We start from the raw sequence: 72,089 nt of genomic DNA on the forward strand, positions 1-72,089 counted from the left end.
CCTAGGGAGCTGTCATGGCTCAACACGAGCATGACAGGGACTTGTAATTGTTTTGTTGTATTAATATAATCTACTCAAAATTGTGAGTTTTTCCTGAAGAATAATAATAATAAAGGGGCTATATCAAGTTAACTTTGGGAGTGTGGGGGTTGCTTACCCTCGGAACTATTTGACATCTCCTTTTTTGGAGGGGTTCTATGGTCCCAGATTGGCCGTTCGATCCTTTTGGGGGGCGAGGGGGGATATGGGTTGGATGGGTTTGAACTACCTCATGACCTCCCTATCACAAGGGGTATGTCTTACCACTATGTTTGTGCATGCATAATTTTTTAAAAGAAATAGCAAAACTCACAATTGTGAGTGAATTATATTGAACAGCCCAAAAAATTACAAGGTCTTGTCATGCTCTTGTTACCACTATGCTTGTGCACGCATTTTGTTATGCGAAAGACATGGTAGCATTATATTGAGTAGTTTTGGCCAGCTTGGAATCTTAGTTCACTTTGGGTTCACTTTGAGTTTATGATGAGATCAAATTCAAATTCACAACACCATTATGCAGTACACGTAGCTTGCACAGCTTCACAAGCAAGTTCACAACGAGTTCTCATTTTCTTGAGTTTACACTTAGTTGACATCAAGGGGATCAATGGTTGTGATCTTGGCTGATGTGAGACATTGATTTTCAACCATATGTCCCCTCTAAATTTGTGATGTTAATTAGTAACAAGGCTTGCTTACAGGCCCTTCAAAGGATAACGGGCCCTACAACTTGAAGGCCCTTTAGAGGGTCCATGAAGGAGCCCTTTAGCAAGGTTTTTATAGAGCTAGCACTTGTTCAACTTATACGCTTCACTTTCCACCCCTCCACCACCCGTGCATGAGCATAAAAAGGCTTCTAATTCTCTCTCCACCATCTAACCCATGTAAAGAAAAGCTACACTTGAGAGAGGAGACCTCCACTTGCTTCTTCAGGTGTTCGCCTGATGACAGTGATCCTCTGTCCTCAAGGAAAAAGAGAACACCTTTGGTTGGGACTTGGCTCCCCTAAAGCCTGCTCTTTCCATCGGCCTATCAAGTGCTACTGGTGATGGTGGTGATTTTTCCTAGTGTAGGCTTCACATTTGGGGTTGGTGATGTGTGGTGGATGGGGTAGTCTTTGATGCTAGTTTGTGATCATGCTATCGGGTGTCCGGATTAGGTATGCTCATCAATGTTGGGGGCATGTGGGCGTGGGATGGCGGATCGTCCTATGTGATGGCTCCCTCACATGGGTGTTTTCAATGATTTGCAATTTTAGTTTCTTTTTATGTATAAAATGGCACCCTACAAAGCCAAATTCATCTATGCTCTTTACACTTTGTGGTTCCCGCGGCGGCACAGCTTGTGCATGTGCATGGTGGTATTGTTATTATTATTATTATATATATATATATATATATATATATATCGCTCGGAGTTTGTGAGTATTGCAAAAAAAAAAGCTCTACTTGTGCTATGAAAGTCCCACTTGGGCTGAGCAAGTAGGGGGCCTTAGCTAGAGGAAAACAAGGTGAGGAGTCATGATGGCATGCTAAAGGTAAGAGGCGGAAGATTCACTTATCAATGTTGCGCTTGTATTGTTCTAATATAAAATTGTATTGTCCATATACACACATAACTACAAGCTAGCGGTTCCAAACTGAAGTATCGATCGGCAATCTTCTCCCACCAATGCCTTTGACGATGGATTATGGTTATGGAAAATGCACTTTCCCTTCGTCCTCAATCCCCCACACAAAAATACACACATCTCTACATAGAGGTGAAATGGTCAACAAATAGTGAGGTTCAAATTTGTGTGAATTTATGTAGAAAGAAAAGGAGAGTTTTTTAATGACCTTCAAAATGAAAAAAAGTGGAGTCACCCTTAAGTGGACACTTCAATCCCTTGAAGTCTCACCATTTTTTCCAAGCTCCATAAAGAAGTAGTAGAGATTCCTTGTCTGTTACAATGGGCCCACTTAAACAACAAGGTGAAAAGATCACATTGGCATTTTAAAATAAAATAAAATAAAGAAACATAGAATAAAAATAATAAAAAGAAGTAAAATAAAAACAACAAAATAAAGAGATCCCATTATAAACTAAAAGGTAGATTTGATAAGCATAGATAACAATAAAATAATATATTTTAAAAAGTCTTTAAATAAAATATTTCTTCCACAATTGAGATATTGGGATATCTCACATCATGGGATCAAAATTTTATGAATGCTCTCCTTAATGTCTTGTTTTTTAAGGACTTTTTTAGCAAGCTGATAAAAATTTTTTTTATAGTATTTCGGGCATTGCTGTCCGATCAGACACAAAGGTGTGTCTTCGAGCATCATTGAGCGCAATCAAAGCCATAACCCGGGTCACAAAGATCGAATGCTCAACCAATTGAGTTAGTTCCTGTCGAAATAGATAATAATTTAATGTCTTCATAAGGAAAGGTAGGTTTAATAAGCATAACATGAAAAATCCTTGTAAGAGGTCCTTACATTAAAAATAAAAGATTCTTCACAAATCTAAATATTGCAATATTTCACATTATTGGATCAAACTTTCATTAATGCTTTGTTCTCTAAGGCTTTTTTTAAGCATTGCATATAAACAAAGACAAAAGAAAAAAAAAAGTCATGAGAGCTTTAAATGAAGCACAAAATTACAATGATGGTGTTGGGTCACCCCAAGTTGGGTGTCTCTTTCTCAAAATAAGCGATCATCTATCTTTACTTTGTTATTCATTATCATAAGTATTGAGTTTTTTAAAAATAAAATTAAGCATACCTTTAAGGGGCTATTCACACAACCATAATAAACTATGCAGCAGTATACCAACTCAATTGGGCATGAAACCCCAAATTCATCTTTATGATAGTTCGTGTCTACATTGGCAATGATAATGTAATAATCTTATCGTGATGTAATGGAAATGGCCTATGAACATTGAGAATAGCGGAATTAAGAGACTATAGTGAGCATTTTTAAGAGACTACTTTCAGGACATAGAGGGTGAACTGAAGTAGCGGTAGCAACATAACCATTATCTTTAATTAACTTGGCATGAACAATACTTTTGCAAGAGAGAGAATTAGAGATCATGACAACAATTGAGGACCGGATTTATGTGGAGTCGGTCCCCCCTCCAAAAGTATTTTGTATTATAATTTCTCCCATAAAGAGAGACTTGATACAACACAAGCTTTGTGGTCCTTAAGACCTTGATGGTGTAATGAAGATAGAGAGCTTCATGCACCACAATAACTCCCGTAACTTAGCTAGATGAAAGCATTAACTTATCCCCGGTCTCAATCCCTGGACCTCAAACACCTTCGTAGGTGGAGAGAGCTAGTAGGGAATAACGGAGGAAGAAGAAACATTCATATGAGAAAGAAATAGTTCCTCACTTATCATCACTCTTCTTGCTTAGCATATCATAAAGGCATCATAGTAATGACAATGGAGAATATGGCAAGCTTAAGCATTAAAGCATTGCTCTTGGTTGGATTTTCTTTCCATAGCCAAGAGTGTTAGTGTAGGCTCTCAACTTCTCAACAAGCTTGGAGAAAGAGATGAAGCTCTTTCACTTTGCACTTCACACTATGAGTGTGTGTGTGTATGTATGTGTGGGAGAGTATACTCCTCAAGCTAGACCGCAAGTTGCTTGGGTCGACCCCATCTTTTTGGCCTTAATGGAAGCTCATTGGCTCTATCAAGCCAATCACAAGCCTGGGTCATAACTAGCAATAGGGGTAGTCCTTGGACAAGTGTCCTCCTTTCCCCTTTGAGAGAGAGGACTTGATAAATTCTTAAACAATTAATTTAATTTGCTAAATTATCATTGGACCCCTTTAGAGGTCAACCAATAGGCTTTAGGCACCTTATGAGGGAAACATGGAGAGGAGCTTGACATGTGTCCTTGTTGCCTCCTTAGACTAGGCTTGCCTTGAGTGTGTGTGTGTGTGTGTGTGTGTGTGTGTGTGTGTGCGTGTGTGCGTGTGTGTGTGTGTGTGTTCTCTCTCATGATCCTATAAGTAGGGCTCACCTCCCCATGTGTAGGGATCCTTGTTAACTTTTGGAACACCTTAAGCCCCTCAAGAACCTCAGTCATGGAGCACCTTAGCACCTTAGTCATTAAGCACCTCAAGCACCTTAGTCACCAAACATGACAAGCACCTCAAGCTTGGGCCGGGTTCCCACCTGAAGCACAACCCTAGCTTGCCTAAGGTCCTAGGTTTAAGGACTTTTAACACTAACCTTTGGAGGCCTTTAATGAAGATAACCCTAAGGTATTTAAGCTCCATTAGCTATCATTGCTCTTTGACAGACTATCTCTCATTTGGACCCTTTAATTTTGACCCATGTTGAGATAGATCCATAATCACATGTCTATATTCTAACCCTTGTTCCTGTTTATTCTCCCACATTAAACGACAAGTTTAATATGAGAAAATAATGTGGGTTGGTTAGATATTAGATTTTATGAAATTACCTCTCTCTTGAAAGCATAGTCGTCCTCGACTATGAGGTAGAAGAGATAAATCCGTAGTCATTAGTTGATGTTTCTTAGCAGGTAGAGGATCCCTTTTTACCCTACGATATCATTCCAAGATGGATGACTAATCCATTTGGGGCTTGGGAGACTTAGCTACCGCAAGCATATATGCTTTTGAGTCCATTTCATTCTCCCAAAGTAGAGTGACATATTCTACTTGGTGTTTGAGATACGACGTCATCACAATGAAAAAGAGAATTAGTTTTATAAGACAAAAAACATTGATCATTGAAAAGAAACATGTACATTTGTTTACTCTAATGTAGCATTGTAAGCATTGACAAGGTTCATACTGTCCTTAAGTTGTACTCCTTGCATCCATCTAGAATCTTCAAAAGAATAATTTTTAAACTTAATAAGATATTGTCGGATAATTTTACCATGCCATAGCACCTTGTCCTCATGTCGAAGGATAGCTTCGGGTTGTAGCACCTCTTCTTGGTCTTCAATTTTTGGGGAGTCTTCAATAATTGGTTCTCTTGGTGGCTCTGCTTTGTAGGGCTTAAGTAGGCTCACATGAAAAGCATTGTGTATGAGCCAATGGTTGGGAAGCTTGAGTTGATAAGCCATGCCATTGATTGGCTTCAAGTTTTGAGAAGGACCATAATATCTTTTTACTAGTTTGGCATAATACTTTTGATGGTCCATAGGAGTTTTGCCCGTCGTTTGCCTCAATCGAGCCTTGGAAAACTTAAGTAAGACCCAATCATTTTCTTTGAACGTTAAGGCCCTTCTATGCTTATCAACAACATCTTTTTGCATTTGTTGAGAGATAGATATAGCCTCCTTAATCTTTTGAAAAGATTGTTGTAGGTCAGGGCTGTACTCTTTGGCAGCAAAGATCTTCCCATGTAACCCAAGAAGACATGTGTCCATCATCGGCAACCTCTGCATCAACAATGGCTTAAAAATTGCACCATTTCTCCACACCCCCCCCCCCCCCCATGGCCTTCTTCAGACCAATAAAAGAACTATAGAATCCAAGAGGATTCTCCCTCTCTCTTTTTCTTCAACCATGCCAATACGCAGACTTGCATGCATGGAGGAGTAGCTTTCCTTTTCAACGCTATCAAAAAGAGAAAGCGCATGTGCAGGTGGGTGAAACAACACATGCCATGTAAAGTGGGGAGTAACTCTCCTTTTCAAGGCCATCAAAAGGAGAAGACGCAGGTGCAAGTGGCGAAGGAGAAAATCTATAGAGGAATAAAAAGTGTCGTGCACTGAGACCTGGGAGATAAGATCAGAGAGAGGGGATCGGAGCACAAAATTGAGGAGCAAAAGGCAATAGCTGCATGGGAATCCAAAGCCCACGACCCAAGAAGGAGGTCATATAGCTACTATTGTTGTTGCTCTCCAAATGTCGAACAACAAAACTTGGGTTGTGGCTATGGTGGCGCATTATAGAGGAAGTGTCCCCTCCACCTTCTGGTCATTTTCTCTCTCTTTCCGGGAGAGGAAGGCGAGGAGAGAGAAGGAAGGAGAGAGAGAGAGAGAGAGAGAGAGTGGGAAGGAAAGTCCAGGGGAAAGAAGGGAGTGCATGCAGAATCAAAGGGAATCTTTAAAGTCTTCCTTGTATGTGGGTTTAATCATAAGACCATTTCGAGAAAGAGTCTCAATCTCAAAAAGAGAAACAATAACACAACTCAACAAGCGCATAATTACTGGCCACAAGTTAGGTTGAAAATAAGCGACATTTATTGAAAAATTTCTTATAAGCTACTCTTCTCAACGTTGTTTTTGCAAGGCAAGCTTATTGAGGCAACATGGCTTTAGATAAGATGTTCAAACGTCAGACTACAAAATCTATCCTTGAAAATCAAGGCCCAAGGAAATTAAAATTAGGGAAAGTTACCAAAACACCCCTCTAACTTGCGGAAATTCCCAAAATACCCCTCAAATTTCAAACCAGTCATGAGATTAAATTTCTTGAAAGACAAAAAAATTTGTAGCTTTTCATAAGAAGACCGATCGTCTATCAATACAAGATGCTAAAACTAAAATCTGGGTATGTTACGTAGGTTTTGGAGATGAATTTTTTCATTATTTTGAAGACATAATTGCCCTTTTTTGCGAGGTAATTTGTGACAAATAACATGCTAAGCACTCAAAAACAGATCTTAATTGTCAAAAAGGAATAAAGATTAGAAAATTTTTAACAATCCAACCAAAATAGATGCAAGGGTATTTTGGTAATTTTTGAAATTTGAGGGGTATTTTGGTAATTTTCCCTTAAAATTATGAATTTTCAATTCCCAAAATCAAAAAATTTAAGCTACTAACCAGGAAATGTGAGCATTGATAGAAAAAAAATAGAGTGCAGGGGTGTTTGTTCTTACTCATTGCTCACTAGCCTAGCATAGCCTACATTGCAAGTTGCAAGTTGCAACTCGCAACTCTTTCTATCACACTCACATACATTGCACCCAATCATTTGCCCTAGACCCTCTCCCTCAAAGTTCCTTTGCAAATGCTTTAGGGTCATAAGGCTTTCAAAGGGCTTTCCCATAGGGCTAGATCTAGGTCGCATGCACAATGCTCTTCTACCTTTCTCATGATCAGAAATTGGATTTGTCGATGATCTTATAATCATCAAGAGCGATAAATGCATGGATTTGATGTTCCCAAGCAGTTCTTCTATTGCAAAAACGGGAGGCTTTTGGTGTGCAGTGCAAACGAGAAGTTTTTTGTCGTTGAATATTACACAAGATGACAAAAACGTGGGCTATTTCATGTTGATGCAGACATTTAGAGAGTGAACGTCCGGTGGAAGGTGAACATCCATAGACTTTCAAGGTCCTTGACATGGCCCATGGGTGCTTCAAGCTTGAAAAGCAACCCCATAGGCTAGCGAAACAATTAGAAAAATTTTGAGTTAAGATGCACTATTGACATACTAGGGGTTTCTTCCAGATTTCTCCAACGTGGCAATTTTTTACTCAGTAGATCTTTCAACCGTAACAAGGTTCTTGTCATCGGTAGTTTGGGGGGTCTTCTTAAGATGTGGTCAAAGTTATTAGCTACATATAATTGGTGCAACTATGCCAAAATCTGCATAGTTGCAAGAGCCTTGCATTACCACATAAAAGCAAATAACTAATGCACATGTGACCATGCATGAAGCATGGTTATCCTTTGAAGTAGCTTATATTTTGTGTGACCACTGCCTTAGTAAGCCCCAAAAACGCTCCCCATTTATTGTCTCCTTGTAGGGTTTGCTGAGATTCTTTAAATAAAATAAAATAAAAAGTAAAACTCACAATTGTGAGTGAATTATATTGATCATCTCAAAAAATTACAAGGGCTTTCCATGCTCGTGTCGAGCTATGACATCATCCAGGGACCATAGTTACAACGGCAAAATGGGCAGCCACCCTTAACGCACCGCCTCCCTATCCTTGATATACAAGGTCAAGTATCATGTTCTTCTAGGATCTTCTATTTACTCATGGCTTAGGTTTTCCCCCTTCCTAGGCATTACATCTGTTTCAACAAGGCACCAGTAGTCCTAACCCAATCCTCCGACTTTTGCTTGCGCCCGAGTGTCCATATTAGCACTTTGCTTTCGTGTATAATTTCTGCGAACCTTGTCACCTCAGAAGCACCTTCAAACACACGGTGGTTCCTTGTCTGCCATACATTATGTAAGAAGAAGTACCTGATGATTTGAGTGCTGATGAGGAGGGCAGGACTACCGGAATTCTTGCCTCCAAGGAATAGATCAATCTTGGAAAAACCAATTTTCCATGTTCTTTGGACCCACTTGCATATTTTCCCAGCGAGGCCTTTGATAGTTGGGAATTCCATGAATAGGTGGGTCAGATCTTCAGTAGCCAACCTGCACCCCAAGCATTGATTTGACCCAATCCCTCTCTCCTGAATCTTCACCCCCGTCGGTTTGCTGAGATTCTATTTGAACATCTAACAAATATGCCAAATGAATGCTAATGTGATGATATACAATTTTTTCTTGGCAGATGCATGTTTGCAAGCAACATCTTTGTTGAGATGGAGATCCTTCGTTTGCTGAGAAATTCTTAGTCTTTAGCGATATTCGGTTGGCACACTCATTTGCAAGGCACATTGTCTGGCAAGGCAAATCGTAAGAGTGTACACCCAAAAAAAAGGCAAAAAATGATGACCAAAGATAAACACTCTTGTGCATTAGTGTGTTTATATCTATCAAGGGGCTTCTCACTAGGCTAGTAGTGACCACTATAGGCTTGTTTACCAAGTCGATCCACGGCACTAAGTGACACAGGAGTGCACGTGGGGACGGGTAAGGGGATCGACGATGAGGGAGGATTGGCAGACATCTCGAGGTGGACACGCCCATCCAAAAAATGGGAGAGCCATTGAGTAGCCCAGATTGGAACCCATGACCTCGTGCCCCAATGCCTTTTGAGGCTTGAGCTAACCACGTCACTTGTGCATTTGAAAGGAATGCCATATTACATGGTGTTATAAACGATAAACCTAGATTGGCGTAGAACTAAACCTGAACAATCCCCATGTTCGGGTTTAGTTCTTGATCCGGTTTAGTTTAACAAGCGATCTACAGTGCACATCGCCTCGGTGGCTACGCGTGGAGTCCCCATCTGTTGATCCCTTCAACCCCCCCCCCCCCCCCCCGCCCCTCTTCTTCTTAAATGCTCCGTGTCACTTAGTCATGAGGCAAGTTGATGGGGAACAAATTGAGACAAATGTAGCTTGACCATGAACATCTCGAATTAAACCACGCAAAATCGATCTAATTGGATAAATGTTGAAATGAAAACAAAATTTCACTTTATTGCCACTGGAAATTGGAATTGCGTTGTAACCACCCTCTTAGACAATCATCAAAACAAATGATCAAGTGTTAAGAATACTAGTATGTGACCCGCGCGTTGCTACGGCCAAAGAAACATCGCTATCAATACTCTAGTCCTACATGTATATTCTATTGCATTTCTAAAAATAATGCATTGCACAACCTCTTGAAGATTCTAACAAACATAAATATATGTAAGATTCTACGAAGCATTCTTTGATACCAAGCTTGAGAGCTTCTCATAGACATTGTTTTTCATAAGGTGCTAACCCTTGTTCAAAAAACTTAGGAGTGCTCTACTTCTATTGTGGTAGAGAGAGAGAGAGAGAGAGAGAGAGAGAGAGAGAGAGAGTCCTCCTTCTAGTGTATCTTGGTTTAGCAATGCTACCAATGTTGATTATACAGATTAGGGAAGTTAGCATGGTGAAAGCCATCTGAAATCAATGTAACAATAAAGTTTTTTTAAAGTTTTTTTTATAAATGGAGTGGATTCTAGAATTGGTTTCAACAATAGGAATAGAATTGAATTCAATGTCTCTACTCCACTCTCTTACTTACTTCTATCCTTGCATCTTTCTTATGAGCAAGACATGGTAGAAGTGTACATCATAACTTCTTATACGGCAAGAAGACCATCTTTCCCTTGGTCTACCTAGAGTTGACAAAAGTGCTACCAATTCGAGAAGTACAAATTGGGTAAGCCAACAAGTTTTGAAAGATGAAGGCCCATAATTGCTACAATGTGTAATTATAAAACTTTTCATGTCTAAGAGTAGAGTTGTGAAAATATAAGGGCTCATAGTTTCCAATGTACCAGAAAAGCTTCAAGTTTCAAAGAGATGAGATGACGTTCTTTTAATATTAAGAATGTGATTACATCTATGCTGCTGTTTAGATGCTTCTCTTGGATCTCTATCTATGTTCACAAGCATGGTAATGGTTTACGTCATCACCTAATCACAACAATACATAAGCAGCTTAGTAGGATAAAGTGCACACTATTTGTTCATGTACACTTTCACATCATTTGCATTTTAAAATGTGATAGAAATGAAAGCAAAGTAAGGTTTCTCAATTGTTTATTTTTGTAGGAGTTTTGGCCATTATGCTAAACTGAAGGACGTGGTGTAAAAACATGCATGCCATTGATATTTATCTATCTTTATCCTCTAGTTACAAAACCATATTCCTCTTTGAGAGAGCAGATTGTATTCAACCAGCTTGAGCCTATTTCCTTGCGCACAATCTATACTATACTAACCACTTGGCTTAATTGTTGCTCTGTTAGATGTGTGATTGGACATTGAGGCCTCTTTTTGTGTACAGATTAAGTTCCTTGAAAATTTGAGAATATGAGTATCATAGTCTACTTGAGTATACACACATACACACACACACACACACACACACACACATACATGTATATATGTGTGTGTGTGTGTGTGTGTGTGTGTGTGTGTGTGTGTGTGTATATATATATATATATATATATATGTATATATATATATATGTGTGTGTGTGTGTGTGTGTGTGTGTGTGTGTACACATATATATATTCTTATATCGAAGATTTGTCACATAGGTCTTGAAGCCTCTTGTTGTTGTTATAGTACAATAACTATGACATTCAAAACTTTTGTGCTCCCTTCTTGCCCCCCCCCCCCCCCCCCCCACAAAAAAAAACCCTCTCTCTCTCTCTCTCTCTCTCTCTCTCTCTCTCACACGCACACACACACACATACACACACGTATTAGATGGATAGCCTTTGCATGGAGCTCATGTGTGCATACACATATGACTTGTCATCGTGGTATAGTAGTTGAAAAATTGGCACTACGGTTGAAGTGATGACCTCTAGTCAATGCATGAGAAGGATGAGCAAACTCCTTTTTCTCAACCTTTGTAAAGAAAAGTATAGATGGCTATGATTGGCCTCTCTCTCTCTCTCTCTCTCTCTCTCTCTCTTCTTGAACTTGAGACCATCGAATAGATCTTTGAGATCTCATTGGATCACTCCTACAACATTTTAAATTCTATTTTTTTCAAGACGTGTGTATGTGCGCGTGCGAGAGAGAGAGAGAGAGTTAAAAGATGAAACAAAAATAACTTTATTCTCACCCAAGTTGCCATATATATCTTCTGGGATTGTTCCTATGGGATTAAATTTTTTATTATTCTTCTTCTTTTCCTCTCTCTCTCTCTCTCTCTCTCTCTCTCCTTCCATTCCATAGATATTCAAGTGTTAAAGACTTGTTGTGTAATTTTAGTGTCTTTTTAGATTATTCTTACACCCTTAAACATTTTATTCTCTCTTTCTCTTCTCCCTTCTGCTTGCTGCGTCATTCGTTCGACACTAAAACATTTTTCTCTATGTGTGTGTGTGTGTGTGTGTGTGTGTGTGTGTGGGGGGGGGGGGCGATTTTTGATAGGTACCTTTGCCGATCAAAATTTAGAGAATTTATCGATTTTAAAGCATTTTCCGTGGTTTAGCTCTTTTAAAAAAAGGACAAAATATCCAAGACCTGGTAAAAGGTGTGTTAACTGGGCAATCTCTCCCTATTTGGGTTGCCAATGTGAGGGTTGATTTTTGCTGGGCATATTATTTATTGTCTATGGTTGAAAAATGTTAGATACCCTTCTAAAAATACACTATTACTCTAAGAAAACCATATTATCTTGGAAATTGGACTTGGTGTGTCACTAAATATAAATTTTGTATATCCCGTGCGTTCAAGGACTATTTTTAAACTCTTTATCTGTGAATTTTTGACAAACAATTCAATGTGTAAAAAAAAAAAAAATCAATTACATGTTATGGTACCTTTTTGTATGTGAAAATGTGAGGAAAAAAATTAATAACCTCTTCTGCTGTACTTACGTGATAGTCGCATAAATATCAAGTGACTCCCCCCCCCCCCCCGCGAAAATTGAAGGGCTTGAAGGGTGTCCTTGGTGAGACGGAGCCCTATGAGATCGAAAGGAGAATCTCTCTCTCTCTCTCTCTCTCTCTCTCTCTCTCTCTCTCATGGTCAATAACATGGATAACTACTCCTTCATTTGCAGTCAAAGTGAAACTATCCCAAGTCCACACCACACGAGCTTTTTTTTTTTAATCTCTTTAAAGAAATAAAAACTCTTTTAAAAAATATATCAATATTGGTTTTGAAAAAATATCTTGAAAAGAAAAAGACAAATATATCTTCAAAAATTAAATTTTTATTAAATAATAAAATCTCCACTAAATTTATCTGCTTTTTGTTATGTGGATTTAAACCTATACATTTATTCTATGTAGATGAGAAAGTCAATTTCTCTACATAGAATACATTTAAACCAATGCATTTATTCTATGTAGAGTAGAAAGTCTATTGACTTTCCACTACTAAAGCATTTTCTACTACGGAAGAAAAAGAAGTTCTTTTGATTTTACATTATCACAAAAGTTGAAAAAGAAGTTCTTTTGATTTTACATTATCACAAAAGTTGAAAAACTGCATGTTGTTTCTTACAATCTTACTCTCCCTTTTGCATTTTAGAGAGGTTTTCTCTCGAGTGAAGCTCTCAGTGACACATGGAGGGTCTCTCCTTTCTTGAAAAATTTAAGCTGCATTATAAAGAGTAAGTATAGATTTGATGAACTTGCCAAGATGGTGCCCAAGGCTCTCTGCTTCGCACTGCTAACCCTAGCGCGAAGTCTCCTCCATGCTCTACGCGTGCATCTCTCTTGGTAGCCTCAGCAAGTCCACAGCGGGTTGGGGGGCCCTTTGGGTGGGTTGTCTGGGGATCCATGGTGGTGTCCGTGCACAAGCCAGCGTAAGTTGCAGGCGCTGACTCTACCAGGCGGGGATTGGCTTGTCCATGGGGACAGGGGTGCTCTTCGGATGGAGCCTCGACTGCCCTTGCCCTGCTTGGTGGATCATGGAGGACCAACGACAGGGCGATTTTTGTTTGTTGGGCTAGGCGGGTGTCCATCTCCTCTTTGGAGATCAAATGCTCCCCTTGTTGGTTGTCTAGTTTCGAAGTGGAAATGGTTTGTGTCGGTTGGTGCGGTTCTATGGCCAGTAGTCAAGGTGTGGCAGTTCGTGGCAGGGTGATTGCTCTCTAGCGGGGCTGGGTTCCCCTTAAAGCCCGTCTCTTTGCGGTTCTTGGGCTCTTCTTGGAAAGGAGATGGTTTGGCTTCTGTTGTTGGGTAGATGGGGTAGCGGTTTTGCGGCTGCTCAAGCTTTGAAGTAGACATGTCAGCTTTGTGTGCTGGCTGGTCGAGGCATATCTGCGACAATGACAGTGTCATGGCTATGGTGGCACCTTGATCTTGGTGATGGGGACTGGCGGGCCCCACCCTTTCGAAATTATTTTGTTCTTGTGGTTTTGCTATGGCGTCATGCTCTACCGGCCTGGCTTGGTGGTCGAGGGGTGGGTGGTGACAGAGTCAATGTTAACCTTCAAGCCGGGTATGATTGTGTCTCAAGAGTTTGGGGTGGCACCCTTTATCAAGCAATGTATCGTTTGATCTCATTTTGGTGTATGGTGGAAGGTCTTTGTTTTGGCACCATGGCTCGGTGGAACATGGTTATGTTTGTATTTTCCGTTATTAATACAAAAAAACTGTGAGTTTGGCAAAAAATAAAATAAAAAATATTGGATGAACTAAAGTACTAGGATTGGTAATTTTGGATTTTTTGTGTGGATAAAGACAAAAGATTCATGTCATGAAATAAGGATGTATAATGAGGCAAGTGGTCTTCTTTTTAATCCTTTTAAAAGAACAAAAGAAAAGAGGGAGCCCAAAAAACACTAGGTAGCGCCTCTCATGAAGCCAAGCATGCGCCCCCCACTGCTCACTCCATCCGTATAAGCAATCAAACGTTGACGCTCCAAAAGGTTACCTTTTGTGGAAAAGAAACCACCCTCAATTCATTTCAAATTTCAATGATAGATTGCTTCCTTGAAGGTGACCTATGTTGATTGAGATGGTGATTAAGATCAAGAAGGGTAAAGAGAAATGACCATCTATGATCTCACAAAAGCATGGGATATATCCCTGGCTCCCAAAACTCTACAATTGTACCAAGTCAAGAGAAGCATCCCACAAGAAAATCAAGATGCTTTGGTTTTAGATCCTGGTCATATGCGACCATTGTCTTGCTCCTCAGTCGGCCGGGCACCACCAAGTAAGCTAGAAGTAGAAAGAACAATATGCAATAGCATCCCTCTAAAGGGTGCACAAAGCCTAGTAAACAACAAGATACTGCAATTATCACCTTAAAACAAGTGAGATAGCATGAATAAGACCAATGCACTATTGGATGATACTACTCAGAAGAAATTGTTTTTTTCCCCCTGAATTTCCACCAACATCCAAGGTAGCTATCTAGATTCATAACTAAAATGTTCAAAATTTGATCTTTAAACTCTAGGTCTAAATAAATCGGAATCCTAAACTTTTAACACAAAAATGTACACAACAAACTAGGACATGAGAGCACTAGCATTTTCCATAAGCCCTCTCTTTTTCAAGCCCCTTTCGTTGAGTAGTTGACCAAGCTTTTGGACTAATAATTGCACTGTGCTTTTGGATTGATCATTGAATTAGGTGATAAGGTTGTCTTGTCGTATATTAGCAGCCTCGAGTGACCAAGTCTTCTCTCTCTCTCTCTCTCTCTCTCTCTCTCTCACACACACACACACACACACACACAAAGTTAGAGTGCGTTGATTTCCAGGAAAGATCGAGTAGGCACTGGGCCTTTGGTTGTGGGCAAAGAATAGCTTGAAGATTGTGAACCAAGAGTTCAAGATGGTTAATTTAGAATTGACTAATCCCATAATTAGAGCTTAATTACGAGAGATAATAGAGCTTGGAACACAAATTGAAGGTAACAATAGTAGAACGTGAAAAATTTACTCAATGTTTATGCTTGGAATTGAAGAAGCGCTTTTGAGTCGTGCTTTCTTGCCCACTCCTTTTTGCAAGGCCTCCTTGTTAGGGTGCCTTTTAGGACTCATGCACATTCGAGCCGTGTGTAGACTCGATGCAGCAAGGAAAATTCAATCCATGGCTTTGAAGTTGGGTCGAGTGCTTTTCTTGCCTAAGATGTAGCGAAGGAGATCTGGACTAGATGTCAAGGTGTGCATCTTGTGGAACATGGATAGACCCTTCCAAAGTATGTGCATATTAATATGGGTTTCTTTGGAGCTATTTTGGAAAGAGTTGGCATTTGCTTCATCCCCACAGTATGCTACAAATGTAAAAAGATCGGTCACTATGCTAGGAATTTCCCTATGGCAAGGATTATAGTAGTCCAATGAACAAAACCACGTGCAAACGAGTTGATCGAGAACCCAAGCTGCCATTAGTTAAAAAAGCATGTGACAAGGAGGAGGTGGAGGATACAATTATTGAAGATGTTAGTCTACTTGCATCACAAAAAAAGAAGGAAAAGAACAATGTCTATATGTCTTCATCTTCGGCCCTGTCGGCCAGTTTTCCAGTTGCTCTAGGTGATGGCTCTCCTAGGCAAGATTTTTCCCTCATTAGCCACCTTGAGGAGGATTAAACGAATCTTGAAGGGTCCTCGCTCGAGTTTTCTCCGGGCGAGAAAAATCATATGCAACAAGGTATCACTGAAGCCACTCCAAGGTAGAATATTGACCTCCTCACCCATCTTTTGGTGGCCCTGAGTTTGTCTACAAGTACTAGGTTGATAAAAAAGAAGAAGAAATAAAGTAGTGTTTATCCTAGCAATCTGTTATGTATATGGCTATTGTGAGGGCTACAGTGGCTCCCTATAAAAGCCGATTAAGTGCCAAGGAAACTTTGCATGGGCAATGTTGTATCTTCTTGTTTGTTTGTTTGTTTTTTTGCAAAACTCACAATTGTGAGTGATCGTATTAGGATGTCATAGAGAAAATTACACATCAACCTCCAACTCTTGCCGAGCCTTGAGGTTCTGAAATTTCATCAGGTTCAAGCTAGCAAGCTATTATCAAGAGCACTATTAAGGACTCGTCTGAATGGCTCACGTCACCATGATCCAGTCATCCGAGTTGTGGGATTTACTATCATATATATAAGCTCCTCACTTTCTTGTACAATCACTGAGAAAATAGCCACAAAAAGGTCGTTATCAAGGATGCGGCAGTTCCTAACCTTCAAGATATTATGAAAGAAGCAAAATCTAACAATTTGGGTACAAACAAGAAAGGTAGGACTTTGAGATTGTTTCCTCCCTAGACACAGATCATTCTTGAAGAAGCCTATCTTCCACGTTCTTTATATCCACTTGCACACCTTCCCCGCCATTTCTCTAATAGTCGGACAATCCATGAACAGCAGGTGTGGGAGATCTTCACTAGCCCCTTGGCACCCTGAGCACCAATCGGATTCTATGCCCCATGCCTAAATCTTGATGCCCGTCGACAAGGCCCCCCATTGCACCTTCCACAGAAAAACCTCCATATATTGGGGTCACTGTTGTCCCCAAATGTTCATCGTGACCATATCCCAAACGGGCTTCCGACCATTGTTTTTTCCACTGTTTTTTCAAGGGGGTGAACCAATCATTTGTTACCATATACATGTGGTAGTGATGTGTGTGAACACACTAGGACCGCCGGGGCATTTTTTCCCTCTTTAGAAGGTTTTTTCCCCCGAGCATTGTATATACGCCCATCACTCTAGGGCTATCTATCTTTCCATTGCACACTAAGTAATACACTCTCTATCGTGTGCCTTGAGCTTCCTTCATCTTCTCCAAGCTGTGTGTGTTTCTCTGCAACCCTAATTCCAACAATTGGTATCAGAGTAGGTCACGTCCTCCCGGGCTTAGTCGCCAGCTGCTCCAGCACACGCTTGCTCACTTTCTCCGATTTCAGTGAGCTTTGGCAAGCGTTCACAGGTCGACAAATACTTTGGGTGGGCTCGAAGAGCTTGGTCTACTCAAAATTTTGATTTGGGCTCATTTCGGCCTCCGTTTCCACTACAGGCAGTAGTACTGCACAAGCTATTTCGTCATTTTGTGCAGAATTTCTGTCAGTGCCGTTTTTTGCATAACAGGTTCCTTATAGTCTTCTACGGTTTGTGCTATATAGCACAAGTTGTTCCCGCTCCATTTCTCCTATTTTCGGGCAGTTTTCACATCAGGTGCAGCATTTACCATGGCTGGCAACAACAACACAGATGTGTTCAAGATGTTTGCTGCTGAGGATAGGTTGGATGGGGACAACTACCCTATGTGGGCTTATATGATGCAACATGTTCTTGTGTCAAAGGGTGTCTGGTACATTGTGGAGGGCATTGATGTACGTCCTGGTTCTGAGGATGTAGGCGATGTTGAGGATGTTGCAGGTCTTGCTGCAAGGATTGCAGCTGTTAGAGTTTTTTTGCCTACGGTAGAACAAGCTTGTTGGGATGTTAAGGATGCGCAAGCTCATGCATTGATTGTGTTGTCTGTGAAGCGCACCATTGTTCCTCACATCCGTTCAGCAAAATCTGCAAAACAGGCTTGGGATATTTTAGCAGGTCTTTATGCAAGCCGCAATGAGGCTAAAATTGCTTTGCTACGTAAAGACCTGGAGTCGAAGATTATGCATGAGGAAGATGATATGGACACTTTCCTTGCTAAAGTCAAGGATATCAATGAGCAGCTTATTTCTGCAGGTGAAGTCATTTCACACAGTTCCCTTGTGAAGATTGTTCTTGATGCCTTACCAGATTCCTACCAGACTTTTGCTAGTACTTGGAGACTGATGACCCAAGGAAATCCTGAAGTTGTCAAGTTTGATGCATTATACACATTGCTGTTGCAAGAGTCACTTTCCAGAAAAAATAGGACTAGACAGCGTGCAGTTGAACGGGCTTTTATTGATTCTCAAAGAAAGGGTGGTAACAGCAATGCAGCCACTTCTTATGGTTCTGCTGCGAGTGAAAAAAATTCTGTTCCTAATGCTTCTGCTGGTAGCAATTCGTCTGGAAATTGTGGTGATAAGGGAAAAAAGAAGATGTGTTGCCATTATTGTAAAGCCAATGATCACTTGATCAAGTCGTGTCCTAAGTTGAAGGCCAAAGAGGTTAAGAAGAAAGAGGGTGGTTCCACTGCAAATGCTGGTTCCACTACAAATGCAGCCATTGTTGAGTCTTCTGTGAAAGGAGACTGTGTTGCTGATGTTGATGCAGAATGGGCTTTTAGCGCAGAGTGCACTTACAATCCTACTGTCGATGATGCATGCTTGTCAGTTGTTGCTGCAGATTCACATGTGTGGTATTTCGACACTGGTACTACAAAGCACATTACCTCACATCGTGAATTGTTTACCTCTCTCGAGTCTATCCCTCATGGGAATTCATCACTTGTGCCAACAACGCCTCTTATCCAATTCAGGGAGTTAGAAAGATTGTGCTCACTGTGCTGCTAATGGCAGTTCCTTCACACTTTTTGATGCACTTTATGTACCTGGGATCAAGAAGAATCTCTTGTCTGTATCCGCACTTGCTAGACTTGGACTTGTAGTCAAATTTGTGGATGACAGATGTACACTTCATGATCTCAGTTTTGGTGATGAAATTGTTGCGTCTGGGCTTTTGTGCCGTGGGCTGTATAAGCTCACTTTGTATGACAAGTGTGGACAAAATTTTGCAAATGCTGTTGCAGATTCAAGGGCTATTTCAGATGCAAAACTTTGGCATGCACGTTTTGGTCATCTGAATTTTTCCAGTTTGCTGCGTTTGTAGAAATCTGATATGGTTGCTTCTTTGCCACCTCTTGAAGCACCTGTCAAACATGTTTGTGAAGGCTGTATTTTGGGTAAGATGCAGCGTTCTAAATTTCCAAAGGATGGTTCAGTTCGGGCCACATGCAGGTTGCAGCTTGTGCATAGTGATGTTTGTGGGTCCATGCAAACTCCGTCCTTGGGCAATTACCTGTACTTCGTGACCTTCATTGATGATTACTCCAGGCATGCATGGGTATTTCCGCTTAAAGCGAAGTCCGAAGTTTTTATGTGCTTCAAACAATTTCTGGCTATGGCTGAAAATGTCTCGAAATGTACTATGGGCACCCTCCGTTCCGATCGAGGGGGGGAGTATATGTCTCATGAATTTAATGCATTTCTGGTTAGTCGTGGGATAAAACACCAATGTATAGTGCCTTATACACCTCAGCAAAATGGTGTTGCTGAGAGGAAAAACAGGTCATTGATGGAAATGGCACGGTGTATGGTCAAAAGTCAAGCTTTACCGCATTCTTTTTGGCTTGAGGCCATTATGTGTGCCACTTATGTACTTAACAGGTGTCCTACGAAAGCTTTGCAGTCTATTACTCCATATGAAGCATGGCATGATAGAAAACCTTCTATTGAGCACATGTGTGTTTTTGGCTATTTGGCATATGCTTTGGTGCCACAAGTGCAGCGCAGAAAATTGGATGATAAGGCTGCCAAATGTACTTTTGTTGGTTATAGTGCTGAAAGCAAAGGTTACAGGTTGTATCATCCGCAAACAAAACGTATTCTGGTTTCACGGGATGTAGTGTTTGTGGAAGATTCGGTTCAGCCCTTGCTGTCATGTACTAGAGACAGTAATGTAAGCTCACAGGACATTTATGACACTTTGTTGCCTCTTTTCAGTGGTGGAAATACGAATGTAAGTTCCAATGAGGAAAATGTACAGCCTATGGGGGTTTCTGAAAATGTTTCAGATCAGCCTATTACTGATGCAGATGTACATGATGTACTTGATGAGGAAAGGGCTGAAAATGAGCAGGCTAGAGGTATGCCAAAATGGCTGGTGCACACTTTGCGTGACAGTAAATTGGATGCACCTTTGTCTAGTCGTACTCATTCAGGCTCTCGCCATGCATCTTATGCATTAGATTGTTATGCTTTGGCTATGTCTAGTTTACATGATGTTGAGGAGCCTCTCTCTTTTGATGAAGCACAGAATTCAGAAAATTGGATGGCTACCATGCAATCAGAATATGATGCACTTATAGAGAATGACACATGGACTTTATGTGATTTTCCTCCTTGCAAAAAGGCCATTGGTACGAAGTGGGTTTAAAAGTTGAAACGCAAGCCGAATGGTGAGATCGATCGCCATAAGGCTCGACTTGTTGCAAAGGGTTATGCACAGCAAAAAGGCATAGATTATGAAGAGACTTTTGCTCCCACGTGTCGTATGACTACTGTGCATTTTCTATGTGCATTGGCAGCTCATTTTGGTTGGGATGTACATCAATCAAACATTGTTACTGCTTCCTTGAATGGTGACATATTTCAGGAAGTTTATGTAACGGAGCCTCGTGGTTTTGTCATAAAAGGACAAGAGGACAAAGTGTGCAAATGTAACAAGGCTTTGTATGGGTTGAAGCAATCTCCTCATGCTTGGTATGAGAAAGCTGACACTCATTTGGTCAAACAAGGCTTTCGTAACAGTCCAACAGAAAGCACATTGTATGTATAGCGTGAGGGTGATGTATTTCTCATCGTGGTTCTTTATGTTGATGATTTGTTGATCACTGGACCAAATGAGAGACATATTGCTGAATTTAAGGCTGATTTGAATGCTACTTTCAAGATGAAAGATTTGGGGCTGTTGGATCATTACTTGGGTATACAGTTTAAGCAGTGTGATGGTGGTATTGCCTTATGTCAGAAAAGTTACATAGAGACATTGCTATGTAAGTTTGGACTTGAGGATTGCAAACCTATTGCCACTCCCATGGAAACAGGTTTGAAGTTGATTCTACATGATGCTGACGATCCTGCTGATGTCACTCTTTACCAAACTACTGTTGGCTGCCTCACTTATGTATGCAACACGAGGCCGGATATTCAGTTTGCAGTCTCATAGGTCAGCAGATTTATGCATAGCCCAGGGTCTAAGCATTGGCAAGCTGTCAAGAGGATTTTCTGCTACCTTAGTGGCACTTTACATCTTGGCTTGTTTTATCCCAGGGGGGATCATTGCCGCCAGACTTACATGCTTTTTAGGACTCAAATTGGGCTGGTTGTTTTGACACGCGAGTGTCCACAAGTGGTTTTTGTTTCATGCTTGGCAGTTCATGTATATCATGGTTGAGCAAGAAGCAACCTACTGTGGCCACTTCGAGTTGTGAGGCTGAGTACAGGGCAGTCTTCACAGCTACGGTTGAGTGTGTATGGCTCAGACGCCTTATGGCTGATTTGGGTGTTGGATAGGACACTGCCAACACTATCTACACTGACAGTCAAAGCGCATTGGAAGTTGCGAGGAACCCAGTTTTTCATGCTCGCACAAAGCACATTGAGGTGCATTACCACTATGTCAGGGAGAGGCTCTCAGCAGGAGAGATCAACTTGGCTTATGTGCCAACACAGGACAACCTTGCAGATCTTTTCACAAAGGCATTGTCTCGTGAGAAGCTTGAAGCTTTCCGCAAAGCTTTGGGCTTACTCCCCTTTGTGGATTGATCCTGTCCTCAAGGCATGGCACTTCCCTTTACTCATGTGCTAGCTCTCGTTCACTGCATCACTCCAGGGGGGATTTGTTACCATATACATGTGGTAGTGATGTGTGTGAACACACTAGGACCGCCGGGGCATTTTTTCCCAGGCTTTAGGAGGTTTTTTCCCCCGAGCATTGTATATACGCCCATCACTCTAGGGCTATCTATCTTTCCATTGCACACTAAGTAATACACTCTCTATTGTGTGCCTTGAGCTTCCTTCGTCTTCTCCAAGCTGTGTGTGTTTCTCTGCAACCCTAATTCCAACATCATTATTGTACATGAGCTCTTGATAGATGTTTTTGGTGCGAGGTTTGAAGAAAAGGCTACTCCTGGGCCATTTCCAAGCTTTCCACTCAAAAGTGGATTCCCAAATCGGCATGAGACTGTTGTGCAGCCTATCAATTGTTCTGCAAACAATACTTGATTACTCCCACCATTCATGAATCCATGTCTCTCTATTGCATTTTTTCACCAGCTCCCCCATTGTGCCACCCATATTGAGACTACACTACCCCAAAGCTAATTATTTGTTGTGCACCTCAATCTCTTTCCATTGACCACCTTCAAAGAAAAGCTTTGACTTTTTAATCATGTCCTTGGTCATGATAGCCCAAGCACGTTCTTGTTTAGCTATAGAGACCACAAACTTGGCATAGAAAGCCTCAACATGGACAGCAGGGTTGAGGATTTCGAGGCCCCCTTGGGTAAATGGGAGAGCTATAGATTCCCACTTTTCCCACTACCATGGTGACGAGGCTTTAGTGTTGTTCTTCCATAAGAATCTTTTAACAGATTTCAAAACCTCCTTCCAATTACACTTGGAAATTTTGAGGAGAGGGCTGTGAAGGCAATATAACGGAGCATAAATGAGTTGATCACTTTTATATGACTCAAAAAGGGAAGCAACACAAACTCCCACTTCCTCATTTTCTTCTGAATCTTCTCCAGAACCCACTAGAACCTTTTCTTGTGAGTGATGTCCACCCCAAGGGTGCGTCCAAATGTCGAAAGATCCTTCCTTTAGAAACAATCTCTCCTGACCAATCTCATGGGTCAAATGAGTCGTTTTTTGACAGGGAGATTAGTCTTGACTTCTTGATACTACACTTCGACCCCGAAGCCACAAAAAATGTATGTATGATCTCTAGCGCTTTCTTGACAACTTGAGGGTAGGCTTTCAAGAAAATGATGGAGTCATTTGTGAACTTCTTGGTGAGGAGTTGATCGTTGCTAGGCAGAGTTAAGCCTTGAATATCACCATGTGCAGTGGCAACTTCAAGCATTGTTATTAGGGGATGCAAGCCAATGGCAAAAAGAAGAGGGGCTAGAGGGCATCCCTGCTTGATCCATCTCCTAGCTTCAAAGGAGCCCACAATTATTTCATTGAACAAGAGCTCATATTAACCCTCCGTCCAAAGTGTGAACGAGACTACAAAGGTGGGGCCCAAAGCCCAAAGCTTTCATGACATCTTCAATGAAGGACCACATAATCATGTCATATGTATTTTCCAGATCGAGTTGAAGCAGGGTGCACTCTTGCTTCATGAAGGTCGCATACTCAATGCCAACTATTGATGCCAAGATATTGTCATATATCGACCTCCCATTGATGAACCTGTGTGGATGGGGAGAGATAACCCTGTCAAGGAGGGGAGAAATTATAAGAGTGAGTGCTTTGGCAATGACTTAATATGCCACAAACATCATAGTTATGAGACATTAGTGCTTAAGATGCGAGCAACACACCTACTTAGAGATAGGTTTAATGAGCCCTCTTTTCATAGAAAGATCCAACCACCCCTTGACAAAAGGTTGATTAGACATATATGTGATCGGGCCCTTGAGGTCATCCTAGACCTCCTTAAAAATTTCAGTGGTTAGACCATCCCAGCTGGGGGATTTCTCCTTGCCAAGAGCATGTAACGCAAGCATACACTCATCTTTCAAGAAGGCTAGCTTAAGATGATTGGCTTCTGGTTGGTGTCTTTTCATCTTGATACTCTAAACCAAGGTCGCTTTAGCCTTATCCACTTCTTGAGAGTGGGTATTTGACTGGCCAATGATTTGGCTTAAATGCTCCAGCATCATCTTAGCCATCTCATCCTGATCTTCGGTAGCATCCCCCTTCTTATATGTGATCGAGTGGATAGAGCCCCGGCTTTTCTTAATTTTGAAGGCCTTACAAATGTGTGCTTGATTAGCGGCCTCAGGCTGAAGGAAGGTCTCCCTGGATACGAGTCTGTCACTCTTGACCTCCTCAGGTTGTTGCTCAAACAAGTTGGCTTTAGCTTCCAACCATCTTTTTTTATCTTCATCAGAGGCAAGTCCAAAAGCTTTTTTTGAAGTGAGATGATCAACCTCCTCTTCAAGCTGCTTCACATACTCTTCACTAGCCTTTTTCACCCGAGAGCCCGAGCTTTTGATCGCTTTCTAGACACTCCGAGAAAAGAGGTCCAAAGATTTAGTTTTTGTAATGGAAATGGCCTATGAACTTTGAGAATAGCGGAATTAAGAGAATTAGAGTGAGCATTTTTGTGAGATTACTTTGAGAACATAGAGGGTGAACTTAATTGATGGTAGCAACATGAACATAGTACTTAATTAACTTTGCATGAACAATACTTCTTCAAGGGAGAGAGTATTAGAGAACATGACAATAGTTGAGGACCAGATTTACTTGGAGCCGGTCCCCCCTCCAAAAGGCGTTTGTATTATAGATTTTCCCATCAAGAGAGACTTGTTACAATACAATCTTTGTGGTCCTTGTGACCTTGGTGATGCTATGAATATGGAAAGATTCATGCATCACGAGTATACCATAAACTTTGCAAAAAAAAAAAACTATCCTAAGCCTCAGTCCCAAGGCCTCAAACACCTTCGAAGGTGGAGAGAGCTAGCGGGGAATGAGCATAGGGAATAGGAAAAAGAATCATTCATACGAGAAAGAAATAGCTCCTTACTTATCATCACTCTTATTGCTTAGCATAGCATAATAGCATAGTAATGAAGATGAAGAATATGGCAAGCTTAAGCATTGAAGCATGGCTCTTGGTTGGATTTGCATTTCATAGCCAAGAGTGTTGGTGTTGGCTCTCCACTTCTCAACAAACTTAGAGAAGGAGATGGAGCTCTTGCACTTTGCACTCCACACAATGGAAGAATGTGTGAGTGTGTGTGTGTGGGAGAGGATATCACCCTCTCATGCTTGGTCCACACCTATCCCTCTCTCTCTCTCTCTCTTATTATTTCATTTGGACATGTGTCCTATTTTTCCTCTTTGAGAGAAAGAACTTCATTATTTATTTTTATGTATCTAAATTCTCATTGGACCCCTTTAAAACCTATTCAATAGCATTCAAGCACATCATGAGGGCCACATGTGGAGGATCATTTGAACATGTGTCTAAATTTATGTAAAGCATGGGTGACTAGACCATGGAATCCACCTCCCAACCTCCCACTATATAGGCAGGCTCCTAGCCTTTTGCCCTAGCCAGATTCCCTTGTCCACACTACCTAGTCTGGCCCCTCGCCCAATCCGTGAATCCCTGGCCTTGTCCTTGTCCTGACATTACTCCCCCCTTAAGGAAGAGTTTTCATCCTTGAAAACAAAAGTGGGAAACTTATTCTTAAGAGCACTAATGTTTTCCCAAGTGGCACCTTCCTCAGGTCGATCTTTCCACTTGATTAAAGCTTGTCGACGTACATGATGACGCGTACGTAAATCATGATAGTGAAGAATTCATCCAGGTTCATGTGGTAAGGTAGGAGGTTCAACGTAATCAACCAGAATCTGTTAGTCAATGATGTTGTCGTCCCCATGTAGTCGCTTACGTAGACGGCTTACATGAAACACTAGATGGATACGAGAATGTGTAGGTAACGATATTTTGTAGGCACGATCACCCACTCGCTTGAGTATTTTGAAAGGCCCACAATATCGTGGAGATCATTTAGGTGTTCGTCCAGTTTTCAAAATTTTTGAATGCTCTGGCACACGTAAAAATACTTCCTCCCCTTCCTCAAAGGTAACTTGATGACGTTTCTCATCAGCGTACTTCTTATATCGATCCTACGCTTGTCGAACGTTCTGACGAGCGAGTTTCAGCATATCCATGTGGTCTTGGAGAAAATCCTTAACCTGTTGGAGTTTTTCGATTGCCAACCCTACCGTAATAGGTGACCTAGGTTGAAAACCATACATGAGCATGAAAGGACTAAATCCAGTTGTGACATGCTTAGCACTGTTGTAAGCAAACTCAAGAAGAGGTAGATATTCTTCCCAGTCTGTTTGTTTCTTGCTAACGTATGTACGTAGAATATCCTCTAGCACCATTTCTGGATGATCGGTTGTACTGAGGTTCAGTTGTGTACCCAATCGTTTAAACACAACCCTCTAAAAATGACTGTTAAACTTGGCATCGCGATCACTGACAATGTTACTTGGCAAGCCATACAACTTGTATAGGTTGTCCACAAATAACTTGGCTAATTCTGGAGTCTTAATCGTCGACTTGGTTGGAATAAACTTATAGAGTTTAGTCAACTGGTCTACGACCACCCATACTGAGTCATGACCTCGTACAGTGGTTGGTAAACCCACAATAAAATCCATAGAGATACTTTCCCATTTACCATTGGGAATCTCCAAAGGATGTAAGAGTCCTCCTACTTTCAGGTACTCTACTTTGTTAACTTGACATTTTTGTCAATGTAAGACATAATCTTGAACAAAGCCATGTAAACGTGGCCAGTAAAACTGTCTCGCCGTACGAGAGCATAAGTCTTTCTAATACCTGGGTTCCCTGCACTTGGACTTTCATGACATTCATAAAGAATTTGGCACCAAATGTCTATGTCCGTCAATACACAAACTCTCCCCTTATGGAGTAGGTACCCATTGTCGATGGTAAAATTCTTCCATCGTTGTAGGTCATCACTCGACAAAGGAGAAATATGTGTGGAGGTTAACGATACACTACCATCATTGGATTGAGAAGGATCCCTCATTTGTACATGGCTCCACGCTTTAGAATATGCGTCATCCTGCTCGAGAGAATCCAAAAATTCACTACGAAGTTCCGTGAACAAGAGAGATTTGATCTCAGGTATACAATTAAGAGCGTCAGCCACCAGATTGTATTGTCCTTTAGGATACCGAAGCTTTGCATCATATTTCTGAAGAATCTCAACCCACCTGGCTTTTCGACCCTTCAAATCGGTTTGTTGTGTAAACCATTTAATGCTTTCATGGTCAAACACAATCTCAAATTGAGTGCCATACAAATAATGTCACCATGTTTTCAAGGCAGACACTATTGCATAGAGTTCGCGTTCATAAGGAGAATAATTCTGTTGTGCTGAATCAAGCTTCTTGCTTGCAAATGCAATTGGCCGCCCTTCTTGTAGTAGCAGGACTGCTCCAATAGCACGATCACTGGCATCCATTTCCAAAAACGAATGGTTTCAAAGGATTTTCAATACCTAGAATTGGAGCTGTAACTAATGCATCCGTGAGCATATCAAAATTATGCTGTTGAGCGGGTCCCCACTGAAAAGCTTTGCCTTTGCCTTTCAGTTGGTCCGTCATGGGAACAACAATATTAGCATAGTTTTTAACGAACCTTCGATAAAAACCTTCAAATCCCACTACAAGAGGTTGTGTGCTCTTGTGACGCTATTAGCGATGGAAATACATTGGGTTTTTATACCCCCCGGCGTCGCTAACAGCGTAGATACGGGAACGTCGCTATGAGCGTCACTATACTAGTCGCTATATGCGTCGCTATAATCATTGCTATATAGCGATGTCTATAGCGACGATCATAGCGACGTTTACAGGCCACCTATAGCGACGTTTATAGCGACACTGCAGAGCCTTATATAGCGACGGTCATAGCGACGCCCGAGAGAAAAAAAATTTGGTGGCAGGGCATTCAACCCATCAACCATATTGAATGTTTCATTAATTGATTCACCTTTGAAAAAAAGTGCAAGCTTAGATATAGACCCAAAGTAGTCACCCACAAGACAATATAACCATTAACTCCATCATCCATAATATTTTTTGCAGAATAAAGATACAAAACTCACAAAACTAAATTGATGAAAGTAAACCAACGACAATTGTACACATCATAGGCAAAATCACTTGATTGTTAAACTTTGTAAATGTAATAGTTACAACACCATTGTCATTATTGAAAAAATATACATGGTTTTCAAAAAGACGTATAAAAGTTGTCTCATGATACATAGGCTATGACAAAAAGAAACTAATGCTATCTAGCTACGGCTAGATTGACATCGTTTAATCAAACGTCTCATCGCGTCCAAGCGGCGTATCTGTTCGATTCTGCAAAAAAAAAAAACAATAAGACAGCTTTCTGTATAAACATATAGTGACGTTTATAAAACAATACAACAAATAGAAAAGAGTAAACCCTAATACTAACCATGCCATTGCGAGAACTCATAATGTCTATCAGGGCGTTTAAGCCCTTCCTGCCTGTGTCCTCGCGCTCGTACGGTGTGGGGTCATCGACCACTGTCAAAACATACAAAGAATCCATTATGTTAGAATTTAAAAACCCTTAAACCCTAAACTATCAAACCCAAAGAGCAATGCGAAAGCACTTATAAAATCGGCCTCAAATGATGCCCACCCGCCTCTCCCCAAGTGGTGCGAGCTCCCTGCCTCTCCTCGCGCTCTAGCTGCCCCCTTTTGTTGCTTCCACTTGTCGGGATTCTCGCGCGCTGCTTTCTTCGCATTCTTCCAATCTTCTTTGGCCATCCAATCTAGTATGTTCCACCCATGCTTGATTGATTTTTGCACTTCGGAACGTTTGTGCTTGTAGTATTCGCGCATTCGAACCTTCATCAGGTCTTTATTGAAGCGGGCATCCCGTGTTGGAACGAGAAACTCGTTATGAAGCATGCTAATGACTCTGTCTTTTAAATCACTTGGTACTTCACTCAAGGTGTTTAGTATGTAGTGTCTAAACACCTGAGAGCAAAGACCGCGCATGCGCGAGATCACCTTCTTGCCTTCATTATCCAAGATGATTTCGTCGCTGAAGTCGACGAAGTAAGGCAAGCCCTCTCGCCAGTGACATGTGAACCTGGGTGTCTCAGTAGGGGTCTCTAACGGCGTGTCGACGGGGGTACGAACGTCAGGTGTCTCCACTGGAGTCTGGGCCCCGAAGCGAGGAGTGTTGCGACTGGAGTGACTCCTGGAGGAGTAGTTAGTGGTGTGTAGCTGCTAGGAACGATCGTCAGCCGTGCAGAACCTGGTGTAGATGGCGATGTCGTGGCTGGTGTCAGGGCGGGCAAAGAAGGGGAGGGTAAAGAGCCTCATCAAACACGAGGCGGTGTCGAGGCATCGGTGACGGCATCTCCACAACAACCGCCATCGCCACCACTAGAGCACCAGTGCTTAGACGAGTGTGAAGATCATCTCGTCAACACCGGACCTTCAGAGCATGCTGAATGCTCCAAAACAGAGGGAGACGCGGCCGGAGTAGGAACGCGCGATGGTGCACCAGAGCGATGACGCTCTATGTACCACTGTCTCTGCTCGGGTGACAAAGAAGAAAGAAACTGCTCATCATCCATACCTGCATTAAACACACGAAAATTTAAACTTAATATTGAATGAATGGAGAAGAAAACATGGACAAGTAGAGAGAGAGAGAGAGAGAGAGAGAGAGAGAGAGAGAGAGAAAGAGAGAGAAAGATAGAGAGAGAGGGGACTCAAAAAGGGGGAGGGATTCTTGTGTAGAGAGATTTTGTTGAATTTCTATGAATTTGTAAAAGCACTGCACTCCAGGTGCGATGGAGACTGAAGCTGCATCGCGAAGGTCTGCTCATAGAAGTTGCTTGCTCCACCACTAAATCTAATTGATCGGGTAAAAGAGACACTGAGAAGCAGTAGTAGTGCTTCTTAGTGTCTCTTTCACCCGATCAGTTAGATCTAGTGGTGGGACGAGCAGCATCTATATTGAGCAAACAAGCTTCGCGATTGCAGCTTCAGTCTCCATCCCACTCGGAGCGCAGTGCTCATCATCCCTGCTTGTGAGAACATACTTAGAGCATACATGCCTAGAGTGGACGCAAAGACCATTAAATACAATGACGCAATGATGCAATGACTATTAATACAATGATGCAATGACTCATATAGACAGAAATGGACAAAAATCCATGTGAATACAATATACATTATAAAACAAAGCTAGATTGTTCAAATACAATATTTATGGCTTTAAGAGGTCTCTTTCTCATCCTCGCAAAGCTCAGCATAACTTCCTATATCTATATAGAGCTCTCCATTTAAACAAACGTCCTCCATTTCATTTTGTAGATCCTCTATATGCACCCCATAGAGAGTAGCAACTTGATGCTCGTCTAGCACCACCTCAGCGGCTTCTGAGTGAGTATCTTCTCCGATCTCCTCCATTGATGGCACTATGATTGGCACATGGTAGCCTTCATACGTCCATGCACTATGAGGGGCTACCTCTATGACATACCACCAGTTTGATGCAGACTTTGTAGAATGAAATATCACCTGCCAGAGCCACATAACTTACATGAGAGCTTCCAAGCACATAACTTCTAAAATGGGATGTTAACTATTTACATACTTACTTGTTCACAATGTTCGGGTAGTACGAAAGTGTCTCTTAGGTCAGTCCATTTCTTAGTTGAATCCAACTCAAGAACACCAGACTCTCCTCTACGCACAGTAGCGTTGCGACCCTCCATGATTATCTTGAACCATTACACTTCGAACAAGTCGACAAAAAATCCTCTATAATCGATCCTCAAAATCTCTTGTAGCGTGCCGAAGTAAGTGAGTTCTGCCACCACAAGATCTGCATCAGAGGACCGTTTTTTACCAGACTGTTCAAATTTTGCCATGATTCCACAATCTTGAGTAAAACGCTGATGGGGGCTTTTCACAAGCCAAGCTCCCATACCCCTTTTCTCTCGTCCCCACCCCATGAAAACCCCCTCTTAGGGAGGGAGTGATAAAAGGCATTGGAAAAAGTAAGAAAAAAATAAAGTATGATTATGTAAATATATGAGAAAGGTAAAATAGGCCACCTCATGCCTGCGGGGCAGCCCATCCCCACCTTGCCTCCTTTTTTCTTCATTGTTGCCCCATCGTGTGCCCCTTTTCCTCTCCTCCACTCAAAAGGTAAACCCCCTCTCTCTTCCCCTTGTCCTTTGTCCTTTCTCTCTCCCCTCAAGCTACCCCACCTCTCACCAATAATGCATTATAACTCACCAATAATGCACCCTAACTCACATGCAACTTACCCTATCTTCCAAAATAGTATACCCCACCCCCTCTTTCTCTCTCCTATCATATCCCATGACCCAAATACCCCCCCCTCTCTCTAAAGGGTGCCATGTCTCTTGTCTTGTAGCTAAATAACCTCCCCCACACTCACACACACTCAGTTTCACTGAAAAAGGTGCCCAAAGACCCATCCCCACCCTGTGGTTACTTGATTTTTCTTGTGTTCACACACATCTGCACACAGATTCACCTCTGAACACACTCCCCTCTCTCCCCTCTTGTAATTACTTTATTCTCCATGTCACCTCTCACTTTTTTTCATCAACCCACCTCTCTCTCTTAGTCTCTCTCTCATGAGACTGCTGTTCTGGCACATATACACACAGCAAGACAAGTGGGGCCCACAGTCACATGGCCTATGTAGATAATGATTTCTTCATTTCTAAATTCTAGAATTTCTCCCCCCTCCTCCCCTATATGAAGAGGGAACACCATCACACAAAAATACACACAACATCACCAAAGAACACACTATGCACTGTGTGTGCCTAGTGCACACACACACACCCACACCATCACCATCACCATCACCGCAATCACCATGCTCGTCTTGAGCATGACCTCTACACCCTTGGCTATGGAATATGAAGGGTAGCTAAATGAAGGATGATGGCCATAACCCTCGTGCGAGTCTTCGCCATCAACTCCCACCTATCCGCCATGTGCTCTACCACGCTCTTCCTTCTCATTCCCCTACCCTATGCTCCCCATTTCATCGCCTTATTCTCTAAATAAAGCTTGAGGTTTTGTGAGTATGTTTTCTTGCAATGTTTTGCCCAGGTGAGGTGTGCGGAATCGCCACCTAGTCTTGTGTTTGGAGTGAGCTTGTGTATGTGTGAAGGGTGTGCGGATTCGCCATCCTTTAGTGGTGCCTAAGTACTAAGCCGCTATACCCCCTCCCTCACTCTCTCTCTCTCTCTCTCTCTCTCTCTCTCTCTCTCACTTGATCTCATTCTCTTTCCTCTTCATCATTACTCCCAAGCATCTATCTCTCTTGGATGAAAACTTTGTTATGGTGGTGTGTTGTTTGCGTCCTAGCCGCTGAAGCTAGGTGGTGCCCCCTGTTTGCTTTACCATGACATGCTCGAGGCGCGCCATTCGGTCCCCGGTGTTTTAGAGGCCGTCGGGGTTCGGGGTTCGCTTTGCTCCCGTCATTTGGTGCCCCCAATGAGGAGGGCTTTCTAAGACCCTTCAGTTTACAATGCTGAAACTGACGCCCACTATCAATCATGGACGAATGGTTGAAGGAATTTTTTAACTGGAGGACGGAAGAAGAAGAGACGAAGGAGGCACTAGCCGCCTTCATTGAGGTGCTACTGCCAGGCTGCAGTGTCGTCAGCATTCAAGAGGTAAATTCTCCATCTCGTGTTGCTCGTTCTAACTATAAATTGAGAGCATCAGGTGGGAGGTCGGTGAAGTGCCATCACTGTTGTCAACCAAGGCACACTGTCAATGAGTTCCAGCAACGAAGGCAGCGAAAGGGCTGAAGTCATCTACATCGACATTCATCGCAAAGAAGTCATTCACATCAAGGAAGGGAAGCAAACGGTGAGACCTCTTTTCCCTAAAGAAACTACAGTCAAAGCTATAACTCCAAAGTGGCCTAAAGGGGCTGCTCGAGCCAAAAGCAAGGAGAAGATAAGCCAGTCTGGAAACACATGACCTCGAAGGGAGAAGCATCTGGCCAAGCAAGTGCTTCAAGCTCAGAAAGCCGGGTTGTACCCAGTTTGCCAAAGAGGAAGTCATCCGAAGCTAAGCGGCGAAAGGTCGCCTACCGATTTGCACGATGCATGCGAGTGCTACCAATCCACTTCGACAATCCAGAAGAAGAAGTGGTAATAATATTCCCATGTCCTAGAGAAGAGTGGTTCGGCTACTGCTCTCGCTGTTTTGGAAAGAGAGTGGAGGATCTTCCTCCTCTCCCTGTACAACTTATCCTGAAGAAGCTCTCTACCACGGGAGAAACCCAGTGGGCTGGGGACGAGTTGCAACTGAATGGAGTAGAATTCATGCAACACGCCAACTACGGAAATTACCTGCAATTGTTGTTAGCCAAGAGGCTGGGAGTGGTCAGACGCGTCGCCATCAGCCCGTACATGCTGAGCAACGAAGGAAAGGTAGAGCCCATGAAAGGCGACGACCTCTTGTGGATGTGCCGACTCATCAACACTGGCACGATAAGAGTATAAGTAAGTATTTCATCCTCTGTGCATGATGGAAAACGGGCCAACGGCATTCCCGTTCAGATTCTTGCAGCATATGCATGTGAATATCTATGTAGATAGGAAAGTCTTCTACCAACAGAAGATCGTACACCTATTCGGTGCGGTGGTACTAGAAGAAATCCTCAATTCCCCGAACCCTATCATTCTCCCCATATTAGATTACCATCATTCCTTTAATGTTTCTATCTTTATCTTGTTTTAACCTATCCACCCACCCTTGTAAAAAAGCTGCTATGAGCCGCATTGTTAATGTAATGTAAAAAAAAAAAGAAAAAAAAGAAAAAAAGAGGTTTGTAATTTCCTGAGTCACTACCATGGCAAGTGTTTCTTTCCCCACGTTCAGTGGAAAGAAGGGAGAGGATCTCACCACCGACTTTTTGGATGATTTCGACATTGCTTGTATCGTCTCCAACGAAGATGACGATGCTTCACGACTTAGAATTTTTCCTCTACTGATGAAAGTAGAGGCCAAGTCCTAGTATAATGCATTGCCCCAGGCCACCAAGAATGCATGGGATGTGTTAATGGCTACTTTTGTAAAGAGGTTTGGTGGAGGCACAACCTCGGAGAGGCTATGGCAGTTACTGACAGAATTAAAGCAGGGAGGCCTGCTGGAGTATGCCACCTACGAGTCTAAATTTGTGGACTTATGGGAGAGATGGGTTGCCTCGCTGGAGGAAGGTGAAGGAGCGCCTAGTTTCCTAAAGAAGGATCGTTTCATTGCTGGTCTATGGTCGCCGCTTAGAGAGAAGGTGAAGGGAAATTTTCCTGCAACATATGAGTTGGCAGTCAAAGTAGCCCGCCTTAAAGACAAGAAGCTATGCATGCAAGCAAGAGTAAACGAGTCAGAGGAAACAAGCTCGGCCCAACCAACCCCAGTGACTGCAACAGCCAATCATAGAGTCCAACCACAGGAGGCATCAGAAGAGCAAGACCTGTTGAGTCGCATCACCACCCAACTAGAGAGTTTATCTGTGCATCTGGTGCAGCAAGGGCATACACCTGGAAGGAACCCAGAACAAGGAAGAGGACAACGAAGGCAGAACCCAGAGTACCATTGTTACAACTACGGGGAAGGTGGCCGTGGAATGTACTACTGCCCACACCCGAGGAGGCAGAATTTCAATAGAGGGGGGAGACAGAATCAGATCTCTCCACCAAGAACACCACCGCCACTCAGGCAACCAATCCCACCTGTTCAAATCCTACCACCAGCGGTGCAACCACAACTAGCCACACCAGTTCAACGCCAGTCACCAATGCAACCACCGCCACAATCACCACTTACAATCATCCTACGCCCACCATCAATTGGTACCCGCACACCAAGTATCATTGGTCTTGCAGAAGAGGTCAAGATGAAGGTAACCGAAGAAGGATCAAGCGAGAAGTTTATTCAAAGAACTGAAGCAGTGGAACAAGAGGTTAAAGAATCAAAAGATGCTACCCAGGTGGGGGAGGTAAGTCAAGAAAATTGTGTTACAAATGTGAGTACATTTTTAACCTTGAATGAAATAGGCACCAAAGCGATGAATCGACAACATTGGGCGTTAAGGGTAAGAAGGTGTAAAGTGTTGATTAGGCCTCGCCAGAGTAAGAGGAATGCAAAGGTCATGAAAGATACAAGAGAAGAGGAAAACCAGCCTGCTAGCAAGGCTTTGCAGAAGATGGACAACATATCAAGCAAAGGGGAGGGCTTTGAAAACGGAAGCCTGTGCACCAGCATGGACCCAGGACAGTGTAACAAGCTAAAGGAATCTTGCATCAAGGTTGTTTCACTAGAGAACCATAACGAAGAGGTAAGTATGACTGAAGGTTTGGAGTTGGATATTTCTCTAGAGGCTTGGCAGTCGAGCAAGACTTTATTGTGTAGTGTTATAGACTTAGAGATGGGTAATGCCTCTAGTCTACTAAAGGGTGTTATAAACTTGGAGATGGGTAATGCCTCCAGTTTATGTGAGGATGTTCATAGTAAGTTTGATGATCAATATGTTGCCAACCTTTTAAGGATGTTCCAAACTCCTCCACAACACAGCATTGTGTTTGCATGGGATGCATCAGACCTATGGCTAGCTGCTCTAACATATAGAGAGAAGATCAGCATGGAGATAAGAGCAAAGGAGCCATGGATAGACAAAAGCCTGATAGAATGCAAGAATGAAGACCTCATTCGCAATTTGGTACAATTTTTTACAATTAGTGCATCCTCTCTTTGGAGAAAGGTAAGTGGATTACGCTTGTATTTAAGCCGCAAGGTAGGTGGCTTGCTATTAGCATCAGTAAAGGAAGCCGACATGTTTCAGCACACCCAAAAGAAGCATGATATGCTTGCAGCTTTTTCCAATGATGGCAGTAAGCAGGATTCTAAAAAAAACTTGAGCTCACCACACCAACAAGGCGGCCATACATGGTGGATTCTTGGCACACTCTTTGGAATCTTAATTTTCAGTTCTGCCTTTGCAGGAGCCAAGATGCTCATTTCCCCTCTCGCTACTGATGGTTACAAATTTGGTCCAATTTGGCATGCAAATTTTATTGTCAGGACACTGCAGACAATGATCCTATTTTTCACTTGGGATCCAAGAGGACACTGGCACAAAGTTCTGGAAGCCATGGGCTTCCCATTTAATCAACCGACACTATTCCAAGGAACAAGCTATCACCCGGACCTGTTACAGATTCATGAATATCCCATAAATCTCACCAATGGCCAAATGGAATGGCTAATTCAAAAGGCAACTCGATATCGGATCCTACAGCTAAGCGGAAGAAGAAACAGATGAGCTAGAGGCATTCAGGGGAGGGCTAATGATGGGGGCTTTTCACAAGCCAAGCTCCCATACCCCTTTTCTCTCGTCCCCACCCCATGAAAACCCCCTCTTAGGGAGGGAGTGATAAAAGGCATTGGAAAAAGTAAGAAAAAAATAAAGTATGATTATGTAAATATATGAGAAAGGTAAAATAGGCCACCTCATGCCTGCGGGGCAGACCATCCCCACCTTGCCTCCTTTTTTCTTCATTGTTGCCCCACCGTGTGTCCCTTTTCCTCTCCTCCACTCAAAAGGTCAACCCCCTCTCTCTTCCCCTTGTCCTTTGTCCTTTCTCTCTCCCCTCAAGCTACCCCACCTCTCACCAATAATGCATTATAACTCACCAATAATGCACCCTAACTCACATGCAACTTACCCTATCTTCCAAAATAGTATACCCCACCCCCTCTTTCTCTCTCCTATCATATCCCATGACCCAAATACCCCCCCCTCTCTCTAAAGGGTGCCATGTCTCTTGTCTTGTAGCTAAATAACCTCCCCCACACTCACACACACTCAGTTTCACTGAAAAAGGTGCCCACAGACCCATCCCCACCCGGTGGTTACCTGATTTTTCTTGTGTTCACACACATCTGCACACAGATTCACCTCTGAACACACTCCCCTCTCTCCCCTCTTGTAATTACTTTATTCTCCATGTCACCTCTCACTTTTTTTCATCAACCCACCTCTCTCTTAGTCTCTCTCTCTCATGAGACTGCTGTTCTGGCACATATACACATAGCCAGACAAGTGGGGCCCACAGTCACATGGCCTATGTAGATAATGATTTCTTCATTTCTAAATTCTAGAATTTCTCCCCCCTCCTCCCCTATATAAAGAGGGGACACCATCACACAAAAATACACACAACATCACCAAAGAATACACTATGCACTGTGTGTGCCTCGTGCACACACACACACACCCACACCATCACCATCACCGCAATCACCATGCTCATCTTGAGCATGACCTCTACACCCTTGGCTATGGAAGATGAAGGGCAGCTAAATGAAGGATAATGGCCATAACCCTCGTGCGAGTCTTCGTCATCAACTCCCACCTATCCGCCATGTGCTCTACCACGCTCTCCCTTCTCATTCCCCTACCCTATGCTCCCCATTTCATCGCCTTATTCTCTAAATAAAGCTTGAGGTTTTGTGAGTATGTTTTCTTGCAATGTTTTTCCCAGGTGAGGTGTGCGGAATCGCCACCTAGTCTTGTGTTTGGAGTGAGCTTGTGTATGTGTGAAGGGTGTGCGGATTCGCCATCCTTTAGTGGTGCCTAAGTACTAAGCCGCTATACCCCCTCCCTCACTCTCTCTCTCTCTCTCTCTCTCTCTCTCACTTGATCTCATTCCCTTTTCTCTTCATCATTACTCCCAAGCATCTATCTCTCTTGGATGAAAACTTTGTTATGGTGGTGTGTTGTTTGCGTCCTAGCCGCTGAAGCTATGTGGTGCCCCCTGTTTGCTTTACCATGACAGGCTCGAGGCGCGCCATTCGGTCCCCGGTGTTTTAGAGGCCGTTGGGGTTCGGCGTTCTCTTTGCTCCCGTCAACGCTTTTTGTCAATCCGTTCCCCCCTAAAATGTCCACGTTTACACCATGAGCTGTGTATGACTTATACTACAACCAACAAAGATTATGAGTGACCGTTCAAACATCTAGAAATTCACTAGTCATACATTGCAAACTTACCTTGGTCGCGCAACCTAGAGAGTACTCCCACTCCTCCTCAGTCACTTCTTCACCGTACTGTTGTGCGCTTTTCAATTGGTTGTGCAAGCATCTTAAGCTCATGAATGTTGGTAGGCTTTCCAAACCCGTCGGATAGTGCATCGGTGGTCGTCTTCCCCGTCTCCACTCGATTCGTACCCTTTGTCACTCTTGCTTTGCATCCTCATACTGTGAAATCCACTTTTGCATCACTGGATTGTGAAGCATGCGAAATCGGTTGATTTTAGCCTCTAGATCTTCTGTCCTCTTCTTCTCAACACCAAGATTGCACATGAAAATCCCAGATATGTGCTCATCATCTATGGTTCGCCATAGCGTATCCTGGGCTTTATCAAATCCGTCTAGCCACTCTCCAATGTACACTAGGGACTCTGATACCAGCCAACCTTCTGCCATGCTACCCTCCGGACGTGCCTTCTCACACACATATCCCTTGAGCGTTTTCATGAAACATTCTAAAAAGAACATCCATCTGGAATGTATTGTGCCAACTATTTCCACCTCATCAACTATGTCAACAAGAAGATGCACCTGAATAGTTAGCATGGTAGTAGGAAAGTGTTTCTCAAACATGCACACAACCTCCGCAGTGTTTAGTTTGGCGAATGGTATGGAGTCTACGTTGATCTCCTTTTGTGAGATCCATTGCACCAACTTCACAAGTTTGTAGATTGTGTTACGGACGTCAAGAGACAAACATCCCTCAATGGCCACAGGTAAAATAAACTGCAAAACACGTGCATCAATGATATTAAAGTCCACGCACAAATTTGTTACACAATTTTCACTATGATATATTCCACTATGAACATACCTGACACATTTTATGCCAGTCGTGTGACTTCAAACCGATAAGATTTCCTTCTTTAGTAAAACACGTTCGGAGCGAGTGCATTACGCCAGTGGGGGTCCGCAAAGATCAAATGGTCTCTTTTACTTTGCGTTCTTGGGCTCCTTTGAAAATCCAAGGTGCTTTAGGTATTTTTATCGATCCATCGAATGTTGTTTGCGGCCAATATTCCTCCATACGATCCACATTTCTAAGGTCAACCCAAAGTATCTTTCTTGCCGGTCAGATGGTCCCATAGTAGATTACCCACATTCTTGAATATGTGCATTGGATCGAGCAAGTGATTGATCATGAGTCGGGGCCAATATGGTAACTCGTACCATAGAAATAGTCTCTTCATTCCTGGGGGCAAACCATCATCGCACATCTCCTTCTGCTCTAACCATGCTTGTGCAGAAATCTTCGGTGGCTCTCTTCCAAAAAAGCCGTCGTATAACACATGATTCTCTGGAAGATATGATTGATAACCTTCGTAGATTTTCTTCTTCAATGAGGGCGCCCAACGTGCATTCAGTCTAGGTCCACATGTGACACATGCTCTGTATCCGCTTGTTTGAAGCCCTGCATGTATACACATGATAATAGATAAGCTTGAGAAAAACCAAGATTTACAGTGTTTGAGTGAGGAGTGTAAATCACCTGAGAATTCTGTTAGTCCGGGATAGTCATGCATGGTCCACATTAGAATGCCTCTGATCAAAGCATTCCATCGACCTGTGTGTCGGATCATATCCACCACTTCTATGCCAATCCACAATTGTTGTAGCTCTTCCAATAGTGGACGAAGATACACATCCATATTCTTCACTTTATATCACCCCGGCACAATCAAGCTTAGCCATATGTGCCCCTTCTTCGTAGTCAACCACGGCGGAATGTTGTAGTTGACGATGACAATGGGCCATACACTGTAAGATGTTGATCTTTGAACAAATGGATTTACGCCATCCATAGCCAGGTCTAAGTGCAAATTTCGAACTTCCCTGGAAAAATCCAACCATGTTTCATCTATATGTTTCCAAGCTGCGCAATCTGAAGGAATCCGTAGCACACCATCCGAAGATTTATTCTCCTCATGCCATGATGCTAGGGTGGCCATGGACTTACATTCGAAGAAATGCTTGATGCGAGGAAGTAGAGGAAAATGTTGCAAAACCTTTTGCGGATTTTTTGTTCCGTGGAGATCTACTCGATATCTCTCGGAATCACATTTCGGACACTTCTCCATGTCTATGTATTCCCCTCTAAAAAGAATGTAGTCATTAGGACAAGCGTGGATCAAATTGTAATCCATCCCCAAGTTTTGTAAAATCTTTATTGCTTCCTCTTTGGAATCTGGCATCACATTATCAGCTGGCAGTATGTGCTCTTTGAGCAATCTACACAACAAAAAAATACGGTACAATTGTGTAAAAATCTATCAGATCATTATACATCTAGAGTTTTTTATTAAATTAAACTAATTGTAATAGATCACCTGAAAAGCATTGTGACGCTAGTGTCACTCCATCCAAACTTTGTCTGCATGTTGAGAAGAACCAGGAGCGCCTTCAATCTAAACACACGTGCTCCATTATACAATGGCGTATCGGCTTCACTTTTCAGATCATCATAGATAAGCCTTTCTGAATCCATGATCGTCTCGATCATTTCATCGATCTCAGGCTCAAGCATTGCCTCGTTGGGAATGTGGTTTGCATGATCATCCCCCGAGCTGTCTCACAGGCTACATCTTGTGGCCTCACATATGCCGCTTGACCAAAGCACCTGCGAACACGTCTACTGGGTTGCAAGATTACTGCGTGTTGGCCAACGTGGGAGTCCGACGTGTTATAATTACCAACAACTTGATCTTTAATAGATGGATCGAACTCGCCAAATTCGCGAACGTGCTGCAAAGAAACGCGTCTTGTCCGTCGCACAGCATGCTTGCATTGATTACAAGGACATAAGATCCTCGTTGAGAGATAGGTGTTTCGGTTGGACGGCCCCACATCCTCATCACTACTCATAATGAGGGTAAAAACCTTATAACCTGGACAACAAATTTAATCTTTTATTGACATTCTTCGTATTTTATCTCTCTCTCTCTCTCTCTCTCTCTCTCTCTCTCTCTCTCTCTCTCTCTCTCTCTCTCTTCACACTATAAACTACCTCACATTCTCTAGTCATGTCCAATCCCCGCACACCTCGGTCTAGAGGTGCACGGAGATCAGAACCACCGGGTTATAATCTCGTCTTTATTGGTCAATGCCTATATTTGTGGGTACAAGAAATCTACACACCCACGTCTACATGATAGTGAATGTAGTGGACAAAACCTCTTTGCCTCTTCTCTAGCTGTAGCATTTCACAGCATCTTAACATCTTTTCACAGTAGATCTTTGTCTGTAGCATGTAGGTACACCATTCTTGCAATGTAGCTAATGCCTACTCAAAGCACTTAATTCTTACTCTAGATTTGACGGGCTGTGTTTGTGTGTGTGTGTGACCCTTGGAATCGTCATCTTGCATCACTAATTTCTGTGTAGGCTCAATTTTCTCTTCCATTGGCTGATCATGACGGCTTATTGTATGGTAGCAGCAGTCGAACATGCAGGTGGAATTGCTGGTCTGCATGGACTATCGAGGCTGTGCGTGCAGGAAATTTTCTCATGTAGGAAAATGGAGTCTTTTTCAATGTTTTTCATATGAGCAAGTGTTTTTCATACAATGCTTACCATCATGAGCGCACCTTCATTGACATGCAAAGCGCACCTTCATTGACATGCACTAAAATCTAACCTAAATCTAAAAAAAGCTAGTCCATGGAACATAAATCTAGATCTAATTTAATCTTAAACTCAAAATAAACCTAAATCTAATTTAATTTAACGTAAATCTAAATCTAACGTAAATAAACCTAAATCTAATCTAACGTAAATCTAACTAAAAATAAACCTAAACTTAATCTAATGTAACCTAAATAAACCTAAATCTAATCTAATGTAAGTCTACATCTAACCTAATCTTTAACATCTCTTGGGATAGTTTCCTACGACGTTAAAACTCTCTTCTTCTCGTGTGTGTGTGTGTGCGTGTGTGTGTGTGTGTGTGTGTGTGTGTGTGTGTGTGTGTGTGTGTGTGTGTGTGTGTGTGTGTGTGTGTGCCAATAAAAAGAGGAAAATGGTTATAACCTTTCTATCACCCAAGTGTGGTAGATTGGTTATGCCATTTCCCTCTTGAATAACAGATCTTGAGTTCAACTCCTCGTTGGCTAGATCTTTAAGGTCTCTTGGGATAGTTTCCTACGACGTTAAATTAAACTCTCTTCTTCTCGGGTGTGTGTGTGGGTGTGTTTGCACCAATAAAAGGAGGAAAATGGTATAACCTTTCTATCACCCAAGTGTGGTAGATTGGTTATGCCATTTCCCTCTTGAATAACAGGTCTTGAGTTCAACTCCTCATCGACTAGATATTTGAGGTCTCTTGGGATAGTTTCCTATGACGTTAAAACTCTCTTCTTCCTCTTCTTCTTCTTCTTCTCTCTCTCTCTCTCTCTCTCTCTTTCAAAACACAATGTGTGTGTGTGTGTGAGAGAGAGAGAGAGGGAGAGAGAAAGAGGGGAAGGGAACATGAGAGTGAGGAGAGGGAAGGAGCATACCTGGCTCTCCTTCCTTTCCTCGTGTGTGTGTGTGTGTGTGTGTGTGTGTGTGTGTGTGTGTGTGTGTGTGTGTGTGTGTGTGTGTGTGTGTAAGAAAGAGAGAGAGAGGGAGAGTGCGGGTTACCTTTGCTTGCTTGAGCGCGCGCCAAAAACTCAGATCTGAGATTTGAGTTTTCGAACGCTCTCGGTTATTTTTTTTACCCCTATCGGCGTCGCTATGAGCGTCGCTAAGTTACAAGTAAACAAGCGACGTCCATAGCGACAACCATAGCGACGCCTCGGGTTTTCACTTTTGAGCGTCGCACTGCGAGCGTCGCTAATATCCTAAAAAAATCTGTAACTCTTCTAGATTTTTAGGAGAAGGCCACTGCCAAATGGTATCCACTTTCGATTGATCCATGTGTAGCCCAGTAGCCAAAATAACATGCCCAAGATAGTGAATTTCCTCCTTTAGAAAATCACACTTAGATTCCTTGGCATAAAATTGATTTGTTCGTAACAATTCGAACACCTGCCTCAGATGTTGTAAGTGTTCTTTCTCAGAAGCACTATATCCTAGAATGTCATCGAGAAAAATGATGACAAATTTATCAAGTAACGGCTTCAAGACACTATCGAAGGAGAAGTTCATGCATTAGAGATAGAATTTATTGGCAAAAAGATCATAAAACTTGTAAAGTGCTTTGGAGCAAGTTAAAACTCCATAAGTGTCATGAATATTGCGGGCGCGTTGGTTAACCCAAATGGCATAACCAGAAACTCGTAGTATCTAAACCTTGTTCAGAATGTAGTTTTGGGTATATCAGCAAGTCGAACACGTACTTGGTGATAACCTGACCGCAAACCTATTTTCGTAAAAATACGAGCATGAGTGAGCTTGTCAAACAACTCATCCACTCATGGCAATGGGTACTTGTTCTTAACAGTAACCGCATTTAAGCCACATCTACACACATGCGCAAACTACCGTCTTTTTTCTTCACTAATAGGATAGGAGAAGCCCATGGTGAAGAAGTGGGTTGGATAAACCCTCTGCTAAGATAGTCAGCAAGCTGACATTCCACCTTAGCAGCTTCAGAGTAACTCATGCGGTAGGGTGGTTTACTGCCTACAACCACATCGATGATATGTTGCACCGTTCATGAATCTTGATGGCAAATCATTAGGAAAAACATCGTGAAATTCGTTTAATAAATTTTTTAAATCACTAGCAACATTTTCTTGTTGAGAAGTAGCCGTTGGTGGAAGAAATGAGAGAGAAGCATGCGGCGTTGAGGAATGTTCAACAGATTCAATGTTAGACAGAAAATGGGACAATGAGTAACACAAGAAAACTTGATCTATTTCATTATAAAAAACGAGCTGCATAAGCTCAGCTGTACATATCAGTGGTGAAGAAGGCACATCCTTCTCTCCTAACAGCAACACATGTGCGCCATGGGATTCAAACATCAAGCTGTTGTGCTGATAGCTATGCTTCAATGATGGTCCTAGGCTATGCAACCATTCCCTACCAAGGACCACGTCTGTCCTCTCCATGTTCATAACTTGAAAATCCAAGGATGTGGAGTAGCCTTGTACTTCCAACGGTACAGCTCGGACTTGAGTATCCCAGACTTTGGCATCATATCCATTCATCATTGCTACCTTGTAGCGGTGAGAACTCAGAGTTTGAGGCAATTTGAGTTTTTTCACCAATCCATAATTAATGAAATTGTGAGTAGCACTGTCATCTACCAAGATGCGCACCTTGTGTCCTTGCAGAGATCTGTGCATACGTACTAACTCATGTGGTCCAAAGGTCTGTTGCCACATGGAAGTTGTGAGACAACATTCATGCACCACCTCGGTGTGTGTTACTTCCACTATAGAGAATCATGAGGAAGACTCAAGAGGCAGAAGTTGCACCGTGTGCACTGCTTTCTCCTTGCCATGAGTAGCAGATTTCCCCTTGGGACAATCCTTTTTGCCATGACCTCTTCCCAAGCATTGAAAACATAACTTCTCTTTTTTAGCCTTATCAAAGTCTTCAAGAGGGAGAGGACCACGGGACCCCTTGGGTTTTTTTGTTGCTTCAGAATTGGCTACTATAAATTTCTTTTTATTGTGCCCATACTGTGTGCGTGTATTACCATGTGTATTAGCAGGCACATGATTATTATGTGATTTCTTTTCATCTGGATCATCATGAATGTGTGCTTTCACTATGTCCTCCTCAAGTGTTTTAGGGTCCAGAGTCTTAACGTGCTTCTTAAGCTCCAGCATCAGACCACGGATAAACCAGGTACTTGCTGAAAGGTGTCTAGTCCTTCCAACTTGAGGATAACATCTCGATAGTGAGAGATATATTCAAGTAATGATGGGTGTTGGCGCATGAAACACGTGTCCCAAGCCGTCCAATTGCGATTTGCTTCATGTGTAGGGAGAAATTCTTTTTGAAACAAGGGCTCAAAGGCTGCCCAGCTCTGTGGTATGATATTCTTCTCCTTGAGAGACATCCACCATTTTTAGGCATGAATTCCATCCCACTTGCTGAGAAAGATATTCACTGCATCCTTATTGCGATCTCGGTCTTTGCCCTTAAAAGTCGGTGTTTTGGTGTTTTTCAACAACTCATCCACCTCCTTGGCAGTGAGAGTGTGCAAAGAATCTGGAGATGGACCTTGTCCATGATCAGAAGGGCCTTGCCTCTGAGTAGTAGCGTGCTCATGCATGTGCGTGTCAATAGGGCCCTTGGCCTGCTGCTGCGTAAGTTGTATCACTAATGTAGATAATTTAGTGATGTTTTCATCTAGAGATGCAAAATTTCCTTCCATTATTGATATTCATGTTTGAAGTGCACAAAATTCTTGAATATCAAGCAGTTCATAAGCGTCATCGCCTACCGTAGTGTTGCGGACACTCTCTGTGAGAGCATCCGGCCGTGAGCCATCATGGGCAGGATCAAGCGTATGATGCTCGAAATCAAAAGTCATATTGATATCTGAATCCATGGTGACACCCTGCAGTGGAAGGAATAGAAAAAAATACCTTGAGTTGAAAAAGAATCCCGTAGTCATAATTGGCACCGCAGTCGATAATTAGCCTTGCTAGTTATGTTGGAGACTGATGTGGAAGAGTCATCGTCAAAATGAATGTTGATGTGATGTGACAATTTCTGCAGTTTTGAAGGAGGAACGAGAAATTGACGTTGTTTGAAGATGTTTGCGGCCCGTTGGCGAGATTATGTTGCCGTCATCAGCCTTGCTTGCGAGCGGTGTTGCCCACGTGCTCCCTCTCGTCGAGGCCACGGTGGGGAGAAGGCACACCTTCATGCACATGCAAGAGAGCTCCAAAAAGGTGGGGCACGAAATGAGGTAGTTGATAGAGCATGTGCACCATAGAAGATAGAAAGAGTTAGCACAATATTATCTGGCAACTTGATTTAAAACTTTGCTATGTGAAGCCTACATGTCTGTTATATGACCAATACATATACCTAGCTAAATCAAGGACATGCCTAGATTCACCTTTAAAGGGAAGTGAGGAAAGTGAATCTCAAGTCATAGACTAATGATAGTCATTCACAAGCTATATTAATCATAAGCTCCATCCTGCATTGTACTCATTAAACACTACAACACCCTAGGCTCCAATATATTCTCTCACACAACCACACCAGATGCATGCATGCGTGCATGCGTGCACTCACACACACACACACAAGCGTACATAAATACAAGGGTTTGCATGTTAAGTTTTTGTGATAGCTCCACCATAGCTCTAGAGATGCAAGGAAAACTTAGCCACAATGAAGCCTACCACTAAAAACAAAAACATAGTACAATGAGATGCCATGCCCACCACACGAAAGGAGTACTGATAGGAAAACATAAGCAGAGAAAATAAGCAGCCAAATAAAAAAATGAGAGAAAGAGTTGTAGAGCACTTTACATGCTTCTCATAGCCTTCATCAATTCGCTTTTGGATACGAGCAAGGTGTTGCTTGGTGGTGGAATGGTAGACTTTCATACGCTCCTCCACAATGTTGTTTATGAATTCATCCTAAGGCATTGTTCTAAACTCGGGATTCAAGTTATCCCATTTCTCCTCCGCTCGCAAGCGAAGGAGTTTCTTAGCCTTCTTCACATTCAATGACCATTTTCTTTCTTTGTTCACAAAATGTGCCTCCGTGCGCTTTTGCCATTGATGCTTGTCATTGTGTCTTTTGGGTGCTTGCCTCTTGAACCCATTGGTGCATTCAAAGCACGGCTTGCTTTTTGTAATGGGATCTGCACATCCAAGCCATGCTCTCTTTTGAGGTGCCTCTCCATCCTCCACCTGACAAGCTCAAAATGGAATTGATTTGGACACTCCTCGCTGGCTCTGCATTGTCGTGCATGCCTTCCATCCGGTCAAAAAACCTCCACATACAGAAATGGTACTATATTGCATGGCTTGCTTGGAACTCTTTCCCATCTCCGCCTTCATTCGCAACAGACCCATCTTTATGTGCATCTCGATTGCTAGTCCCTACACCATGAGTTTCATTGGGTTTCTTGTCTTCCTCTTCGGCAAAAGAGTTTCTATCAGGTTTCCAAGAGTCCATCTCCTCCCCATCATCCATCAACCCCTCTTTGAAAACGCCCTCTAGCTTCTTACAAGGCCGGACATCAGCTGTAGACTCAGCTGCATTTTTGTCACACAATTGCGGGCTGCTTTGCGTGGCCGGTGGAGAGGGCATGCCATGAGGATGTAGCCTTGGGCTGCTTCGCGTTGCTTGTGCAGACATTGGGGACTATTTTCCCCCCTTCATTCCCCCAACAGGAATACAAAAGGCCATTGTAATCCTCTGCAATATCTAGCAGGCCTACTTACTTGTCCATTGTCTGTTTTGTGTGTCATTTGCAAAAGTAGACCCACTTTTATGAGGCCTACAAGCTTGACCACCTTCCACCTAGCTCCCTCGCCCTATGTAGGAGGCGCACTGCAATGCAAACCGCGATCAAGGCACTCCCCCACCCGCAACCATTTTTGCCCTCATGTGCCCGTTTCCCCCCTCCTCCAAGCTCCCCCTCATCCTATGCATGCAAACAACTCCCTTCAATCCTCATGGAGTGTACGACTTTCCGAGCATGGATATTCTCACCCCTCTACGTGAGCCCGGATTTGCCAATGTGAGCCAACTTCCCCGCTAACCCGCTCCACATAGGCCCGGCGTTCATGTTTACTTTTTATGCCTATGTTTACTTTTTTTTGCTTGCATGGATGGTCTAGATCACGTTGGAATCTGCACTCGACTTCTTTTCCATTGATCCCACCACCTAGGCTTCCTTTAATATACCGTGTCATATAGTGCTAGAGTTTAATACCCATGAATGAAACTAATATTAATCCACCCTAGCACACTAGGTCTTATCATGTCGTATCAGAGCGTGTGATAGACCTCAAAAAACTATCCCACCACCTAGGCTTCTTTTAATATACCGTGTCATATAGTGCTAGAGTTTAATACCCATGAATGCAAATAATATTAATCCACCCTAGCACACTAAAAAGTATTCCCACATCCCTAGGAAAAAGGAGGCAAGGCCTTTTAGTAGGGGATGAGAGAGAAACACACACACACACACACACTCCAAGGCTCCCCCTTTTACACAAAGGGAATATTGGACACATGTTAGGCTCCTAAGCCAATTGCCCCCAATTACCCCTCAAATCCTATTGGATGGCCATAGAGGTAGACCAATTAGAATTAGATTAGAGTAAATTTAGTCTAATCAATTTTAAAATGCTTGATAAAAGAACCAATAGAAATTAAGCTCCCTAGAAGACTATTGGACAGTCTACCAAGGGTCCAATGAGCATTCAGTAGCCCACTGGCTTGCCTGATTCCTATTGGCTAGAAGACTAAGAGGTCCAATGAGAGTTTAATTGAATTATTTAATTACCTAAAGCTCTCACAAAAGGGGAAATGGGGACACTTGTCAAAAGGCTATCAACTATGCTTCTAATTTGTGATTGGCTAAGCATTACATGAGCTAATCATTAGGAGAAATATGGACCTTGCATGGGCCTTATAAGGAATCCTAATTTATAGGGGTTAAAGCTAATGTTGTGTGGGGTTAAGGGGGCAAGGGCATTGAAGAAGGTAGTTTTGAGTAGGCTTTTCTAGCCTACTTTTAAGATAAATGTAGGATGTGGACCTAAGGGGTTCCTTTCTCTCTCTAGCTTTTTTAAATTGAAGAAGGTATAGGGGTGACCAAATCAGCAAAAACGTGGGTCACTAAAAGTCAAAATTTGACTTTTTAAGAAAAAAAATAATTTTTACTTATTTTTTACTTAAAACTCCCTCCCAACATATATACATATCCAAATATCATTTTTTAACCCACAAGTTTAGAAAGTCCATTTTTTCAAAAAAAAATCCCCATGTAAAGGGTGAAACTAGAAATTTAAGGAAGAGAGAGAGAGAGAGAGAGAGAGAGAGAGAGAGAGAGAATGAGTTTTCCATGTACATGTCTTGAGGTGAGGTATCTTTTATGGTTACATCAATGGATATTTTTTGTTAGTATGTTAATGGTTAGTGTTAGTAATCACTAAAAAAGTTAATGATATATTTACAATAGGTAGAATGAGGTGGATGGTTGAAGGAAGATGGGTGAGTGAAGTGAGGGAATATTGGTGATGGTGAAGCTTTGAAGAAGTTTTGAACTTACTTGTGCAGGTTCTCAAAAACGACTGCCGATCTTCTTCTTCTTCTTCTCTTCTTGCATTGTCATCACCAAGGTTGAATCATCAGATGAAAATGCCGATATTGGTTTATGAGAATCCCCAATTAGTAGATATTAATCATGGTTTTACATGCTGAAATTTATGGATATAGAGTAAAGGTAAAATTAATTGTGATTTAGAGGTAATAGAGAGAGACATAGAGATGGTGTATGTACATGTAGAGTTCATATGAGAGCTATGGAAGTAAGAGGGGAGGTTAATGGTGAAGAGGGTGAGAGAAACCATGGAAGGTACAAGTTTGAGTGAGGGATTGAGAGGAATGAGTGTGTGTGGAAGTGAATGCAGGTAAGAAAAGACTAGGGTGACTTCTGAAAAAAAAGTAGGCAGGCTGAGGTCCACAAAAAATATCATATCTCCCCGGTGACAACTCTAAAAACTATGAAACATTTGAGGTGGTTATTCAACTTGTGAGCTACATTTTGTCTTTTCGGTAACATTTTTAGATTCGGAGTGGAGGGTTTATCATGTGGTATCAAAGCGTGTGATAGACCTCAAAAAACTAGACAGGCAGTTTTCTTTGCTAGAAAAGTGGGGTGCTCCTCTCTCTCCACTAGGTTGGAATCGTACTTTCTTTCTCATGCAGTTGCTTTTTAGTTCAATAAAACTCCCATAAAATGAATTTGGTAATTAGGCATGTACACTTCTTCCATGCTTTGTGGCACTACCCTAAGCTAAATTCATAAGAGGACATTATTTTAGCATTTTTTTAAAGTTCCTAGCTTTTCTTTCTGGAGCAAGTCGGTCAAATCTCTTTATGGGAGCCACATGACCTTCATTGAATTGAATACACCTATTTTCTTAAATTCTAATACTCAAAGACTCAAAGTCAAGGTGTTTCTCCTTTTTTGGCCTGCCCCAAAGGGGGGGGGGGGGGGGGGGGGGGGGGGGGAACCTTAGTGATGCTTTCCCTTTTTCCTAATGAAAAAGGAAGTGGGTTTTTTTGGTGAAACAAAATAAAGGTATCGTTTGATGATTGTGTTCGTAGCAAGATAAAAGGCAGCTCATGAGTGCTTGTGTGGCACGTTTTTATTGGACATGGGAATTTTCTTGAGGGTGAGCTAGGGTTAGGAGCGACCTATGATTGACTGCTCATTTCATTGTGGAGTCGAGGTAACGGCCGCTCAGTCCCTGTTCTTCTTGCTCATGGCTCAAGCATTGTGCCCCCTCCACACACACACACATACACACACAAATAAACACACAAGCGCTGTAGCAGTTCGCATCTGTAAGCCATGCTGGTTCCACGCTGCACCAGGTCGTGTATGTAAGCGAAGGCGGTCCCGTGCTGTAGGGCGTCCTTCTCCAAGAAGTAGAAGGCCCGCTCAATCAGAAGGGAAGGGGCTCGGTCTGAAGGTGGGGTACAGAGACAGAGAGAGAGAGAGAGAGAGAGAGAGAGAGAGAGAGAGAGAGAGCTTGTACGTGTATCATGATTGAGAGACGCCGTAGACATGTGCATGGGCTGAGGTTGCTGAGCGTCTGTGCATTTTGTGTGTGTGTGTTCATGATTAATTATCTAACAATAGTTTGATTTAACAAACTATTGAACCATACAATGGGACTAGAGACCACACAAAGGGGTACATAAAAATATGTCTTTATAGTAGAGACAAGATTGTACAATTGAAAACATTTAGACTTGATGTATTGATACCAATTGTATCACTTATACATATATATACTTATCAAATAAGTGTTTACAAGGACTATCTATACATTGTTAAAAACAAAACCAAACACTGGATGATCTCCAACTATTGTTGTAGTTTCCTTTGTAATCCCAAGGAAGGAACCTCTTACCTGCCACCATCCAAGAAACACAAGCCCATCAGAATTAGCATTATTTAGGAAGACAGGTGTCAACGACCCCTTCCCCTTGTTATCCGTGTCAAAAATTACAAAAAAACTGACAACAAAGCAAAGATCAAGTAAATATTATTTTTCTAATAAAACATTTAATCATAATAATCAAGATTTTTCATCTACAAAGTTACTACCACATTTTGAGATATTTTTGCAAATGGATCCCAAATTAAGTCTACCAAACCTTGCCAAGAGGCGGATGTTTAAGTCAATCTGTAAGGCCATCACAAAAAGCAAGTCAAAAAAGGTTAGCTACATGCTACTCGAGATCCAACATCCACCAACATGTTGCTCACTGTGTCTAATAAATCCGAAGACCAACATACCATAATATGATTATTCCATAGCCTGAGATTTCAACTCCAAAGCGGCTTCGAAAAACAACCCAACTTAAAGTCCATGTAAAGCATAAAAACCATTCAAGAATTGAAAAATGAGTAGCCTTCTATTCTGCAAGGCTACTCAGGATCTTTCCTCCCTAGGCTTACTATTATGATTAACATCGTCAGCTATCGCAAAAGGATTGATCAAATCACTTTCTAAGGCCAAGAATATTATGTTGCAAAACAATAGTAATAACAATCTGCAACACAAAATGCTAGCAAGTTGAAAGGTCAAACACCAACAACTAGAAATCCAGCAAGTTGATAGTATGCCAAGTAGAAAACCCCGCATAACAATGGCAACCATTTAGTGAAGAAACAACACACCAGCTAAAAAGACATCCAGTTGAAAGTATGTTAAGCATGCTAAGCATGGTATCATAAAACTTATTGAGCATTCATAACGTGTTTACCTAGTAAATACTAATCATTATTAAGCTATAATATGTATGTCGTTCAATTTGCGTAAGAATTTTTGCAGCATTTTCTTCGTATTCGCTCAATATTTCAAAAGGATACAATCCCAACATCTCCTATGATACCCTCACATGAGGTTACTAAAAAATCAAGTAGTGCCAATCATCTCATACCAAGAAGGAATACGAATAGGCTCAAAAACCTGATTGCATATCAAAACATGAAAGTATGTCGTGTGGGTGTCTCCATGTTTTCATTTTTAACATACAAGAGCGAGTCAAGAAAAACATTATTATTTGTACATCAAACTGCTTGATGAAATCTCACAACCCTGGTTTGATAGGTGCAATGTCATGATAATCTTAACTAGACAAGTTGCCAAATTGATGTCAATCTGAGCTGGGGAACTGATCCTAACATGCCAATTTTGCCCACATAATATTCAGCACAAAGGATCTAATTGTTTTGTGGGAGTTTGTGTGTGGTGTTGTGTGAATAAGAAACAACGCCCACCCTTAGGTAAGCCAGCCGAGCCAGTGATCACGAGGTGTTAAGAAAAACCTCCTCATGTAATCCATCCCACATGCAAAAAGTGAATTATCCAGTCCTTGTCGAGCCTAGCTTCATTTTGGAGTAACCATTCTTTTAAGGTTAATAACCATTTATAAGCTAAACTATGTACGCAAAACTTTTGGGTCAATTTCCTTTGTATATGCTCAATCATTTCAAAAACATCCAGTCAATGCCATCTCCCAAGAGACCCTCACATTGAGGTTGTGTGCAAAACAAATAGAGACAATCATTTCTACAGACAAAGGGTGTTATTTCTTTTAGTTCTATCTAGCCTTGATGCATTCAGGTCAATGAATCAGTCTGGTATACCATTCGATCTCTATATAACTTGCATGACATGAGAAATAAAAACCCACATTCGTCATTACCTTTCAGTTGATTAGAAGTCAAAACACAAAAATTGTACACTTTCTCCAAGTCATGAGCAGAAAAGACAATATTTTAAGAAAATCTAACTACGTACTCAGTAGGTGCATATGCACCTACCTGAATGTTGTATTTTCCTTGAGAAATAGTCATGGGACAGCAATGGTAGCATTTCCAGTCCAATCAAAAACCCAATGTGCTTATGTGCGTGAATGTCCAAGATTTTTCAGCAGTAATTTCAGATCTTCCAGGCCAAGGTAAACCATTGAAGTGTGTTTATTTGAGGCAAGTACAGTTGAGCGACCTGAGGAAGAAACGTCACCTATCGATGGTTGATAGCAAGTGACATATGATGCATGCATGTGTGTTTGTGTGTGTGTGTGTGTGTGTGTGTGTGTGTGTGTGTGTGTGTGTGTGTGTGTGTGTGTGTGTGTGTGTGTGTGTGTGTGTGTGTGTGTGTGTGTGTGTGTGTGTGTGTGTGTGTGTGTGGTTGGTCATGTCATTGGTGCATGTAAGCACTTAGAGCAAGGCTCTAGATGGCTACAACCAATGATATTGAGGCTACATCCTAGTGTTTGAGAAGAGGGATGGATATGCAAGCTCGTGAAGCGCTATGGTGTATGCTCAGGATGAGTCCTCAATGCGTTTTTTCACGTGAGCAAGGGTTTATGAAGGCGAAACGATAGATGCTTGAGTTGAAGTGTGTCTATGACTGACTGTGCATAAAGAGAAAATTTTAATGTTGAAGTCGTGTTGAGAAATAGTAGGAGTGTATAAACCACAAAAGCCAGCTACCAATCTTCTAAGTGCGGGCCCTAATTTCAAGGCATCACCACCTTGGATGGCTTACCTGTATATATTTTCTTTCCAATCAGAGATAGCAAGAGCGAGTCACGCAAGAGAAGGGGAAACATTATCCATTGCTGAGCCTATCAAATTTAGGATTTTCCAACTCAAGAAAAGCAAAAATAAAATAAAATCGGTTGGCACGTTGAAGATAGTCTAAAGTTTAGGTGGATAAGCCTAAAGTGTAGGGATGGGTGATGCCTCAAGTGTGTATTATAGACCTAGGATTATACTAGCTCTACATTAGAAAACCCTCAATATTAACATCAGAGCAAGCGTGCGTACATGCACATACCCATGAAGGGTTATTGGTCTAAATCACAAGACATTTTCCAAGGTCTTCATAGACACTGAATGATCGATGTATGCAGAGGGAATGCAACCATTCTATATTGAAGAAGCTCAGTTTAGAGACTACAAGGTTAAATTATGGCTTGTGTAGATGTGGGTGTGTAAGTTATGTGTTCATGAGAAATAATACCTTTGCTAACCGTACTTGTGAGTGTGTGTGTGTGGCCCTCCCCCAACCCTAGGAGAGGTTCCACATGTGGGAGGTATGGCCCACCATGTGGAACCCTACCTCAACCAAGTAGAATCGAATGCGAGTTTATTCATGCGAGTTTATTCACAAAAAATATTGTATTGTGTTCCAAACAAATTCACAAATATGTTTTCAAAGGGTACCTTTTAGTAAAAGTGGTGCCGATAGGGCTTATAGATGTATCTATTATAAAGAGGTTAAATCATGGTAACATAACATCATATATTGTAATATGCAAACTATATATTGTCACTAATACCATTTATTAGAGAAAAGATCAATGTCAATAATAGGGATACTGGTAAGATAATTTCTCTTACTCGTTACTCTATCTAATTTAATCATACAGGGAGCTACTTATCTAGAATATAATACTAAAAGATTTTATGTGCTTGACCGTGGCCCCAACCCATCCTCTTGGATTGGGTAGGTCAAGTCAAGAGACAACTGATTGTTCTAGGCCCATTGTATGGTGCTAGCCCATGGTGCTAGCCCGACCAAAGGCTAGCTAGAAATAGGTATGTGTGTGTTTATGGTTGATTATCTAAGAATAGTTTGATTTAACAGACTATAAACCATACAATGGGACTAGAGATTAGACATACGTCTTTATAGTAGAGACAAGAGTGTACAATTGACAACATTTAGACTTGATGTATTGATACCAATTGTATTACTTATGCATATATATACTTATCAAAGAAGTATCTACAAGGACTATCTATACATTGTTAAAAACAAAACCAAACACTGGATGATCTCCAACTATTGCTGTAGTTTCCTTCGTAATCCCAAGGAAGGAACGTCTTACCTGCCACCATCCAAGAAACACAAGCCCATTAGAACTGGCATTACCTGTAAAGACAGGTGTTAACGACCCCTTCCCCTTGTTATCGGTGTCAAAAATTACAAAGAAACTGACAACAAAGCAAAGATCAAGTAAATATTATTTTTTTAATTAAACATTTAATCAAATACTCAAGATTTTTCATCTACAAAATTACTACCACATTTTGAGATATTTTTGCAAATGGATCCCTAATTAAGTCTACCAAACCTTGCCAAGAGGCGGATGTTTAAGTCAATCTGTAAGGCCATCACAAAAAGCAAGTCAAAAAAGGTTAGCTACATGCTACTCGAGATCCAACATCCACTAACATGTTGCTCAGTATGTCTAATAAATCCGAAGACCAACATACCATAATAAGATTATCCAATACCGTGAGATTTCAACTCCAAAGCGTCTTCGAAAAAATAGCCCAACTTGAAGCCATGTGAAGTATAAAAACCGTTCAAAATTTGAAAAACAAGTAGCATCTATTCTGCTCAGGATCTTTCCTCCTTGAGCTTACTATTTTGATTAACATCGTCAGCTATGGAAAAAGGATTGATCAAATCCTTCTAAGGCCAAGAACATTATGTTCCCAAACCATAGTAATAACAATCTGCAACACAAAATGCTAGCAAGTTGAAAGGTCAAACACCAGCAACTAGAAATCCAGTAAGTTGATAGTATGCCAAGTAAAAAACCCCGTATAACAATGGCAACCATTTAGTGAAGAAAAAACACACCAACTAAAAAGACAGCCAGTTGAAAGTATGTTAATTATGCTAAGCATGGTAGCCTAAAACTTATTGAACATCCATAACGTGTTTATCTAATATATACGAATCATTATTAACCTATAATATGTATGTCGTTCAATTTGCGTAAGAATTTTGGCAGCATTTCCTTCGTATTCTCTCAATATTTTCAAAAATATAAAGTCCCAACATCCCCTATGATACCTTCACATGAGGTTACTAACAAATCAAGTAGTGACAATCATCTCATACCAAGAAGGAATACGAATAGGATCAAAAACCTGACTGCATATCCAAACAACATAGTCTATTTGTGTGGGCGTCTCCATGTTTTCATTTTTTACATACAAGAGGGAGTCAAGAAAAATATTATTATTTGTACATCGAACTACATCATGAAATCTCACAACCCTAGTATGATATGGTGCAATGTCTTGATAATCTTACCTAGACAAGTTACCAAATTGATGTCAATCTGAGCTGAAGAGCTAAGCCTAACATGCCAAGTTTGCCCACATAATATTCAGCACAAGGGATCTAATTGTTGTGTGGGAGTTTGTGTGTGGTGTTGTGTGAATAAGAAATAACGCCCACCCTTAGGTAAGAAAATTGAGCCAGTGATCACAAGGCATTAAGAAAACCTCGTCATGCAATCCATCCCACATGCAAAAAGTGAATTATCCAATCCTTACCGAGCCTAAGTTCATTTTGGAGTAACCATTTTCTTAAGGTTAATAACCATTTATAAGATAAACTATGTACACAAACATTTTGGCAACATTTCCTTTGTATATGCTCAATCATTTCAAAAATATCCACTCAGCCATCTCCTATGAGACCCTCACATGAGTTTGTATGCAAAACAAATAGAGACAATCATTTCCACCGACAAAGGGTGTTTTTTCTTTTAGTTCTATCCAGGCTTGATGCATTCAGGTCAATGAATCATTCTGGTATACCATTCAATCTCTATATAACTTGCATGACATGAGAAATAAAAACCCACATTCGTCGTTACGTTTCAGAAGCTGATTAGATGTCAAAACACAAAACTTGTACACTTTCTCCAAATCATGAGCAAAAAAGCCAACGTTTTAAGAAAATCTAACTACTTACAGAGTAGGTGCAGATGCACCTACCTGAATGTTGTATTTGCCTTGAGAAACAGTCATGGTACAGCAAGGGTAGCATTTCTAGTCCAATCGATAATCAGATGTGCTTGTGTGCACAAATGTCCAAGATTTTTCAGCAACAATTTCAGGTCTTCTAGGTTAAGATAAACCATTTAAGTGTGTTAATTTGAGGCAAGTAGAGTTCAAGTGACCTGAGGAAGAAATATCACCTATTGATGGGTGATCAAAAGTGACTTACGATGCATGCATGCGTGTGTGTGTGTGTGTGAGATTGGTCATGTCGTTGGTGCATATGTGTCATTGCACGTGTGTGTGTGTGCACGCACGCGTGCGCGCTCGTTTGGTCCTGTCATTGGTGCAGTTAAGCAATGAGAGCAAGGCTCTAGATGGTTACAACCAATGATATTGACGCTACATCCTAGCGCCTAAGAAGAGGGATGGATATGCACGCTCGTGAAGCGCTATGGTGTATGCTCAAGATGAGTCCTCACTGTGTTTTTTCTGCGTGAGCAAGGGTTTATGAAGGCAAAGCGATAGATGCTCGAGTTGAAGTGTGTCTGTGACTGACTGTGCATAAAGAGAAAATTTTAATGTTGAAGTCGTGTTGAGAAATAATAGGAGTGGATAAACCACAAAAGACAACTACCAATCTTCTAAGTGTGGGCCCTAATTTCAAGGCACCACCACCTTGGAAGGCTTACTTGTATATATTTTATTTCCAATCAGAGATAGCAGGAGCAAGTCACACAAGAGAAGGGGAAATATTATCCATTGCCGAGCCTATCAAGCCATCAACAACATCATTCATGTAGTGAATGTCTACAAATCACCTAAGGCATCAATACAATTATTGCTTTCACAATTGAGAAACCTCATGGAGACCATTGATAGCAACCTTGTGAGCATTATCATAGGGGACTTCAACATCCACATCGACCATGACAATAGCCAATACAAAAAACTACATGGATTTCTCCTCAGAAACAACCATACCCAAACAGTATTGCTAAACAGTGCTAGTCCTACACGCCAATCTCCATCATCATACCATCAAACCCATCATCGAAGGCTTGAGCACCTACTCTCACAGCTCTCTGATCGACCACAACCAATCGCATCTGCTCCCCTCTCATCTTCTCTTGCCTTTGGCTGTGCAATCTGAGCCTTGTGGTATCAAGCCCATCTGCAATACGTGCAAACCCCAAGCACCAATATTTATCTCTTTCCCTTGTTGTGCATATTAAAACATGTCACCCCATGCTACCTCATTGCATCAAATGCACACAACCTACCAAACCCACATGCAGATTTCAATATGTAGCCACCAACTTGTTGCATCCTGCTCATTGCTCTCGTAGCTCTGCCTGGCTTTATTGCCCTTCTCAAGACTCCGTGATTGCACCACAAGCTAGGAAGGAAACTTGAGTTTTGTAGCTCACTACAAATCATCATCGCTAAGCACTACGTAGAGTCTTGTTCCCATTTGGTCAACGACGTTAGCCAAGAGCTTCAACTGCAATTTAAGGTCAAAACCTCTTTGTTTGTCGATGCTGCCCATTGCAACAAGCCTTCAATGGTCACCTCTACATCCTCACCCCCTCATCGTGTCGTTTTAACCTGCTGCTCTTCTGTTCTGATTTGTCATACTTTTGGCTTGCTAACATTTTTTTTCTTTCGGGCTCAATTGATTATATCTTTTATTTAAAATCATCCCATTGAAGCAAGGGTTCCCACGAGTCACCTTTTGACCCATTACAACCCTCTTTGGCCTGAGTTCCCACAACCATATTTTCCCAAAGGCTCAAGCCTTTCAGAGTAAAAGTGTTTTTTCCTCATGCTATTCAATGTTGTCTCCTAGTAGTCAATTTCAAGGGGAAGTTCATAGGGAACATATTGTCAAGAATCCTTCAAGGCACAATATTATGTATGCGCTACCTAATTTCATGATTATCAAATGCCCTTGTAGCACCAAACCATGCATTCGTACAACATAATTTTTGCACTTGTACAAAATTTACATTCACATTTTCATTCAATCAAGTCATGACAACTCTTCGCTACACAATGATCATAATTGCACAGGCATAGAATCTGCCATAGAGAGAGTCTCTCTATTTGGTAAGACCCCTGATTTTGCATCAAGCATTCACTCATGCTTGCACAATTTGCACCAAGTAAACTTGAAAATAATAACACTCAAACATGGAGACAACATCACCTGCACTCAAAGTACATGAGCATGAACGACGTGAAGGCATGAATAAGAAGACGAATCACGAAGACACGACAAAGACACATAAAACAACATGCGTTTTTAACCCCTTCTATGATTATGGTGCTCTATAATTTTGAGGGGAGGCATATGGGGAGGTTCTCATTTTTCTTATGCTATGCCTTGGGCGCGTGAGTTCTATCCGAATGAAGAATTTATGGACTATAGGCCTATGTCACGCTCAAGGGCTTTCCTCTTTGGCTCTAGAGCTACATCGACTCCCTGACTGCCTTACTGGCATCAATTCACCCCAAAGTTGCAACGGGTAAGGTCATGATTGGACAAGGTGTGCATATTGTGGAATATGAGAAAACCTATCCCTAAGTACATGGATTTGAACATGGGGAGTGTTGGAGCATACCGACAGGAATTAGTGTTTGCTTTGTTTTCAAATGCCTAATATAAGTGTTGCAAAATTGGGCACTATGCTAGGGATTGCCCCGAGGTGGCAATCGCCCCTATACCAAGGATAGGGACAGCTTGGAGGCAAGTCCCAAGAGGGGTCAAGCCTTCAACTGATGTTACTAGGATGGAAGCAAAGAAATGAACAAGATGGAACTTGCGGGGAGGTGTCTAAAGAGATGAATTGTCGTGCAATGGACATGCAAGAGGAATTGGTTGTGCTAGTTGGACCTTCTAGTGAGAAAAGCAGAGAGACTAAGATCCCGAATGAGGAGATGCATGATAAACCTGAGCCGATTGGGTAACGCTCACTCAATGTCACGGATGTCTAGCGAATCTTGCCAACCTAAGCTGATTGCTAGTGATGCATAGAGAGAGAGAATAGACCTCATCACTCATATTGTTAAGGTTAAGGGTAATAATACCAACACTAAAATTGTTAGTTTTCTTAAGCAGCAAAAGAAAAAAGGATGGCTCTCCAAGTTCCTTCTGACAGCAGTTAATTACTGGTGCTCTGGCTTGGTGGTCGAGCGGTTTGTTGTGACAAGGCTTTCTCCTCGGTGGCAGCCCTAAGACAGAGATAGCTCCTTTTTGCTATTTATGGTCTCAGGGTTGCTCCCTTTCTCATATGACGTATGGGAAGGCGTTTCATTTTGTATGATTAGGTTCGTTCTTGGTAGATGCCATGACTCAATTGGAGCATGTCTTTCATTGTTACTTTTTTGTTTTAGTAATATATATATATATACGCTCAATATTGTGACTTTGGGGGGGGGGGGGGGGGGGGGAATTTGCATCAATCAAGATAGAGTCAATGATGCTTGAACCCTTCCATTTTAGTCGAATGAATGAGCAACAACATAGACATCAAGCATCTTTTGCCGTCGCATCTGAATCCAGCCTTGCTGAGATGAATGGACCAATGGAAACTTGTTTCCGTTCCATGGTTCTTTCCCTTGTCCCCCAACACAGATTAGTGTTCATGAAAGAAACGACCTTTAATATCGTAATTCACTTGCCCAAATTCCAACATTTGAGCTAGATCAGCTTCTCTAGAAGATAATTGGCAATGTAATAACTGGCCAATTCTTCTTCTAAACTATGTAAGTGTCATTGGGGCTTGTGAGTAGCCCACATGGCAATGTGCGGTATTTACTCTTTGGGGCAAGTGTGCCCTTCGATGCACAAACGGGCACGTGCCACTTGTGCTTGTAGAAAGCCCTCAAATTTGAAGGGTGACTATACTTTTCATTTTTAAGGGCTGAAAGAAACTCGCCATTTCTTTCTTGGGAAAATTACCAAAATACCCCTCTAATTCGTGGAAATTCCCAACATACCCCTCAAATTTTAAAAATTACCAAAATACCCTTCCATCCATTTTGGTTGGACTGTTCAAGATTTTATAATCTTTATTCCTTTTTGACAATTTAGATCCGTTTTTTAGGGCTTAGCATGTAATTTGTCACAAATTATCTTGCAAAAAAGGTAATTATGTCTAAAAATAACAAAGAAATTCATCTCCAAAGCCTACGTAACATACCCAAATTCTAGTTTTAGCATCTTGTATCGATAGACAATCAGTCTTCTTATGAAAAGCTACAAATTTTTTCGTCTTTCAAAAAATTTAATCTCACGACCAAGGGTACTTTGAGAATTTTGGAAAAATTGAAGGGCATTTTGAAAATTTGTGACAAATATTGGGGGTGTTTTGGGAATTTTTGAAATTTGAGAGGTATTTTGGAAATTTCCGCAAAATAGAAGCGTATTTTGGTCATTTTCCCTTCTTTCTTTATACAATTTATACAAGGGCATACATTTGTTCAAATTTCCAAGTTCCAAGCCCTCTAGAGAGAATACTGTAGGTAGGGGCCGCAAAATACTCGTTCAGCAGAGTGCCAAGTGTTCGGTGCCGGGAAGAAGTGGGGGTCGTTGAAAGCAGCAGTCAAGACAAGAATACCTCTGAGCAAGGCGCACGTCATCTCACATCAATCGTCAATCAGCAAGCTGGGGCCGGCGGGCACCATCACCGGGGCGTGGGCAACGGACGGCTGCGATGAGTCGATGATGAAAGAGCACGTGGCCAGGCCTCTCGATAGCCGAGCCTGTCTATCATTTGGGATTGCCCAACGTGAAATATCCTCCACGCTGGCCTTCCTGTCAGAAAAAGCGTGGTTTTCTCTCTCTCTCTCTCTCTCTCTCTCTCTCCATCTCCCTCGCATTTGAGCCTCCAAGAGTCCAAAAAATGCCAATCAAAACAGTATCACCTACAATGGTCATCATTTGTCCTCAGAAGAGAACACAAGTTTGTTTCCATCATTCCATGGGCCTAAAAGAGCACATTGCCTTGGTAAGGGCATGGTCACGAGAGCCCTGACATCCTCTGACAGGAGCTCAGAGAGTCCACCGTCTGCAACAAGTAGAGAGAGGAAGGCAAAGCGAAAGCAGGAGAGAGAAAGCTGGCGCTTACCGACAGTGGGTGGAAATAGTTGTGTGACTATGCCTAAAAGCGTACGAAGCCGATGGATGCCTGCAAAAAAGCTGCCTTGCGTCAGACTTTGCTGGCTTAACTTACGCGAAACTAAGCCTCACGTGACCATAGCCTAAGTTGGTTGCCAAAATAAGGCTGCATTTAGACTGCACGCAAACCCCAACTTGCTTTCGCTCCAACTCACAAAGCGCATAGCTTTCAACAGGATTTGCACCTATGGCTTTGCATGTCAGAGATCGAAGGGCAACGTGTTCAAAGAGGTTGTTTCGAGGGTCATGTGCCACCCGTTTGATTGGTGGGTCCGGATATACAGAGCTTCTTCTTTCGTCAATAGTTGAATGCCAAGAGGATGCATGCCACTGTACTTGTTTCTCTTTTGGACAGTCTGAACGCCCCATAAGCCTACCTCACAACACGAGTCTTGTTAAAACTTTAGAGTAATAATTTTTCTCATTTGTCTCACCAATCACATTTATGAGTTTGGCCAAAAATAAATAAAACAAGTGAAAGATTCATAGTGGCTTTCTAAAACAATAAGAAAGTGTTAAAATCATCAGGTTGAGTTTAATTGGAATCAGTGTCCGAGAAACGATTGCATTAGCTTCGCCTTGAGCCAGTTGAAAATAGAGACTAGCCGATTGCAAACCATGGTAAGGAAGAAAAGCCGGTGAAATATGTGAGAAAAGAATTCAAAAATGCAAAATTTAAAATTTTCTACTAATATTTCCGGTTTGCTTCTTTGCGAAGAGAAAACTCGGCCGACGACTGCTTAATAAAAGAGACTTTCTTGAACACTAATTGAAATTAAGCTATCCAATGTAAGAAAAATCAAGCCATGTGAGATTATGAAATAAAAGGTCAAATAAAAAGAACTCATTAATATATATTTATGTGTGTGTGTGTATAGAATTACTAAAATTATGGAAGGCAAAGCTTCACTTTAGCATTGTAAAACAATAGTATGCAAGACATGTGAAGATGTGAAATGACAGGTGAAATAAAAAGATCCAATCAATATTTTGAAACCGAAATAACATTTAAGGTAAGTCTCAATCGTCTCTAAAAACATTCAAAGTATGGATAACTCAAACTCTCCTCTATTTAGAAACCAAAATAATTACATAACATTTAAGGAAAGTCTCAATCATCACTAAAAACATTGAAAGTATGCGTAACTCAACTCTCCTCAATCAACTCTCCTCAAGGCTTCTTCTTTCAGAAAGCCAAAAATCAAATGAGCTTATATCAAATTCATTACAAACAAGCATAAAAATGTTTAAGAATTTAAGATGGCGTGCCAAAAAATAAACAAGGTAAAAATTCATAATGAAGTGCATAAGTCCAATGTTGAGCTTCTGCTCTACGTCTTTGTTTGTTGGCCTACAACAAACTTTGCAGTATTTATGTGTTTCAAACAATTTTTGGCTATGGCTGAAAATGTCTCAAAATGCACTATGGCATCCTCTGTTCCGATCGAAGGAAGGAGTATGTGTCTCATGAATTTAATGCATTTATGGCTAGTCGTGGGATAAAACACCAATGTACATTGTCTTATACGCCTCAGCAAAATGGTGTTGCTGAGAGGAAAAACAAGTCACTTACGAAAATGGCAAGATGTATGGCCAAAAGTCAATCTTTGCCGCATTCTTTTTGGCTTGAGGCCATCATGTGTACCACTTATGTACTAAACAGGTGTCCTATGAAAGCTTTGCAGTCTATTACTCCATATGAAGCATGGCATGATAGAAAGCCTTCTATTGAGCACATGCATGTTTTTGGCTATTTGGCTTATGGTTTAGTGCCACAAGCACAACGCAAAAAATTGGATGTTATGGCTGTCAAATGTATTTGCGTTGGTTATAGTGCTGAAAGCAAAGGTTACAGGTTGTATCATCCACAAACAAAGCATATTCTGGTTTCACGGGATGTCATATTTGTGGAAGATTCTATTTAGTCCTTGCTGTCATGTACTAGAGGTAGTAGTGTAAGCTCACAATACATTTATGACACTTTGTTGCCTCTTTTCAGTGGTGGAAGTTTGAATGTAAATCCCAATGAGGCAAATGTATAGCCTATGGAGGTTTCTGAAAATGTTACAGATCAACCTATTGCTGATGAAGATGTACATGATGTACTTGATGAGAAAAGGACTCAAAATGAGTAGGCTAGAGGCATGCCAAAATGGCTGGTGCATACATTGCGTGACAATAAAATGGATGCACCTTTGTCTAGTCGTACTCATTCAAGTTCTCACCATGCATATTATGCATCAGATTGTTATGCTTTGGTTGTGTCTAGCTTACATGATGTTGAGGAACCTCTGTCTTTTGATGAAGCACATAATTCAGAAAATTGGATGGTTCCCATGCAATCAGAATATGATGCACTTATAGAAAATGACACATGGACTTTATGTGATTGTCCTCCTGGCAAAAGGTCCATTGGTACAAGTGGGTTTACAAGTTGAAACGCAAGCCGGATGGTGAGATTGATTGCTATAAGTCTTTGACTTTGTAAGGGTTATGCACAACAAAAAGGCATAGATTATGAAGAAACTTTTTCTCCCACTTGTCGTATGACTACTGTGCATTTTTTATGTGCATTGGCAGCTCATTGTGGTGGGATGTACATCAATCCGATATTGTTACTGCTTTCTTGAATGGTGACATTTTTTAGGAAGTCTATGTAATGCAATCTCGCGGTTTTGTCAAGAAAGGACAAGAGAACAAAGTGTGAAGATGTAAGAAGGCTTTGTATGGGTTGAAGCAATCTCCTCGTGCTTGGTATGAGAAATCTGACACTCATTTGGTCAAACTAGGCTTTCGTATCAATCCAACAGAAAGAACATTGTATGTCAAGCGTGAGGGCGATGTACTTCTCATTGTTGTTCTTTATGGGGATGATTTGCTGAAGATCACTGGTCCTAATGAGGTACATATTGTTGAATTTAAGGTTAATTTGAATGCTACTTTCAAGATGAAAGATTTGGGGTTGTTGCATCATTACTTGGGCATACAATTTAAGTAGTGTGATAGTGGTATTTCTTTGTGTCAAAAAGTTACATAGAGACATTGCTATGTAAGTTTGGACTTGAGGATTACAAACCTATTTCCACTCCCATGGAAACAGATTTGAAGTTGAATCTACATTATGTTGGTGATCCTACTGATGTCACTCTTTACCAAAGTGTTGTTGGCTGCCTCATTTACGTATGCAACACGAGACAGGATATTCATTTTGCAGTCTCACAGGTTAGCATATTTATGCATAGCCCACGGTCTAAGCATTGACAGGTAGTAAAGAGGATTTTTTGATACTTGACTGGTGCTTTGCATGTTGGATTGTTTTATCCCAAGGGGGGATCATTGCCGCCAGGTTTACATGCTTTTCGGACTCAGATTGGGCTGGTTGTTACGACACGCGAGGGTCCACAAGTGGTTTTTGTTTCATGCTTGGCAGTTCATGTATTTCATTGTTGAGCAAGAAGCAACCTACTATGGTCACTTCCAGTTGTGAGGCTGAGTACAGGTCAATCTTCACAGGTACAGTTGAGTGTGTATGGCTTAGATGCCTTATGGCTGATTTGGGTGTTGGACAAGACATTGCCAACGTCATCTACACTGACAGTCAGAGAGCATTGGCAGTTGCGAGGAATCCAATTTTTCATGCTCGCACAAAGCACATTGAGGTGCATTACTACTATGTCAAGGAGAGGCTCTTAGTAGGAGAGATCAGCTTGGCTTATGTGCCAACACAGGACAACCTTGTAGATCTTTTCACAAAGGCATTGTCTCATGAGTAGTTCGAAGCTTTTGGGCTTGCTCCCCTTTGTGAACTGATCCTGTCCTTAGGGCATGACACTTCCCTTCACTCTTCATGCTAGCCCTCGTTCACCATGTCACTCTCAGGAGGGATTTGTTACCATATACATGTGGTAGTGATGTGTGTGAACACACTAGGACCGTCGGCACATTATTTCCCTCTTTAGGAGGTTTTTTCCCCCCCGTGCATTGTATATATGTCCATCACTCTAGGGCCATCTATCTTTCCATTGCACACTAAGTAACACACTGTCCATTGTGTGCCTTGAGCTTCCTTCATCTTCTCCAAGCTGTGTGCGTTTCCTTGCAACCCTAATTCCAACAGGTTTGACCATTAGATTTAGTATGGAATGTAGAAGTAAAATCAAGTGTAGTTCCAAGATTTTCAAAAACAGTAGTCCAAAAAGCACTATAAAATTTCGAATCTCGATCAGATATTATGAGTTTAGGAAAACCATGATGTGGAATGAAAGCTTTAAGAAATAGAAGTGCAACTGGATGTGTTGTGTCTTGTTACAAGGAATGAAGTATGCTTGTTTAGAAAAATGGTCAATAACAGTCAAAAATCATATCATGCTTGTGAACAGCGAGTGGAAAACAAGTAACAAAATCCATTCAAATGTGTTCCCAAGGTATTTCAGGAATGGGAAGAGGGTGTAAAAGTCCCAATTTCTTACATGTTGTTGCTTTGATCTTTTGACAAATCAAACAAGTTGAAACATATCGTTTAACATCACTTTTCATAGCAGGCCAATAGAAATCATGACATAAGTTTTGAAAAGTAGTAGCAAATCCTCTATGTTCAACATAGAGTGGTTTGTGCAATTCTTCAATGATCAATGGACAAAAAGGTTTACTTACACACACGGTTTTCTTGAATAGTGTATCCCAAAAAGTATGCACAAAAATGTTGAATTCTGTGCTTCATCAAAAGACAGAGTTTCTTCAACATCATGTAAGCTAGACACAGCCAAAGCATAACGATCTGTTGCATAAGATGCATGGTGAGAACTTGAACGAGTACGACTAGACAAAGGTGAATAGTCATGCAAAGTATGCACCAGTCATTTAGGCATACCTCTAGCCTGCTCATTCTCAGCCCTTTCCTGATCAAGTACATCTGCATCAGTAATAGGCTGATCTGTAACATTTTCAAAACCCACATAGGCTGTATATTTGCCTTATTCGAATTTACATTCAAACTTTCAGCACTGAAAAGAGGAAACAAAGTGTCATAAATGTCCTATGAGCTTACATTATTGTCTCTAGTACATGACAACAACGGATGAACAGAATCTTCCACAAACACAACATCTCATAAGACCAAGATACTCTTTGTTTGCGGATGAGGAAACATTTAAAACACTTCATCTTTTTGTTACTATTAGAGTTTTGAGCAGGACGGTAGTTGGAAGAATTTTGGTTGCCTAGCTGCTGTGTGTTTTTGTTGTTGTTGCCATAGGATTGAGACATTGTAGCACAGTTGTCAAATATACCTCTCTTGAAAAAAGGTACAACTTTGATGTTTGTTTCTGTCAAAGTTAGGAGAGAAAGAAGCTTTCTTGTTACGGTTAGTGTTAGTAGTTTATTCAGTGCGATAAGGCTGTCCACCTTTCTTCTTCTTCGCATTAAGAGCCATATTAATAGCCTTTGAGAGTGAATATAGTTCAAACATATCTATCTTAGCACCAATTTGTAGTGCTAAGCTAGATATATACTTACGCTTCAACTGACATGTTCAATAGCTTGTAATTGAATTAAACAATTCCAAAAACGATAAGTGTAGCCCTCTACATCTTTATTTTGACCCTGTCAAATTAAATCCCACTGGCGTCGTGCTTTAGCTTTATATTGTGTGGATAAAAATTGAGGTAAAAACAACGTTTTGAATGCATGCCAGGTACGTGGTCTTCTACCATGCGGTTTGGTGGCATTCCACCACAATGCAGCGCTACTGGTGAGATGATTGGATGCACATTTTACCATTTCACATTCAGGAAAATCTTCATCATGAAAATAATAATCTAACTGACGTTAACTATGCTAGAACCGTGCTAACATCCTTAGTGCCATCAAAATCCTTGAAAGTGAAGGCTTTTTTGCTAATTTTGTTTGGTTTTGGTGCCAGTGCAGATTCAACATGTGCACAATGTAGTGATTTATCCTCAAGTTCTTGCCTTCGCATACGTTCATAAGTGAGAGATTGTTGCAAATTTGCGAGCTGCTCAACAATCGTGGGCGGCTGTGGAAGAGGTGCCATGATTGCGTGTTTTTTTAAAAATAGATGGCTGTAAGTGTATATGTATATGATGGTATGCAGGATAATGCTAAAATAAAATAAAAATTGAAGGAATAAGAAAAAATAAATAAGTACTTAGCTTAACGATCGTGGGTGACGTCCAATCCGAAAATATGGTGCACCAAGTTTTGGTTGAAAACGATGTGAACAATTGAGCAGTTAGTCTGCAAATCTATTGAATTTTTTGCCGGCATCCAATCTCCCGTGTCCCAGATCTCATTTGGTATTATCTTTGGTGGAGTATTGACAAGGTTCGCTTTGAAGTTGTAATGGCGGTCGACGAGAAGGCGAAGATTGGGCGTCGAGGGTTGCGAAGATTATGGATGATGGTGGTCAAGGTTTTAGTGCTTGCCCGTGAAGATCGGCTAAAGATGTTGAAAGGGGGGAGAACGGGCTCTTAAGGGGTGGCTCAATTGTTCATGGGCGGCCAACCAAATGAAGGTTAAGTTAACTAACACTTTTCTTCTTAAAGTGTGTGTGAACACATCAAATTGAGAGGTCAACAGCGTGCAGGTGCAGAGAGAGCCGACGTCGTGCTGCAGAGAGAAGACGAGGGCGACTAGCAGAGCCTTTTTCAGGCCGCGGGATAGGAGGGAGACTTGCTCCACATCCCAAGGCTCCCCCTTTGATGCAGGTCTGGCACAATATGGTCATGGTCGACAGAAGAGGCCACTTGCATGCAAAAGTTGGTTCCAGCAGGCTGCTTGGCTTCTCTGGTCCGATGATGGCAGCCTGCGTTCGAGTCCTGCTAAGAGACTATGAATATGTTGTCCCTCCAAATCAAAGGGGAAACCTGGTGGCTCTTGTGAGGAATCGGTCTTCCATGCAAGCTCGATCTCTCCGAAGGTCGAAATTCTCTTATGAATAGATGCAATCAATGCTTACGATGCCTATTCTCTTCTTCTAATTCCACCTCTTCTTCGTTTCTTTAATGGCTCTGAGTACCGCCCTTCTAAAAATCCTTCAAAGCTCTCCGATGCCGAGTTGGATTCATTGCCTCGTTCATCTTTTTCTTCAAAATCTTCAAACCCTTCTGTTTCTTCGACTCTTGCCTTCACAATTGACAAGAGTTAACCATCAATTGAAATTTAAATTGGCTAAACTGAATCTTGATGTCGATGATCAAAATTAATTTGTAGATTTGTTGATTAATCGTCAAGGAACTCGATGTTGTAGATTCGCAGTTTGTTCCTTAAAATTTGAATTCGATTGCCAATTTTTCCTCGAACCAAAAGCTCCGATACAACTGTTGAGAGAGGGGGAGACGGGTTGCTTGGACAATTCAACAATTCCTCACGGACATCACCATCAACATGTCACCTTCTTTCCCAAGTCCAAGTACACACACACACCTAGACTCAACGTTCGGGAAAAGTGTGCCTCAGCTTAGCCTAGAGCCGGTTGCAAAATCAAAGTAGCTGGTTGAGGGGAGGGCAAGAAGGAGAAAATTCCGCTTAAAATACATGGAAAATAGTGTCATTTTGCAAAAATACCGGCTAGTATTGTAAAATTTCCGGTTCAGATTTGTCTGGGAGGGATTTTTGAATGTTTGTGAAAATAATTCCTAGACTAGACAACACACACACACACACATACAAAGAGAATAGATTTGACAAAGATAGAGTGTAAGAGGGTGTAAGAGATGTAGACATAATTAGTGGGTACACAACATGATTTAGCATAGTCTAAGAGAGAAGAGCAGAGAATCTTGCAAGTGAATGGCTTAAAATCATAGCCCCAAACTTTTGCACCCCTTCTTGTGGAGTTTGGTATTTAATTTATTATTTGAGTTTTTGAAAATTGGAAGCCCCTCTTTTACATCTAGTCCACTTTAGTACTTGAGTGGAGCACATCATTTATTGCATGACTCATAAGGGTGAGTTTTTATTAGAGCTATTTACAAGCAACCATAGTGGCTTATTGAATAAAAAGTCTAAAATACTGTGCAAATGTAAAATGGCTGAGAGCGTTATTATTTGCCAGCACCTCCTCTTCATTAACTCCCGGAATTATAATCTACAAATCATCATCAACTTTCTATTAGTAAAATCAAATAGACAACACACAATTAACCATTATGTTAGCTATCCCAATTGCAGTTAACCACATACAACAAGAGGGTGCCCAGTCTCGTAACAGCAGGTCCAAATGCTAATTAATCACTTAAGTGATCTGCACTAGTATGTAAGCATTCAAGTTTCTGGAAAGAAGTTCTTAAGAACTAGAAGCAATAAGTTTTGCTCACTTAGAGCATCTCACTTGATGTATGCTCTACCATTAGTTTGAGCTCTATCTATTTGACCAAAGGAACAATCTCTTTGGTGGATATTTTGATCGCAATCATCCAATTTTATAATGTTCAGTTTTTGCTATGAGCAGATAATTCCATGTAGAGTAACATATTTGGTTTTTATCAAGTAGACTAATTGACATTATGCAGGTTTAGATTAGGAAATTTATATTCTAAGAAGAGTTATTTCATAGATGTTATCAAAAACAAAAACTCTCCTTCATGGTTTGTCAACGGAAGATGTTTTAGTCTCTAATGCAGGTTTTGGAATTCATGGAATAAACAGAAAGTTGCATGGTCACCTCCAAAGGCATGGGCATTCTCGACTGATTATTGGTTTCATGACTCCATCTGGTTTGGTCGGCATGGTCAGTGAATGGGTTGGCAGATGTACAGGAGGGCATAAAAATGCTTCAAATCAGGCATTAGAATATGGAAAGATGTGTATGGAGATGGTGCCTGACTTACCAAAGCAAAAACTCATACAACAATTTCAAATCTCCCAAGGATGTGCTGACTTGATATTAGAAAGGGTTCAGAGTTTGCAAGGCTATCTATACACGTACTTTAAAGGGAATCCTTTTCCATATCCAAAATTTGTCAAAACATTTATACATCTAAAGCAACAGTCTTCAAGATGGCAAGATGGATCCAACATTGATTGTCAAGCTTAACTCCAAATGGGGAGTGTCTTGGAATGCTTATCAATGGTCCTACATATTTTTATGCATTTGAGCTTATCCTCTAGCTATCAAAGACACTTGTCTGATATGGCTTATCATCCACAAGGGAATATGGACATGTACAAAAGCCCAAGGGTTTGGGGTCTCAGATGGAGTATGTAGCAAATGCAAGGTGCATGAGGAGTTGCTCCCTCACTTATTTGTCAGGTGCAAACACAATATTCTGTTTAAAGAAGAGTTCTAGAAGGCCTGCAATGCTGATGCCTCTCTGTTTACCTGGAGGTCTTTATTATTAGGTGAATCCAGTTTTCTGGATGTACCCTTATGGACCTACCTCGGGGGGGTTTTCTTGTTGTAGTTGTGGCTGGAAAGGAACAAAGCTTTATTTGTTCATCCTCATTCCTCTTATGCAATGCCTCTGTCTATTTGCTTTATTGCTATAATGAAAGAGATGTATAGTCTAGTGGCTGATGTCTCTGATTATGAGGTTAAAGTGCTTCAAAAAATCCTGAAGTGGCAAAGATGGAGACCTACCATTCTTTCTCTTTACCTTCTAGAATGCATGTTATCCTTAGGTACTTTTCCCTATTTATCTCCTTTGCGTGATGTTAACCTCCCTCTTTGCCTTCCTTCTTTTGGCTAGGATAGGCCCTATCCTACCTTAGGAGCACTTGTAATTTTTCCTTCTTATTAATCAATTCAACATTTTCTCCAAAAAAAAAAACTCACCTTCGTGAGGGGAGTGATATCATAACAAAGGTGGGACCAAGGGTAGGACACGGTTCCTAAGCACATCTATCTAAGCATGCTAAGTTAAGGGGTCTGTTAAAGATACACCACGCGG

The sequence above is a fragment of the Adiantum capillus-veneris genome, chromosome 22, assembly GCF_014529385.1.
Source record: "Adiantum capillus-veneris isolate H3 chromosome 22, ASM1452938v2, whole genome shotgun sequence".
NCBI classification, from domain to species: domain Eukaryota; kingdom Viridiplantae; phylum Streptophyta; class Polypodiopsida; order Polypodiales; family Pteridaceae; genus Adiantum; species Adiantum capillus-veneris.